The following is a 72,089-nucleotide window of genomic DNA, read 5'->3' as shown; positions in this document are numbered from 1 at the left end:
TACTGCCCTTTAGTTTCACTGGGGTTCCCAGTGGTCTTCTATTATGTGACTAATTAAAAAGGAGAAACTGATCGATTTTCATTGTGCTCTCATAATTCTGAATACATCAATCACATCTGCTTTATTTAGCTAAGAAGGAAATACTAATCCCAGTGCTCCCATCTCTCACTATATGTTTGACCTGTTGCACCTCTAACCATTTCTTTGGTGCCTTTTTATAGACTACTTCAATTTCCACAATATCTTTAAGGTTATGTGGCCAAAATTTAAATAAAGAAAAGACTATCATTGTTCATGAGGCAGTTATTATAATACTCTCCATACTATTTTTGGGGGGGAGGGGAGGTTAATGTCACCATGTATCCTCTTTCTTATTGAATACTCCCACTGCACATTTGGAAGACATTTTCACTAACCTATCCACTACGACTCCTAGGTCTTCCTCAAAGTTCTCTGCAAATTCAGAGCCCAACAGCACACAAGAGAAGTCTGGATTTTAGCAGATGTGTATTGTTTAATCTTTATCCAAGTGAAATCTGTCATATTTTACAATCTGCCACAGTCTTAACCTGTGGAAACAGCTCAATGTCATAAGCAAACTTTACTAATTCACTGCTCAATTCCTTCATCAAACCATGCATAAATAACACTGGTTCAAATAACTAACAATGGAGCATCCTGCTATCAACCTCATTTCCACAACTGGAGTAGCCAATCAGGGACTCCTTTTTTCCTATTACTTACTCAGTTGTTAAGCCACTAATCAAGGCTTTGATCTTTAGTACATGGTTATTTATTTTCTTTTATAGTCTCTTTTGAGCGATTCTATCAAAAGCTTTTTTGAAAATCCAAATAAACTATATCCATTGGATCACCTTTATCTACTATTTTTGTTAACTTTTTTCAAAGAATTCGAACAAAGTAGAGGGGCACTGTTCCTCGCTGCTGGTTTGATCTACTCTATTTATGTTGTTCCACTTACCACTCGTTCCACTTTTAAATGATTTTTTCTAGTTAACTCTAATAGAGCTGAAAGAATAATTTGCAGAAAATAGTTTACTCAGTATATCTAGCCTCTCATTCTGCTCACACACTATCCATGAGCAGATTTCAGTTTCTATCAGTGTATTCATTTTAACTTACCCATCACATATTTTTGTAAGTTTTTACTTTATGGAAGTGGAAAGGTGTTGTGTGCCAAGTTATTTCAACCAATCTCATTGACCAATGCTCCTTTTGTGCCCACAACTTTATGGATTTATTGTGAACATTTTGCTGAAGTGTTTGATGCTCAATATTCAGAATATGGGCATTGCTAGTTAGTCATGTAAAAGCAGCAAAGAATCCTGTGGCACCTTATAGACTAACAGACGTTTTGGAGCATGAGCTTTCGTGGGTGAATACCCACTTCTTCAGATGCATGTGGTGGAAATTTCCAGGGGCAGTATATATATGCTAGCAAGCAAGCTAGAGATAACGAGGTCAGTTCAATCAGGGAGGATGAGGCCCTGTTCTTGCAGTTGAGGTGTGAAAACCAAGAGAGGAGAAACTGGTTCTGTAGTTGGCAAGCCATTCACAGTCTTTGTTCAATCCTGAGCTGATGGTGTCAAATTTGCAGATGAACTGAAGCTCAGCAGTTTCTCTTTGAAGTCTGGTCCTGAAGTTTTTTTGCTGCAGGATGGCCACCTTAAGGTCTGCAATAGTGTGGCCAGGGAGGTTGAACCCTACAGGTTTTTGTATATTGCCATTCCTAATGTCTGATTTGTGTCCATTTATCCTTTTCCGTAGAGACTGTCCAGTTTGGCCAATGTACATAGCCACACCATCCCTGGTTCATTCACCTGCACATCCACCAATGTAATATATGCCATCATATGCCAGCAATGCCCCTCTGCTATGTACATTGGCCAAACTGGACAGTCTCTACGGAAAAGGATAAATGGACACAAATCAGACATTAGGAATGGCAATATACAAAAACCTGTAGGGGAGCACTTCAACCTCCCTGGCCACACTATTGCAGACCTTAAGGTGGCCATCCTGCAGCAAAAAAACTTCAGGACCAGACTTCAAAGAGAAACTGCTGAGCTTCAGTTCATCTGCAAATTTGACACCATCAGCTCAGGATTGAACAAAGACTGTGAATGGCTTGCCAACTACAGAACCAGTTTCTCCTCTGTTGGTTTTCACACCTCAACTGCTAGAACAGGGCCTCATCCTCCCTGATTGAACTGACCTCGTTATCTCTAGCTTGCTTACTAGCATATATATACTGCCCCTGGAAATTTCCACCACATGCATCTGAAGAAGTGGGTATTCACCCATGAAAGCTCATGCTCCAAAACGTCTGTTAGTCTATAAGGTGCCACAGGATTCTTTGCTGCTTTTACAGATCCAGACTAACACGGCTACCCCTCTGATAGTTAGTCATGATTAGCCACACAAGTCACATGATATTGCTTCTGTTCCCTGACTGGACTGACAAAAGCATAATGTGTAATCAGGTGGAAGGTTTAAAAAAGCCAGTTGGCTTTGTTTATTTGAGTCAGGGAGCAGTAACAGTTTAGGGAGAAGCAGCAAATAAACAGCATTAGGGAAATTAGGGAATTTTAAAGAAATTATTGTGGGGCAGTTTTTTTATACACTTACATCCCCTTTGTATAACTCTGGTGGTGCAAAGGAGCCATAAGATGGGGCCAGCTGCCCAGCACAGAATTCCCGTGTCAAAGGGGAAAATTCTCCTGACGCAAGTGTACTGCAGCTGAGTCCTGGGCTAGCGACCCTCCTGCCCTTCTCATGTATCACAGGGAGCATGCTACTGGAGGAAGCGGGCAGAGAGTGTGAATGGCAAAGCAGAGCTATGCCTACTGCTGGTGTAGCCTATGAATGACCCTACTCCAGTGGTGCAACTTTGAACCATTTGCTGCTCTAAGTATCATCAGGAATAAGGCTGGACCTGAAAACCAGATAGCCATAACTGATTATTTGGTGCACCCCACTCTCTCCTGCACCAAGCAGAGTTCTGACATTAGAGAGAATATAGCCCTAAAACATTTCCTTTCCAGGCCCAAAGTTCTTACTGAGGCTTCATTCCTCAACAGCTGCATCGTACATAAAATACACTAACCACCACCACTGCTCATCAGCACACAGTGTAGGGAAGTAGTCATAGCAGCAGAGGATGGAGACATTTGCATGCAAGATTAAACTTTGCTTTCTGGGAGCATTCTTGCAAGTAAAGTTCAAGTAAAGTAAAGTTAGCTGTGTGCTAAAAAAAATTCTAATTTTGCTGCTCTGGTCTGATGGGGTAGGGCTGGCTGACGGGGAAACAGCATATGCAGCCCACAATGATAAACAGGTTGAGAACCACTGGTGTAGTGTCTCCCTCAGCCATCTGTAATGGGTAGCCTCCAATCTCTTTTTGTTAGCCACTGTCATCAGCCAAATCTCTGCTCTGTACAATAATGTGTTCAGTACAATCACATGGTGTAATCTGACCTTTAGTTTGGTATGGAAATCTGTTTGAACCAATGTTAGTCCTTCCAAAACTGATGATTGCTTTTCCTAATCTTGTATACATATCTTTATTACAACCACCTTCAAATGTCATCACTCCAAATAGAAGAACTCTTCTACCTGTTCGATTTCTCCTCCATCCATGTCACTTTTGCATCTGTTGCTCAGTTTCCCACATTCATAATCTTGTTTTTTTCTGCATTTACTTTCAATCCAATTTTTATAGCTTCCAGTTCTACCTCTGTTGTAGGGCAATCATTTCTTTCCACATTATATTTACTAAAGCAATATAATTGGCAAAGTTGAGGTCATGTAACTCATCTACGCTAACCCATTTTACACAGGCTATGATGCCTTTTGTTTCTTGCTTTATCACCCAGCCTGATGGTAATGCATAGAGGATTGGTGATAACACACATACATTTCTAACACCAGTCACAATATTGAACCATTCACTCAGCCCTATATCTGATCTTACTGCACATCTTCTTAGCATATGCGCAACATGCCTCTAGTGGCACGTGACCAGGATTCATCACCAAATTTGGTCTGCTGGTTAGATCATTATCTTCCCTGGCTTGAGCCAGGTACTGGTGGGGAGTGCAACATGAATGCTGATCCATCTATTTCCATCATATAAAGTCATTATGTTGATCAAGTTCTAGCAAACTTCCATCTGCGGATGCTATCAGACACTTTCTTCAAGTTGTTGAAGGTGGGGTTTTGCCAAGCAGTAGCTTTTTTGATGATGAGTTGAGAGTGAATATCTGTTCACAACACCAGCTACTAGAATGGAACCCAGCCTGTTCTTCTCATAATATTTCAAGCACTGCATTCTTCATTCTGTTCTGAATGACAATAGCCCATACTTTGCCTGGGTTGATGGCAGTAAAATATCTCTCCGTTTGTGTACTGAGTAAAATCAAACTTTTTTTGGCAATGCCATGATGATACTATCTTTGGCAAGTGTTCTTTCACCCATGTGTGTACAGCCAAAGTAAATTCTTTTAAAATCTGACTGGACATTTGCAGAAAATATTTTGTAGTATTTGTCCAGCTGCAAGCCCCAACACATTTCCATGCTGCTGCTCTCACACCTTTTTGTTTTATTTTGCTTAGAAATACATAAAACATAGGGATCTCTAATATGGTATTTTTAAATAGCCTCCAAGATGATTCGTTGTCAAACAGGATCTCAAGCTGTCTTTTCTCCACCTGACTTAACTGAATAATTGTAGCTTCTCTTGAATATGGAAAGGGGATCTGCTTGTGACATCAGCTATAGTTTGGTCCTCAAATAGCCTGCCATACTTATTGGCAGAAACAACAATGTAGGCACAAATATCAACTTTTATTTAAATTTATTGAACGGGTTTACAGTGCCACTAAGAAAGTTGAACATAAGTGAATAAACTGGCATCTATGCTTGGAGGTCGTACATCTCATGCCCTGGCAATACAAAATGTCTTTAGGACCAGTGAACTTTTACAAACATTAGGCATGGACCAGATTCCACTCCTGTGATAATTCCTATCCTAGAATAAGCTATTTATAGTAATAATGGCATTCATCATGTATAATATGATCCCTCCCCCTTCCTGTTACTTTGCCTTTGTGTAACATGTCAGAAATAGTCCTATCCCATTGATTTTTATTCACCCATCCCCTAAGAAACCAGTTATTTTCATTTCCGTTTTACCCTTTTTTGTTTTGAATTAATATGAGTAACATAATATGGCTTTTGTCTTCTCCTTTTACACAGATTATAATCTGTGGTATAACTCAGTCATTCCAGATTTACAGCAGTGTCAGGGGAGAACAAGGCCTAAAGAACTTGGCAAATATATTATTAGCCATTAGCTCCGTTTAACTGAAACTGCGAATATTCATAGAACCCTGTCTGTATCTAATTGTAATAAAGCAACTTTAAGGGTTGCTGCTGATAATAGCATCACTAAGGCTCAGCCATCTAAGAAAAGGAATTGTGAGAGATTTGTCTGAGAGTCATATGACAGTTGATTCAGATTAGTAACAGAGTGGAGCTGGTAGAAAAGCCAGCTGAGATGAGCCAGATAAGTTCCATGCAAAACAGCCGGGAGGAACTACAGAAAGCAGGAGGAAGCAGGCAGGTTCTCCAGCCATAGCACCTGGCCTAGAAGTGTGAGGCCAAGTATGAGGTGGCCCACAGAAGAATGAAGTGGGATTTGGTATGAAGGTGAAGACCAGGGTTTCCAATAATTGATAATTAATAAATAGATAATAATTATTCAGTTAATATTTTAATTTAATTATTAATATTTTATTTAATTTTTACATTTAAGCAGTTTACATTTACCAAACAATTAGAGAGCTTGGATAATTCAGAGTGACTGAATTTATCAGAAGATTAGACAGCACATAATAGAAAGAGGTGCAATAGTTACTGTGCAGTTCTGTGAGAGTCATGTCCTTGCAACATGACATCTCCTTCTGATTCAGTCAGGGCTCTGATTAATTGCCTATAACCCAACTTTATTATAGGTACTCTGTTTACACTTGCACTTTTCCTCTTTTCATATACATACTTATCCTTACTTTTAGCACATTTCCAAACTTCTTATCCTATTTCATAAATGTCCAACTGCAAGATCAGCATCTGCTGTATTTTCATTGTTTGCGCCATTTACATAGAGTATACATTTCCAATAAATACATTAAACATGTCAACTTAACATCCGCTATTCTTCTGGTTAGTACATTCCTTGCAAAATCACTTACTAAGCTAAACAACCGAACACAATATGAAATAACTTTTAATATATTTTGCAAACTGGTATTTTTCACATCCTACAACCCTTAACAGCATTCTCAAAGCATCTTGGGAGTTTGGCTCTCCAGCAGGCCTTAGGCCTACCAGTCAACAAAGGGGACACAACTTTAGGATCTCTGGGCAGGAACCCACAGTTTAAGGAGGGTCTCCTCTACACCACAGCAGTCCCATGAACAGAGGCAAGCTAGAAGAGGAAAAGAATACTGTGCTGGAGAACCCAGGAACAGGCCTAATTTTGCTGATTAAGCACAACCAGGGCTACATGACTACAGAGCCCAAAGAGGACAGGCGGAGTGAGAGACTATCTTTGTTTGGACTGTTTTGTTTTGATCCCTGAAAGGTGGAGATTCATTTAAAATCCCATTGTCGTCCATTCACTGAGGAAGATGGTGATCTAGCAAGAAAAAGTGGGCAAACTAAGTCAATGACAACAGAAAACTAAGAACCCCATTACTCATATAGAACTTACATTTTCATGTCCCATTTCTCTTTGTCTACCTATGAACCTCACTTGTTCTCTAAAAGCAGATTTAGATTGTACGCTCTTTGTAGCCAGAATTTCATTTTTACTTGGTGTGAGTGCCTAGCACATATCTGTGTACTCAGAAATAATACTTATTAATCATAGAATATCAGGGTTGGACAGAACCTCAGGAGGTCATCTAGTCTAACCACCTGCTCAAACCAGGATTAAGCCCCCAACAGATTTTTGCCCCAGATCTCTAAATGGCCCCCTCAAGGATTGAGCTCACAATCCTAGGTTTAGGAGGCCAATGCTCAAACCACTGAGCTATCACTGTCTTCACAAAAATAGCTGCTTACTCATTGGGCAAAACACTGGCTTTGTTAAAGCCAATGGGTATTCTGCCATTTACTTCAATAAAGTCAGGATTGCACTTTATATTTCTAATTACTGAAACTTTTGCCATCATGTTCTGCCTCTGCCACACATTTTTTAACTTTTATTTAACTGTTTTAACATAACAAAACAATGGAAACACAGACACTCATAATGTAGCCTTAGTTGTCTGAACATCAGCTGCAGCAATGGGACCTTGATCCATGATTGAGGCCCCTTAGGCATTTCAGCAATACAAATAATAATGATTGTGTCTTACAGGCACAAGTCTGTGGCCAGGGTGAAGCCATCCAGTCCCACTTCCAACTCTTTTGAAGTAACTTATGGTATTGGCAGTACTAGCCTCACATGGCCCTTATGCTCAGGGTAGAGCAAGGGATGCATTGTGTGTGGGGCCTATCTAAGAGTAACAAAATGTGCACCCACGATCCAACAGCTGTATCTGCCCAGCATCAAGTCTGAAGGTGAAAGAGAACCAGAGACTGAGGATAGTCCATAGCTATGGGACTTGTAAAGCATATGCGTGTTATAAAGTTGGAAAAGTATTCTATTATTTTTAAGTCACCACAATCTAAAATAGGCTATAAAGTCTAATTATATGGCCTTGGAAGTATTATAATTTTGTCAGTAAATGTCGATTTCACCATACTCCCACACAAACAGAAGAAAAAAAATCCATCAATGATAATCAAAATGTAGAGGCATAAAGTAAGAAATGCTGCTTGAGAATGTATTGGGGTTTCATTTAAAGATATTTACTTAGTATATTTTGACATGTGATGTTGACAATATGTGGTTTAACGGTTATAAAGCGTTAGCTTTTTTAATCTCAATGTCTACTGACATTAAACAATTATTTTATGGCCCTGTCCCATTAGTGTCTAGCACCTCCATGATTTCCTGCAAGTGAGGACATTTAAATAGACAGAAATTTTAAAAATACCTTAAATCCATAATTTTGTAAAAATGTTAACTGATACAAATAAAAAATGCTTAAAAATAAACGTTGGTATTATCCATCAAAATTATTTTTAAAATATCAATTTTAATTCTTCCAAGAGTGAGTATATAGCATAGGTTTTGCCATGACTGCAAAATTAAACCAATGACAATTTGCATAAAATAATCCTCGCCACAAGCCCTGTTTAGTAATTCCTTGTTCAACATGATGATTGCATTTCAAAGTCTAATCTAACCACATTCCAAGATATTTCAAAATGTGTGGCTTTAGAGAATAGGAACCATCATTCTGGGACTATACAGTGCAGAATTCACAGAGTTCAGTCTGGGACGTGCACCAGCTACACAAGCTTTGCATTTGTGAATTTAAAACAACATTATCCAATTTATCACAATCTTGTAATTTATCAAACTCACACTGGAGACTAAACTAAATACCATGTAAATATTTATCTGACCTATAAATAATAGTGTCATCCCCACAGAGATGAAACTTTGAGTTTCAAAAGCCTGGATCGATATTATTAATATATAATGATAAAGGTAACAAGACAAGAACTGAACCTTGAAGGACTTTGATAGAGCTAAAAGCATTATCTGAGAACAGCTCTTTATAAACACCTATTAGACAGGATAAGACCAAACCATGACACCCTTAGGCTCCTAATTCTTTTTCACTAAAATGATTTGTCACCTGTAGACTGGATGTCTGCAGTGCTCTCTACCTGGGTGAAAACTGAAGGACAAACAGACACCTCAACTCCATGTCACGCAGTAGCCTGTCTTCTGAACAAGTCAGAGCTGAGAAAAGGTAGTACACCAATATCCCTGCATGTTCCACTGGCTCCCCATTCAATACCAGGTCAAATTCAAGGTCTACATCCCTATGTTTAATGCTATGAGGGGAGTAAGGCCAGTGTATCTCAAGGATTGTGTCTCCTTCCATGAAGCTTGAAGACAACAATGCCCACTGACATTTCAGGATGCTACAGGCAGAGCATTCTCCATGCAAGACTCTAAATCAGCGATTCTCAAACTGTGGGTTGTGACCCCAAAGTGGGTCATGACCCTGTTTTAATGAGGTTGCTGGGGCTGACGTTATATTTACTGGGGCCCAGGGCCAAAGCTGAAGGGTTGCGCGGCTCAGGTCACAGGCCTCCCACCTGGGGCTGAAGCCCTTGAGCTTGGGCTTTACACTCCCACCCCCCTCGCCAGAGACAGTGGGACTCAGGTGGGCTCAGGCTTCAGTCCCCGCTCCTGGGGTCATGTAGTCATTTTTGTTTTGAAGCTGATCACAGTGCAATGAAGTTTGAGAACCCCTGCTCTAAATAATGGCCTCATCACTAGAGCTGATCAGTTAGAACACAGCTCTAACTAAGCTATTCTATTCACATGCATGTTTGCAGAATTCAGGTATAATTTAAATCAAGAAGTTAAAGGGAATTTAATCATTAAAAGGGGGAAGGGAGGGCAAAGTATTCAGTGGGGCTATTGGAAGGAATAAACTTTGTCATGTGTGTAAGTGTTGGCAGAAACAGGCCCTGATATTGTAAGCTGTTCGAGGCATAGTCTGTCCCTTACAATGTGTTTGTGCTGTGCCCAGCACAAAATAGCCTTGTTACTGATTGGGGCCTTTAACCACTACTGTAAAAAAAATACATAATACAATTAATAATCATATTCAAATAAGTTAAATGTGGTGAAGAACATCTCCAGTCAAAATAAAGGATTTTTTTAAAAAATCTAAAAGTGCATACATTTACATGCATGTAAACTACAAGCAGATGAATTATTCTTAGACCCAGTCCCATTAGCTAGAATATCATTATTAATTTTCTTACATTTTATAAGGTCATTCAACCCCAAGGATTCCAGACCGTTTACAGCTATATTTATATATATATTCAGTTATGAAGTCCATATGATGTGATCAGAGCTCCATTCTGCACCTTATTATAATTTGTACACAGCTAACTGGATATGGAAATGAGATTTTCATCTGAATTTATTTGCCATTCATGTATGGGAGTACTTGTTTATTCTCCCCTGCCCATACTTTCATTAATATAGGAAATACACTTCAAATGAAAATTTTGAAAGTGTCTCATATTTTTGGCTGTCTCTCACTCAGAAATGGAAATGTTTCACATTTCTAAATTCACCCATAAATAGATGTCTATAAGAGCTTGGGGTGTAGATTAGTTTTGAAGGAAATACATTGTGAATCAAAATATCATTAGCAGTCTTTATCAGTTAGGACTGGATCCCCACTAGCAATGCTGCCATTGAAAATTTGAACTCATGTATAAATCTTTCATGTGAACCAAGCTGCTGGTTAAAATGTTCACCATGAAGCACTGCACAGGTTGCTGAGTGCTGGCGAGGGCCACTGCAGAATTTAGAAGCTCCACAAATTAGTGAGAGCTTTGGGGAGCCATGACATAGCCTGAGGACCTCTGGAATTTAGCAGCTCTACAGGAAACTGGGAGTTAGAGGTAGTCCTTGAACTTATTGAGCTACTTAAATTTTTATGCGTGTAGATGCAAGCCATTTTAGACCTCAGCTAGTTAAGCACTCAGCACTTAAGGTTTTATGTGCATGAAATTTGTTGAAGCATTAAAATGACAGAAGATTAAGCTAATTTAACTCTATGAATACCATATAAAACTTTAAGCAGCCTAGTAGGGTTCACACTGCCCAAGCAACCAGTGTTATGAAGGAGTGCTATGGGATGGCTTACATGGCAGGGTAATGTGCTGTACAGGGATGTGCACTAATGTGTTGTGCATTAACTGATCCGTGAAGAACCTGCTGGTGCACACTAAAAGTTCCCTAGTTCACTTTAACATATACTTTAGAAATCATATCCCTACATTGTGCATTGCTGCACCGTGTAGACAAGCCCCAAGCTTCAAAGGGATCCCTCCCCAACTGTCATTGCTACTCCTTTTCTGGAGAGTTTCTGAGCTCTCCAGGAGAAGGAGTATCAGGAAATCCACAGCAGAGATTCTCCTCTCTGTCAGACTTCAGAAATTTTGTGGGAGAGAGTAGTATCTGCTATATCCGTTCTCCAGAAACTCTGGATGACAAAGAAGCAAAAGTGGGTGCTATTTTGAGTGGTTTGCCAGCCATACCATAGAAATTAAAATAGCTAGCAATACTGAGGCACAACTGCAAACTGTATCCAAGTTTATAATAAGACATTGCTGACCATTGCGTTCCACATCCAGTCAATGATTCCTGTTCAATAAGAGAAGAGGGTACTCTTCAGAACTGAAGGTTTTTCATCTATATCAGTGCCTGTGCTAGTCCACTGGGGGCCCTAAGCAGGAATATTTTGCCCCACTCCCACACACAACACATACTAATAATTCATAGGGAGCCCCATGGAGCTGCTCGGGCCCTAAGCAATTGCTTAGTCTGCTTACACCTAACATCTGTTTTGTTCTACAGTAAATATAGTGGAGCCCTATGGTCCTTTCAGAAAGATGTATAGGAACTGGGTAATATTCCCTTAAATAGTCTGGAAGTGATTGTCCTTGTTTTCTATTGCAGAAGCCAACAGACCAGCAGTGGGGGGAAGAGATAGCTCAGTGGTTTGAGCATTGGCCTGCTAAACCTAGGGCTGTGAGTTCAATCCTTGAGAGGGCCATTTGGGGATTGATCCTGCTTTAAGCAGGGGGTTGGAGTAGATAATCTCCTGAGGTCCCTTCCAACCCTAATAATCTATTATTATATATATAACTAGGCCTTGTATGTTTGCATATAGCCAGCAAACATGGTTGTTTAGAACCCAGATGCATGCATCGGGTTTCCTCATATTCTTAATGTTGTGTAGAAAAAGAAGATACAACAGAGGACATATGGGAAAAGATAAACAAGGGACAGCAGGGCTTTTGCCAAAAGGTGGGAGTGAGCCCAAATATTGGTGTCATTGCCCAGCATCAGGCAGGACCTAAACTGCAGGGTGCAGTCATGAGTCTTCCTGGGTGACCAGAAAACAGAACTCAAAAAGAACCTCTCATGGTTGCAGGATTACTTTATAGGCCTTAGAAAGGAATAACACTAGAGCTGTGTGAAGAAAAGTGACAAGTCTATCTGGCAACCACTGACTATTTTCATAGATTTATGATACTACTCAGTGGGACTTATTCACATGCTTAAAGTTAAGCCAATGTTTAAGTGCTTTGCTGAATAGGCATGGACTTATTCATGTGCTTATTCAAAAATAAGTATGTGCTTTGTTGTTCTTTTTAAAACTGAGGCACATACCACGATGTCCCACAATATGCAGATTTACTACACAAATAAATTAGCCACACATACCTCTACAGTAAAGCCTATCTTCACTCCAAATACTGATATAAAGTGCTAAAAGGCAAATTAGTACCCCAAGCTAATACCCAGGTCTTTTGGTTCCAGTTTACTATAGGAAGAGAATAGACCATCCAACAGAACATCTAGCGAAGTTTAGGAAGGCAGAATGTAATCACCCCAATTGGATTCAGGCCCAGACCAGTGGAATTAATATCCTTATTTTTGCAAACTGTGCCATGAAATATTCGATGGTTGCAGGATGTCATGAGCACATTTTATACATGTGTCTTGTATAAAAGCACAGCACCCCTGACACCAACCTGAAGTATTTGGTTCAGTGTTAACATAGTTAACATAGCCCTTCACTGCATCACAAATCAAACTTCCTGCAGCACCGTGGTTTTCTTTGGAGATTTCCCATCCAAAAATTTTACTTGGAAATTTACACAGTGAAGGATTAGAAAAACTATTTACAATGTATCCCACACATTTTTAGGATTACAGTTCTCATTAAAAAAAGACTTTTGAAAGCAGGAAGAAGTATCCTGTAACTATGGGGCTTTATATTTGCATAGAAGGCACCTAAGTTAAATTGATTCCTAAGCTTCCTTTAAATACCCCAATCTGCTTTAAGATTTGTAGATTTAGCTTAACACCTTGGGGAAAAATAAAGGTCAAATCTCTTCATTTAAGGAAATGATTTTCTCTTCATTTTCAGCCATCTAGAAAGAGTACTATTTTAACAAACATTTTTTTTAAAATATGGTTTATAAAATGCCTTCTAGTCTTACTAGAAAGAATAAGTTCTATCTTTGATCAGGGGAATCAAAGAAAAATTATATAGAGGCATGAGAATCATAACCTTTTACATTTCTGCACTCCTTGATACTAAAAGCTATACATCTTTTACAGATGCACAGGATAAAACAAAGATATTTAAAAGAGCTTGGGCAAACCCCAGCTACCATGAGGCACAGATTAAGCACTACCTGCTTTTATATCTTGTAAAAAGCCACAATACCATGACTATTAAAAATAAGTGTGGCAGTGATGTTAACCTATGGCAAAATGTATTATTTTTGCCCCAGTAAATGGTAAATTTATGTGAGTCATAGCTGTGTAACATACTCCATGGAGCAATTTATAATCAATACAGTCCAGGGTTCTCTGCCACAATGAATCATTCCCAATATCAAATAATTGCAATTATTTAAAGATATCATTGCAAATTTGAATGTATAGTTGCAATCAGAAAGGAGGACTTAATCAAAATTCTCATCACCCTGGGTAAACTTCACCCAGGTGTTGTGAACTGATGTTATGCCCTCCATGCATAGTCTTCTATCTGGAAAAGGTTTTTGTATCAGTCTTGCATAGGATATTGGGGTAGGACACACACATTGGGGATAGGCCAGCAGTGGTCCAGTGGCAGATTATGTCTTCCAGTGCACATTACTTTGCATTTATCAGCAATGAATTTCAATGTGTGTTACACCTTCAAGGTAACTGCACATGTGTTTTCCCCACCATGGGACTGTGAGGTCACCTACTGAAAGGTTTCCAGCTCCTCCCCATCACCTTTCTTGGGCAGACACCCATGTCTCATTCCCAGGGGTTTTAAGGTGCCACAGCTCCCTGATCTACATGTGATAATCTCAACCTAAAAGGCCAGTGCCTGTGCTTTGCTTTCTCTGTGAGGGTTATGATAATGTATTGCTAGCAATTACAAGTTAGCACACAGCTCCTAAGCAAGCACAAAATGCATACCTGAGAAAGCATATAAAGACAATAAAAAAACCTACACACATGCAAAAATGTTTAGCAGATGCCACTCTCAACTCCAACATAGGGTTATGGTAGATGTTAGTCCTTCAAACCATACAGCTGAGTTTTCCCTGTGATTACAAGTTCATATCAGTCTTTAGATCAGGAACCAAAGTGAAGGCCTCCAATTTAGTTATGCTCAAGCTATTTCTTCAAAAGTCCGTTCTTTTTCTGTTGGTCACTGGAGAATTCAGTTTGAACTAGAAAATACAAGAAGGTGGTGTTTCTTGGAAGGTGTTATCAGCTGAGTGATTTGCCTAAACCATCCCCTATCAATATCACTTCCTGCAAGAGCTGTGGTAACTCTCATCTCATAGAATGCGTATAAACCCTGGCCCACAATTATACCTAAGCCACTCATACATTTAGTACTATGTGGTCTCCCAAAAGTATTGCAGGAAGTTGCCCTATCTATCACAATGTGCTTGTGTGTTTTGCTGGAACTGAATCTAAGCCTGAGCAACTAGCACTGAAACAGTAGCCACAAAGGGGTGGACAGCAGCTCTGCACCTTCACCCTAGCTTTCAAGGGTAGATTTCCACTCCCCATTCGCTTCATGTTGTACCTACATAAAGCCCAAATACTTGGACTTTATGGGCCTGGTCCAAAGCCCACTACAGCCATTTAAAGAGGCTTCCATTGACTTACATGGGCTTTGGATAAGGTCCAATATGGATGAAGTGAATTCCACTCTGAGTAAAATCACAGCCAAAGAAACCTCTAACTATACATGACAAACTTCATATTCACACCCAGGTCTGGAAATTAGAAGTGGAAAAGAACAAGAATGAAAAAAAATAATGTTTATCAGTTGTAAAATCAACTTTAAAAACCAAAACCTTTTACTTCTTATTCCTCGACTGAGGAACTGGAATGTCGGAACACTAAGCTTAGATTTAATAAACATTAAATCTCTGTCCCTACTGTTTCTATCTCTTCTAAAAATATACTACTCTTGTTGACATTTTAAGAAAAAGAGTTTTATTTCCAAATTATGTCTCTTATGGAGTAGGACATCTGGATTAGAAAAAGAACACCAATCTCTAAGCAAATCTGGTTTTGGTAGCAAACTCCAAATATTTACATGAATAATCTTTAAATGTTTAGAAGTATTAAATTCAGATACACCTAAGTCTGAGAATAATGAAAGTCTCCCAAAATGGGCAAAAAAACCAAATTCACTGCTGCCCATATTATTTTGAACTCATTCAGCATCTCAAGTGTTCTAGAAACTGTTTTGTGTTTTATTTTCTTTCCAAAAAGAATGAAATTACATCTGTTCGTCATTGGGTTGCTATGTATATGCAATAAGAAACTCATCTGCCACTTAAGATGTATTCCTTCTCTGCACACAAGACTGGTATGTAGAATTAAGCTGAACTAACAAAGGATTTTTTAAAAGTCAGGTTATGTCTGTTAAGCCATTAGAGTAGATATAGCCTAAAGGGGAATCTTAAGGCTATAGTCTTGTGTAGTAAATTGATTCCTCATCCCTATTTGCTTACCTTTTGATTACAATCACAGCAAACAAATTTCACAATCTGTACTAATTTTATTTATACTATGCCATAAAATAAACTTTTTCTGATAATTCATTCCCAACTCAACTCCATTCTCAGGAACCTATGTATGAATCCTAAGTACCTAAGTCCATATGTCTGGCACAGGCAAACTCCCATGTGGCACAAGCCCTGTGAAATATTCCCACTACTGAGATTTGGCATCCCACTTCTGTTGAAGTCAATGGGTGTTGGACTTTGAAAATCTCTCTCAATGTCCATTGTCATTCTCAAGGTGGATACTAAACCTTTTTCTAAGATAAATAATAATCACCTAGAATTAAAAATAATTTACTCACTTACAGAATTTGCAACCAGAAGGGTGCGGGGGGAGCTTTTATTTCATATCTGACCAAAGGGCCCCAAGAAAACAAGGACAATTCATTCAGGGCAAAATCCTGGTCTCTCCTGAAACTGCAGCATCAAGCTGGACACTGCTGTATGGTTCACCTCAGGCAGTGCCCCACTTCAGTACATACCTCTACACAAAAACCCAGGAGAGAAGTTGACATAGAGTCATTACACTAGCTCTATGCCAGCCTATGATGGGAATATTCCACAAAGGTGGTTTAAGCCCCCTTATATGTTGCTGGAGTGATGTAAAGAGGATACCACGTAACACAAAATTTGAGTGCATGACTCCAGAAGAGATGCAGAATTGCCAACTCTTGTGATATCTGGTGTTTTTCCTTAAAGCTCCAGATGCTGGAATCAGGTTATTACATGATAATCTCAGTTTTCATTTTTAAAAATAAGTAAGTTTCTAGCCCTCATGGCTGCAGAGTAAAAATGTACCCTAAACACTGTGACACCAAAAGGCAAATCAAAAGAATCCCCAAAAAGATTATTTTTGTAGATCTTCTGATTTCTTAAACCAGGCTCATGATAGGGGGAGTAGGGGCTGATTCATGATTTTTTCACCCTTGGTTTTGGCAGTACTGGAGATACATGAATGTGCAATGTGTGTGTGACTGTGTGAAGCAGTTGTCACTGTTGTATAAGGAGTGGGTGTGGCGATGGGTACTGAGTTCTGCGATGGGTACTGAGTTGCTGCGGAGAATTCCTTCTTGGTTGCTAGCTGGTGACTCTTGCCCACATGCTCAGGGTTTAGCTGATCGCCATATTTGGGGTCGGGAAGGAATTTTCCTCCAGGGCGGATTGGCAGGTGCCCTGGAGGTTTTTCGCCTTCCCCTGCAGCGTGGGGCACGGGTCGCTTGCTGGTGGTGTCTCTGCAGCTTGAGGTCTTCAAACCATTTTTGAGGATTTCAATAACTCGGTCCTGGGATAGGGGTTGTTATAAAATTGGATGGGTGGGGTTCTGTGGCCTGCCTTGTGCAGGAGGTCAGACTAGATGATCAGATTGGTCCCTTCTGACTTATGAGTCTATGAGTCTATGAGTCTATGAGAAAGTCAGGCTCCATTTTGGAAGGCAGTGTTCAGCATTGCAGTGGCAGAAAAGGATGAAGCTGTCTGCAGTTTACAGCCAGGTTTTGTTGGCGTGTTATGTAATGTTTTTTTAAAAAGTCTTATAAATACAAGCTCTCTGTGCCTTAATATGAAGAACATGCCAACCAGAGAAATGGGAAATGGGTCTCTCCAACAGTCAGTCTACCAGGAAAATTAAAGGATCGGAGTCTGAAGAAGTCTGTCTTACCTGAAAAGCAACTATCTTCCAGGGAGTGGAACCAGCAGCTTATTGTCATGGAAGGACACGCACAACAGCCATTGGTAGGAGCACCAGGGGAACCAGATAGTTATCCCAAAACAGATTTTTTTTTTATCCTATATAAATCCTCTTATGCTGGATTCTCATGTCTTGATACAGGTGTTCAGTAGGGTGTCACTGCAGCCTTATGGCTACTGGAAGACAAGGCAGGCAGAATCTGTGGAGGCCTGTTCATCAGGAATTCTCCACCTTCAGTTCCTTGTGTTCCTAGCCCAGAGCCTTCCACCCCCCCAAGCACAGCTGCCCTCAGGACTGGCCTGGTGTGAGGTTTGTTTACACAATAGTAAGAGTTGACCCACAGCTCAGTGCAATGTGAGACAGAAACAGGATTTTGCCCAAAATGAAAAAAGGCTTTCAACTATGATTTCTACCACAAAATGTAATACAGAAATTATGATTTAGCTCTATGGGTTAGTAGTGTGGAACATCAAAGTCATACATTATATGAATCCAGCCTCTGTTAAACTAACAGGAAGCACTTGTTTCCCGTTGACCAAATTATGTTCTTTCCCTTGACTTTAGCAATTAAAAACAAAAGCACTAAAGAAACATAATTTACATTGACAGCTACTGGCACTTAGAAGGGTGTTTTTGTTTACATACCCTCCAAGTCTCTGCACGATAACACTTAATGCACTGATTATAAACAGTGAGAATAGTAAATTGAAACAATGAAACAGTAACAGAATATTTGTTTTGTGCTTAGTTCCTCAACTTAGAGAAAGTCAGAAATACTTTGAGAATTATATTTGGCTCAGAGAACTCTTCAGCCTCTGATATGAAAAGTTTTTTATTTTAACTGTATGAATCATATCTGTCTCATTGTTTCTCTGTTTTTGTATTTAAATTATACAACTGAAGTGCCATAAGAATAATTTTTGTCTCTAAATTAACCTATAATTTTTATGTCAGCCCCTTTCGTCATTTTTTTTTTAATAATTTCACGAACAGGTATAAAGCCTGTTTTTGCATCAAGATAATGGGGAAAGATTAAAATATATTCTTCCATCCTATATTTTTCTCATTTTAAAAAAAATACTATTCTAATTCTTTTCTGGTGCAATTTTAATCACTCACAGATTTAAATGATCCTCCTTGGTGTTTAGTGCAAAGGATCACTCTTTCTGTATGAAAATTGTGATTATAGTTTTCATTCAGATGGGCTAAATTATTCAGCTGTGTGGGTTTCATCAGATACTGAACTGAGATACATTCAAATGAGTTTTAAAATGTCCTCTTTTTGTCAGGCAATGATTTCCTAATAGGCAATCCACCAGTTGTGACACAGTGACATCCAGATGTAATGCTAGCTCTTGTTTTATAAATAGGATAAGCTACATCCAACAAAGGCCTGTGTTTATGAAAGCATAACTCCTCAAGTCTTCTGAATGTGAAGTGTTTAATGCAGTTATATTAAAGTCTACTTTCTCTGGGTTGGAGTCTACAGAATATACTGCTGGGGGAGTGAGGAGTTTGTTTAAATGATCAGTGGGTAAATCTCAACATTTTAGGGATGAATTCACCAGAATGACATGTTGCTTTGCCCCACTCCAGCAGTGCAAAGCACCCTGAAACCCACTTGAATGTCCCCCAGGAGGAGAATCTTTTGGGAGACAACATAGCAGCTCCTAGTCTCTCCCACTCCCGACAACAACCACTGGCATAGGAGATGCTGCTGGGTAAAAGAGGGTGTTGCTATGGTGTCCATGCATCCAGCTGGTCTTCAGCTTCTGGAACAGTCCCATTCTACCATATATAGCCAGACCTAAATTAGAGAAGCTAATACTGGCGTAAAGATGCCTCCCTTCTCCCCCACTTCCTCCACTGAGTGCAATTCAGCTGCACCGAAGAATCTAAGGTAATATTTCCAAACCTCTTGGGCCTGATTCTGGTCTCACAGCTATGTGAATCAAGAGTATGTTCACTGAAGTAATTGGGCTCAGTTGTCCCCCTTTAGCTCAGCACATGGTATGGAGGGATACCTGACCTTGTACTGGCCTGCCCCGGTACCAGTTAGCACAACCTAATGGCGCTTTAACTTCTTCATTGGCATAAGGATCCCTAAGTGGAGACCAGCCAAGCTCCCAACCTGATTTTACACCAATAGGGAATCCTCTGCTGGCTCCCAACCTGATTTTACACCAATAGGGAATCCTGATTTTACACCAATAGGGAATCTGGACCAGTGTTGCTATGCTGCTGTAAAACTAGTATATGTATGATTAGAATTGGGTCCTTTGAGGCTGAAAATCTGATGAGAACAAGGCTTTGAGAAATGTATGACACTTTTGTTTCCAGCCCTGGCCAGAAATACTGTGAGAAGAGACCTTCTCACAGTGTTTTGGGGCTTACAGTTCTAGTGCTGGAACATGGAAGTGCATAATACATAATGGTGACAAAGGTTGTCTGAATTTTTATAGCTCAAGGTTAGTGTCAGGGTTGGCTTAAAAAAATCAGGCAGATTGTCTTTCTCATTTTGTCTGTACATGCCCATCACAATTTAAAATCAGCCCTTAAATGTCCTCTCTTGAAAGTTATCCTAGCCTTACTGTACTTTACACATGGCTGGTTGTCCATAAACGGCTGTTTGTCCACTCTACCTCTCATTTACATGATGAATCAGAACTGGTTGCACCATTAATACAAATGCATTATATGTTATACCCTCCCTTTTTATGATTAATTCTACTGGTGGTACAAATTTGCATGAATGAATGTCAGTGTGTTTTCTGCCCTGAACATTTCCTGCTGGCTTCAGTTCAGCTCTGCTGACATTTATTACAAATAATAGCTAAATATTCTTGATTTAATGGTGGCGGTGGCCCCACGTCTGAAGGTGATGTCTGTAATAAAAGCAGACAAGACTAGCTTATAAAAAATACTAATCAGATTGTGTTTGCACGCATAATGGATAGGCCTCACAGATACACCAGCAAAATGGAATGGAGGTTTTAAAATGCAGCTGCTAGGAGTCAGAGTTCAAGAACATATTACCTGCTTTATGTCTTTGTTCCTCTCCCTTCTTTTCCCGTCTCCTTGAAGCACCTGTGGTGCTAATGCAGAGACCAGGCATAGCTGAAAGGGTCCATATTATCATTTTACTTCCTTCTGGGCAAACAGAACCATGAATAACAGAAAGCACAAACAACGCAGCCCCTGCACTTCACTGTTGCTGCTGCTGCTACCCTTTGTGCTGATGCTGAAAAGGGTGAATGGGAGGGGGTGGTACATCAATAAAATAAATCCCACGTTTTAAAGTCCTGTTCTGTAGAGGCTAATTTTTTGCAAAAGTGTGTGTACCCTGATTGGCACAAAAAATACAAATATGTTATACTGTGTGGAAGAGGGAGGGGAAAAATGTGCAGCCTGCCTGTACTGCAGAAAAGGGGGCAATAGAAAGGAAAGATTAAGGGAAATGTTTTTTGAAAGAGGGAGAGAGTGATGGAATGGGGAAGAATAGAGAAAACATGTAGGGCAGTTGGGAGAAATTAAGGTCTTAATTTTGCCCAGCACAGTGCACTGCAGATTATAGATGCAGGAAGGTTTCCCCCCTTGAGCCCTGGCAGAGGAGTTGGGTACAGTGGCCATCCTTGCATTTTCCTGAGCTCAAGGACTGCTCCGGCTTTAACCAGCAGAAGCACTAGCTTCCCCAGAGGAGTCAAGGAGGGATCCTGCCCTCCTGCTGTCCCCACACAGAGGAGCAGATCTGGTTACCCAAATGCTGCAACTACTAGGCAACACAGAAATCATGCTCCTGGAGGAATCATCCTTTCCCTATTTCCCCTTAACATCAATCCACTGTGGCCTGGCCTGTTAAGCTGAGCAAATATGTTGCCCTGTTCCACAGCAGAGTGCAGATGTTCAGGAGAATGCACTGCAGGTCATGTGTGCTGAGCCTGAAAGATATAGAAAACACAAGCTAAGGATGAGAGATACATTATAAAATGGTGCCTCCACCTCTCAAACTTTAGCAAAGAATACATAGATGAGTGCAGCTCTGATGTAATCAGTTTGAACAAAAACCAACCAGACATCAGAGAGACCATTCTGACATGCAGACTGGCACTAGTGTTAGCTAGTCTGCCTGCCAAGTGCTGCAACAAGTATTTGTGGCCTCATTCACACTCTCTATTAACCTAAGGAAAATAGTCTCCACAAAAAGGCAGCCTGTGCTTTCTGTATAAATCAAAATAATCACTTGTAGATCTTCTCCACAAGGAACATTATGGAGTACATAATGTGGAGGGACTCTTTGAGCCCTAATAATGTTTTCTTCCTTCATGTCCATGCTCCTCCTACTCCTTCCTCAGGAGCAACTGGCACTATCATCATCATCTCTCTCAAAAGAAGAAAAGCTAAGTTATGAGTCATTGTCAGCAAAATGAATGCTCCTCTCTAGAATACTGACCTAATTGACATCACCCTGTGATTTGATAACAGCTTGTGCCATGTCCCCAGATGGTAACTATCTGCTTTTCCCAAAGTGCACAAAATAGTCTGATTTTTCTGTGCCATCAGCAGAAGTGCCAGATGGTGAGAACATAGCTATGCTGCTGGTATCCATGTTAGCAATGTCTACTGAGTCAGTACTCCACATGTCATTTTGTCAATCCTCTTTTTCCCCCTCCACAGAGACCTCTTGTTTGTTATCTGTGCTGCTAACCAATAGTCATCTCTCAGTCTGCCTGTCTGTTCTAGGATTATATTCTGGTTCCCATTGCCTAGGTATCTAAGAAGCTTCAATGTAAATTGCAACATCAAAGTCCTGGTGGATTTAATGGAGTGCCTGGATTTTCTTCCTTTTCATGGTAAAAATGCTGCTTGTGGTAAGGTTTGTTTAGCAGGTTTGGTTGCACTGGGGATTTTTTGCTTGGTTGGTTGCTTTCAGGTTTTTGTTTAGGGGTCTGTGACAGAATGTACCCCTGTGACCACACCTTAAACTCTATAGTAATAATCGTTGTACAAAGTATGCCTTGTGAGGTATCATTTGAAAACTTACATTTGCTGCTCATTATTGTCCTGATAAAACGTGTGTGGCAACATTGTATGTGAGGTTATAAGATTCCACCCTGTGGTATTATTAACACATGTTCCAAACCCCAGCCCTGTCCAAGCAGAAGTTGGCAAACAGGCCTGTCCTAAACAAAGGAATGTGTGCTTTGCTTATTTGCATTTAAACAGTAAGCAGAGTCATGAAGCAGGAAGGCAGACAAATGAAGCTCAAACAGGTGAGAAAAAAGCATCAGGGAACATCCTTTCATGTAAATCTCTTGTCTTTTGGTACCCACCTGAAAGCTTCTTTCAAAGGGGGGACTGAAACTAGAAAAACTTCAGGCACACACACCCCAAGAGACACCCCCGACCCCCATCGATTCTCTGCACCTGAAGAAACAAAGAAAGCCTTCATTGAATTCTGGGAGAAGGGGTCCTGACCTAGAGAGTTTGGTCAGTAAAACTGCTGAAAGCATATGGTGAGAAACTTTGCTTGAATATGCTATTGATTAAGTTAGGCACCAGCAGCGTTTTAACTGTAGTTTCTAGTAACCATTTCTGACTATTATGTCTCATTACTTGTATTCACTTAAAATCTCTCTCTTTGTAGTTAATAAACTGGTTTTACTGTTTTATCTAATCCAGTGTGTTTAAATTGTAGTATTTGTGAAACTCCATTTGTGGTGGCAAGTTGTGCACATATTATTTCTATTAAAGAGATAATAGACTTTATATAAACTTGTATTATATGGCAGAGAGAGCTGGGCAGTACAGTACATACATTTCTTGGGGGAAAACTAAGACTGGACATGTGTTGGGGTCACCCTGCAGTATAACCATGGCTGGTAGGAGCCAAGGTGTGGCTGGCTTCTGCAGCACACGTACAGACATAGCTGGGAGTGACTTGTATGCTGGAGGCTGTTTGTGAGCAGTCCAGGCTGGAGGCTACAGCAGCAAAGCATTGTAAAGAGCACCCCAGGTTAGAGGGCATGGGTGACATAGCTACTAATTAGTCTGGATTATACCCTGGTATGTCACAGGGATTTGGAGGTTATTTGGAGGGGGTGTTTTGATGGGTGAAGTGGATGCATTTTGAGTGTCATTTTTGCAATGGTGTAAATGTTCTTTTGAAGAGGAAAGTTTTGCAGTATTTCCCAAAGACAGTCAGATGCTAGATTCCCTAGAAGTTTGTTATATAGAACTCTTTTGACTTGATCGCTATAGAAATTGAATAGGTTCCTATAGAAAGTACTCTAAAACCTATATCACTTAATAAAGGATGTTGTCCTTTTCTTTGGTGATAAAACCATCCTATAGATTTCTATTACAGGAATATAATTTTCTATTAAATTTGATAGTTTAAAAAACCCAACAACCCTACAACAAAGTTATCAGCTTTTATCAGATTCCACAGGACTGTTCCATGATGAATAGAGATCTGGCCATACCCCAACCCATCTATGACTGTACATCTACATCCCCTTACTACATTTACTAACTTGTTTGTAACAATGACTAGAGGAAATAGTAACAGATGCCAGAAAACTGGAGACCAGTATATTCAATAAATGCCCTATATTGTTAATCAAGATGGTCAAGTGTATGAGACAGTACCCTCTGTGCAAAGTCTGTGCCCAAAGTCCTGGCATAAGGGCAATTAAAGAAACCAGACAAGGATCTAGTGGTATCCTTTGAAGCTGGACTGTGCAAGAAAACACCATACATCATTGCTTGGTGTGAATGTAAAGAGATAAAATTAATTTTAAATCTTTCCTCAGTCTATGGTGTTACAATAGCCCATTTTTTTCCAGGGGAGATGTCTTACACAAGATTTGATATGAGTAGCCTAGAAAGCAAAAGATTTACAATGTGCAAACATTCCAAACCTGGCCAGCCTAGATCTTCCTAACTCCATAAATTACTCTTTTCCTTTCTCTGAAAGAATTTAAATTGATCATACCCTCCCCTGTTTATGACAGTGGCACTCAACCACTCAGAAAGCAAAACCTATGCCATGTTACTAAGGTGATCAATCACAATCGATCTTAGGTATATATATATGGTATTGCAGTATCTGAGCAACTTACAATGTTTAATGTATTGTTTCCTCCTTTTCATCCCCAGCGGCTAGTCACAGTTTGGGGAGCTGGGGATATTCCAGTTGGGAGTAGCAACTAGTGGTAGTCAAGTATTTCTTTGCTAATTTGTTTATTTACATGCATATGTACATGCACCAAGTCCTCTGTCTCTGAACTCAGAAGGAATCCAACAGCAGGAAACAGCTGCTTTTTCTCACAGCACCAAGAGTACTCTTCAGCCTGCACCTCTGACCCAAAAAACACTCCCCACATTTTTCCCAGGGACAGACACCATGCTTTCAGCTGCTCTGTTAGATTGTTTGTATGCTCTCAGTCTCTCCCAGTTTTTGTCTGTTCTGCCTTTACGCACACACACACACACGCACACACCCACCCAAAACAATATTCAGCTAAACTCCTCCACCCATTCAGTCTAAACTCATGTTTTGTCTTAAATGAGGGGCTTCTGATTAATTCATCTTGACAGTTATGTTAATAGAAGGGTGCGTTTATAAGCACTGACTCCATGGGTGCTCTGGGGCAGAAGCACCCACGGAAAAAAAATAGTGGGTGCTCAGCACTCACTGGCAGCACCACGGATCAGCACGTGCCCCTCCTCCCCAGTGCCTCCCACCTGCCAGCAGCCACACTGATCAGTGTCTCCCCGTCCCTCCCAGCACCTCCTGCCCACCGCAATCAGCTGTGCAGTGGTGTGCAGGAGGCGCTGGGGGTAAAGGGGAGGAGCAGGGGAAGGAAGAGGTGGGACAGTGGTAAGAGGTAGGGCAGGGGTGGGGACTTGAGGGAAGGGTTGGAGTGGGGGCGGAGCCTGGGATGAGCACCCTTAATCGGGGATTGAGCACCCCCAGGAACAGAGGAAGTTAGCACCTAAATGAGTACATTCACATCCAGTTTCAGAGATCTGTGATGAAAGCAGTCACCAGGACCTCTCAGCATAACAGTATTTACCCTCACAACACGGCTCTGAGATAGGGAAATACTGTTTGACAGCTAGGGAACTGAAGCACAGAGAGAGAGAGCTCAAGATCACAGAAGAAGTCTGTAGTGGAGGAGGGGATTGAACCCAGGTCTCTGGCTTGTGATAACAGTGGTTATATGAATAGGAAAAATGTTCTGTAAACATAGTTTACCAGTAACCAATAGGATGATATTTATTTGCATAAAATGATTGTTAAATAATTACTAATAGGAAACAAATTTGCAAACATCCAAAGGCTATATTTAAATATACTTTTTTTCCTCTTTCTGTCTCTCTTTTTCTGCTTTCTGTTGTATGACTATATAAAATAAAGTTTTGGTTTGATCCCATATCATAAACAATACAAAATGTAAATCTAGCTTTAGTTTAATTATCTATTAAAGCAATTAAATCCATTGCACCCTAAACATAGTTGAGACCATGTATGACCTATGATAGCGTAACTGAAGTCTAATTATATCTTTCAGACACTGAACACATGATGTGGTGTTAGTCTCTCTCTCTTTTTTCTCCAATAAGTGTGAAATCATTGCAATATTTATTCATATTTTTTCAAACTCATTTGCAACCTGATCCTGAGAAGCCTTCCATGAACTCCCACAAATACTGTTGTAGATAATAAGAGCCAGACCTATTTCATCTATATCTCATGTTTATGGCTACTTGCGCATATTCTTTCTAATAGGCAGCAGAGAAGAAATGCCCATATCAGAGTTCTTAATTACTTGAAATCCTTTTTATATTGATTACAGACAGCAAAGCAGCTTTTTTTGTTAACCTTTCAAAATATCAATTTAATTTATGAATGCAATAATTGTTTAAGTCTATCCCTATGGAAAACACATACTCTGTTATACAACTGTTATAAAAAGGGTGCTTTAATTTATATGTCAGAAAATGTTCTTGGGATTAAGAATTGCCCAACAGTTTGTAGACAGTACAGGGGAACAGGCTTTTGTGGGGAAAGGGCACCATAATTGGACAATTCTTGTTCCCATCACATTGGGTCCGATTCTTTCTGGCCTTTATAAGGTTACATGGTAGGGTCCTAAGCCAAAGACCACTGAAGCTAATGAAAAGGCTCCTGTTGGCTTGAGCGGATTTAGATGGGAAGGGTTCAAGAAGCCCTTCCCGCCCCACTTCACACAGCCCACATAAGATATAGGGGGGGTTGCAGAGAGTGGTATGTTTCTTCCCCCTGGGTGGGTACATGGCACCCCAAAGGGGATGGAGTGGGGAGGTTCCTTGGCCCAGTCACACCAGCCAACACCAATCTGCAGCATAGGACCAGCAGGCTGCATTTCATAAAGGGCTGTAGTAGCATAAGCTCTCCCCATCCCTACCAGAGACCTCACCCAGCTATTCTGCTCTGAGGGAAAGAGCTCACAGCAGTAACATAAGAAAGTAAGAACGGCTATACTGGGTCAGAACAAAGGTCCATCTAGCCCAGTATTCTGTCTTCCAACAGTGGCCAATGCCAGATGCCCCAGAAGGAATGAACAGAACAAGTAATCATCAAGTGATCCATTCTCTGTTGCCCATTGCCAGCTTCTGGCAAACAGAGACTAGGGACTCAATCCCTGCCCATCCTGACTAATAGCCATTGATGGACCTATCCTCCATGAATCTATCTAGTTCTTTTTTGAACCCCGTTATAGACTTTGCCTTCAAAACATCCTCTGGAAAAGAGTTCCACAAGTTGACTGTGCATTGTATGAAGAAATACTTTCTTTTGTTTGTTTTAAACCTGCGGCCTAGTAATTTCATTTGGTGACCCCTAGTTCTTGTGTTATGAGAAGTAAATAATACTTCCTTATTTACTCTCTCCACACTAGTCATGGTTTTATGGACCTCTATCATATCCCCCCTTAGTCGTCTCTTTTCCAAGATGAAATCCCAATCTTATTAATCTCTCTTCATATGGAAGCTGTTCCATACACCTAATCATTTTTGTTGCCCTTCTTCATATCTTTCCAATTGTAATATATCTTTTTTGAGAGGGGGCAACCAAATCTGCATGTAGTATTCAAGATGTGGGAGTACCATGAATTTATAAAGAGGCAATATGATATTTTCTGTCTTATTACCATACCTTTCTTAATGATTCCCAACATTCTATTAGCTTTTTTGACTGCTGCTGCACACTGAGCGGATATTTTCAGAGAACTCTCTACAATAACTCCAATGACTTGGGCAGTGAGGCTTCACATATAGGCTAAAAGGCATGAGCTAGTCTATTATGATTTAGGAGTTTTCTATAACATGCCTTAATGGGAGCAGTGGTTTAGGATTTTCAATTTATTTTAAGGACTGACCTACTTTCTAGGCACACATGAGAGAACTAACCATTGGAAAGATGCTCCAAGGGATTATTTATTTGACAAGAGGTGATCTGGGGTCTGTTCTCTCTTCCAGGATCCCAGTCACTTTACCAAGGCAGATAGCACTACTATTCTCATTTTGTAGATGGAGAAACGGAAGGAGAGAGCAGTTAGGGTTAACATTTTCAGATGTGTCTGCTGACCAGGATGCCTCAAATGTGCCTCAGGTATCATAAGTTGGGCACCCAAAAACTGAGCCACCACAAATCAGTGGCCACTTGTAGTTTTTAGCCAAAATGATTTGTCCAACCTTTAAAAAGAGTGACATTCAAAACAAGGAAAAGAACCAGGTCTTTTGTCTATTAGTCCAGGAGCCTGTCCTTTGGATCATGCTGCTCCCCTAGAAGATAATGGAAGTTTTATCAATAGGAGAAGGATTGGGTCCTCTGTATTTTCAGAAATTTCCAGAATCTGTGGTGGACAGTAAGGAAACTTCAGTTCTTATATACATGAGTAACTTTATTCATATGCACAAGTGTGTGCAGGATTAGGCTCTAATTCTGCAAAACCCCAAGGTTACTGAACTGAGGACGTCTAACCACAGGTTAAGTTTGTTTCACTTGCACATTTATTTAGTGACTTACTTCACTTCATTATTTTTTAGCACAACAACTCAGGAAGCTACTGTATTGTCTTGATCCACAAGAAATGCTTCAGTGGAACTCTTCTGAAAAAATACAAAAAAAAAGTTAAATCAAAGTCAAATAAATAAGTCACAGAATGCTTTCTCTGTGAGAATTTTCAGAATTCTCTGAGGCACAAAATCCGACATACTTTGAACAAAAATATTGACACAGCTATGGAAAATAAACGTAAATATACATGCCCAATATTTTATGTTTAGTGTTGAACTGGAAACTTTATGTCTACATTCTTCCTCTTAACACTGCCAAAGGCAAATCTTTTCCAAACAAAACATTGTGACATGTTCTTAAGTAGCTTACCATCATGTCTATTGTTATATTTGATGTAACATAATGCCTGTGTGTTCATTAAGCCCACATTTTACAATTAAGGTACATATGTTATTCCTCTCCTAATGTCTGCAAGCCAGGTGGGAGAAGTCAATAGCTCTGGTGACATTGACCATTTCTACAACAATGCAGAATTCAAGCTTTGTATTTTGCATAGTCTGTCTATTATGTACAAACTGAATTGCCGATATGTCCTTTTGCTTAAAGCTGTAAACATGCAGAAGATTTTAGAAAATGCTGGCTCTGTCATCACTACAGCACATGGACCAGCTGTCTACAATTATCTTGTTAAAGAGTTTCATTTTGAAAGACCCTTCAGATAAAACACTGATGTATAATAATTGGCTTCATTGCTTTGCAAAGGTCTATGCTCCTGAAGGCAATGAGAGTCTTCCATTGACTTTCAGTGGATGTTAGATCAAGTCCTTGGTGCATTTCAGACCATTTTTTCCCCTAACAGTGCTGCAGGGCTTTGTGTGTTTTGTTTTGTTTTGTTTTGTTTTGTTTTGTTTTTTTCTTTAGGGGGAGGTATTTGTTTGTTTCAATTAGTTTTACTTATCTTTTTCTTTACTTACGTTTCTTCATTTGGAGAGTCTGTAAAACACAGGCAGTGGCCTATGGTCTTTGTCAATATTTCTACAAAATCAGATTGTGAGTGCAACCTGGTACATAAAAGAACTGCAGAGCCCCAAAATTAAATGATCTGGGATTATAGTGGTTTTCACTGAATTTACAATTTCCATGTATGGAAAACTCTTGAAATTATGCTTACAGATATAACTAGAATGTCAAATGTCAAGATCTGAGTACTATAGAGTATTTACTAATGGAATTCTTCAAGACTAAAGATGTGATAAGCTCTATAAATTTTTTATCCCAAGTTTGTCATGCTATGAATTTGGAAGTAGTATTAGGAAAAGCTGATTTAGTTAAAAGCTACAAGATCCAGAGAAAGGAAATAAGGAAGTCACAGCAAGAATTGACTCAAATTACTATTTCTCTGTTTGAAATCCACTAAAGGAGGAGGCATGAAAGGTTACTTTATATGTATTGGACATTTCTAGCACATGAAATGTTCAAAATTGAAACGTCAGTTTTCATAGCAGAAGGATGATGTAACGCTATTGTGTGTTTACATTATATACTACAAAAAATATACTGGAATTTCCAAAGGGTATGGAGCAGAGAATAAATGCACTCTAGGAAGCAAATGAGAGTTCTCCTGCATATGTGAAAAAAATGTATATATTGTGCAATGGATTAGATAGTGCACTACTGGTGCCTACTGGGTGGAATTAGACCCACTCTACTATGTGTCATGTCTTAAACTTGGCAGAATTCAATTTTTTTATCGTTTCAGTGGATAATATTGATGTTTATTTGTAAACATTTTTTTCCAATTTTTATCAATTAAATTTTTAGTAGCAGGAAATTATAGGGGTACAGGCACTAATTATTTAATGATAGTAGCCATTGAGATTCAAACAGTTAATGCCCTATAACTGTTAAAACACAAATTGCCAACATCACATGTCAAAATATACAAAGTAAATATCCTTAAATCAAACTATAAGCAGTATTTTTCTTATTTTGCCTATCTGCTATTTTTTATTGACGGAAATATTTTTCATTGCATTATGAATGTATGATGAAATCTATATTTACCAATTAAAAATTTAGTCCTTCAAAGCCCAGCCACACTGCAGTGCTAAAAGAAACCTCATTAGCTCAAGTGGGGCCTGTGCTTTTAATAGGCTGAGCATCTGAGTTCTAATCAAACCTATAGCTGAGGCCCTAAACACTATGGTGAGAGGCACAGAATAAAAGCTTAGACAGTTGGATAGGCTGCTGGATAGACAGATAGGTCCCTCTTACCATTATGAAGACTGAGTTCCCATGGTATATAGTATGAGGATACTTCTGAAGTTCCTAGTTGCCAGCATATTTGAGAACGCCCCGATTTGTAGAAGTGTTGCGCACCCACAATTACCAGTTGAAGTCAATGAGAGCTGCAGAAGCTCAGTACTTCTGAAAATCAGGCTTTATATGAAGAGTTAAGATAACAAGCCCATTTGAGCACCTCATAAGAGGTATTATTTAGCTGTGTTTTCTGTATCAAACCTGGTTCAATTCACTTAATTATCCTAGTAACATTTTTGTAACACTACCCTCATATTCATATACGGATTTGTTGGCAGTTGTGAAGGTGTCAAGGAATAAAAGAAGAGTTGTACTTATTATCTGATTCAATGTATCCTCAGATGCAAGAATGTGCTGCCTATCACCCGTTCAGCTTGAAATAAATCAGAGACAGACAATGCTCTGTCCTGCCACAACAGTCTTATAGTTTTTATAAATGTTTCTGCGGCAGATGGCATGGCTACTGCTGTAAGTAGCTGGACTCCCTAGATCACCAAGTGCCCTCAACTTGGACACCAGTGATGGGTCCTGTGATACTTGAGCAGGGACACCTTTGAGAGGCAGTTGTTTCCTAAAACTGTTTTCCAGGCTCTTAAGAGCAGGGATATGAGTAACCTGAGAGATTTACTCTGTGACAGACAGACAACTCACAAGCTACTAGAGCATTTCTACATTTTTCGGTAGGTCAGTAAATCAGAGCAATATTTCCATGAGTCTATGAAGAAATTAATTTATTTTCATGTGAATTTTGATCTACTGAACATTGCTGTAGTACTCCTGTGTGAAACTCCACAGTATGATACAGAATTGGCAATGACCGAACATTGTTACTCTCTTTCTCTCTTTTGAAGGGTCAAAATTTTTATGGCAGGACATGTAAAGTAGAGAGATTCTGCTTCAGGAAACTTAGCTTCTTTCCTACCCAGATTCCACAGTTAAACAACCACTGCCCCACTGACAAAATACATAATGCAGTATTCTACCAAAATGCCACTGCAATTCTATAACCAAAAAACATTGGTCCAAAAGTCAGTTTTAATATATTTACCTATCATTTCATTTCCAAAACCAAGCATTTGAAAAAGCAAGGATGAGCATAGTTAAGAATCTTACATTACTCATGTAAAACACAAGCATATTATTTTTATCAAGTAAACAGAAATGCATTATTCATCATGGCAATAAAATGAGAATTAAGGTTTTTGTTATATAATATGCCTCTCATAGGAAGACATTTAAAAAGTACTGAGTTCAATCAACAAATTTATAATATGTTGTACTGGTCAGTGAAAATTTCAAACCAAAGCCTTTATTAATCTGGATGATGGGATGAATTGCATCCTCAGCAGGTTCGCAGATGACACTAAGATGGGGGGAGAGTTAGATAGACTGGAGGGTAGGGATAGGATCCAGAGTGACCTAGACAAATTGGAGGATTGGGCTAAAAGAAATCTGATGAGGTTCAACAAGGACAAGTGCAGAGTCCTGCACATAGGAAGGAAGAATCCCATGCACCGCTACAGGTTGGGGACAAACTGGCTAAGCAACAGTTATGCAGAAAAGGACCTGGGGATTACAGTGGATGAGAAGCTAGATATGAGTCAGCAGCGTGCCCTTGTTGACAAGGCCAATGGCATATTGGGCTGTATTAGTAGGAGCACTACCAGCAGATTTAGGGAAGTGATTATTCCCCTCTATTCAGCAGTGGTGAAGCCACACCTGGAGTACTATGTCCAGTTTTGGTCCCCCCCACTACAGAAGGGATGTGAACAATTTGGAGAGAAACCAGTGGAAGGCAATGAAAATTATTAGAGGGCTGGGGCACATGACTTATGAGGAGAGGCTGAGGGAACTGGGGATATTTAATCTGCAGAAGAGAAGAATAAGGGGGGATTTGATAGCAGCCTTCAACTACCTGAAGAGGGATCCCAAAGAGGATGGAGCTAGGCTGTTCTTAGTGGTGGCAGATGATAGAACAATAAGCAACTGTCTCAAGTTGCGGTGGGGGAGGTCTAGGTTGGATATTAGGAAACACTATTTCACTAGAAGGGTGGTGAAGCGCTGGAATGGGTTACCTACGGAGGTGGTGGAATCTCCATCCTTAGAGGTTTTTAAGGCCCAGCTTGACAAAGCCCTGGCTGGGATGATTTAGTGGTGTTGGTCCTGCTTGAGCAGGAGGTTGGACTAGATGACCTCCTGAGGTCTCTCCCAACTCTAATATTCTATGAAAGCAGGAGGATTTCTCTTTTTCTTTGGCATTTCAGGTGGGATCAAAGTCTACCTTACAGTAGATTAACATGTGCAACTTTATCATAAAGAAGCTACCATCACTTCATAGTAAATAATACACACCTGCACAGTGTTTCAAAGGTCTTATGCCAAGATTTTCAAATGTGATTAATGATTTTGGGTACCCAACTTCAGAAGATTTTCAAAGGGTGGATGCTCAGCCCTTTCTGAACACCAGGCCCTTTTAATGTTTCTTAAGTTGGGCCCTTAAAAATTAAGGCTTCCAAAATCACTAGTCATATTTGAAAATCTTGACCTAAAGTTCCATAAACACAGGCCTTTACCACTTAGGGTATGTCTACACAGCAAGCGGCAGTAAGTCTCAGAGCCAGGGTCAACAGTCTGAGGCTCTTGCGCTAAAAATAGCTGTGTAGATGTTGTGACTAGGGCTGGAGCTCAGGCTCTGAAGCCCACTCCCCTACCTAGGCAGCTATTTTTAGCACAGTAGTCCGAACTCTGCAAACCCAAGTCCTTCGATCTATACTCTTGAATTCGATGCTACATGCTGTGTGGATATACCCTTGGATTTCAGGAGTTCTCTGTTTATTATAGTCTGATTTAAGGATATTTACTTTGGTATAAAGGACCCTTATGTTCTTCCAAATTCTCAATCTGCTAATAGAGGGCAAACACAGTTAGGACCAGACATCTGGCCCTGATCTATCTGCTTTGCTTTGCTCCTTAAATAATAGTTTCCATCCTGTGCTTGTAAATGCAAACTCTATTAGTGTGATACTACAAATGGGTGCAACACAATAGGATAAGGGATTTTATTTCAGGTGCTTAGATGAGAAACAGAAGTATAAGGCCTAATCCAGCTGTCATTAAAATGAATACCAGAACTCTCACTGACTTCCATAGAAGCAGGCTTGATCTCAAATGTCTTCGTAATTAATTAATAATTAATGTAAACAAAGAAAAAATTAACACAGCAGCTTAGCTTTTTTGGAGCCCTATAGAAATTTGCTGTGCATCCACAAAGATACCCATAAAATGATGACTTCCTTCAGGTGGGGCCTTGTGTCCCTGCATTTCTTCGATTCACATCATATGATCCTATTAGAGTCAAGGGCTTGTTAAAGCTTTGCTTTTGCCAATGTGGCAGTGGTTCTTCAAGCAGCCTTTTCTGACAGGATGAGCTGTACTAAACCACATGTTGTATTTCACAATAAAAAGCATGTAATGTATTTTGGTGATCAGCTTTCTGCTTTAAAGCTAAGCAGCTAAGATAAGGTGAAAGATGATAAGGACTCAAAGGGTGAAGACACTGGGGACTGAGACGATAAGCCTCTTTGTGCCTTTGCCTTAACTTTACCTTGTTCACCTCTTACTATTCTGGCTATTCTTCTGAAATGTCATGTAATACAGCATTTGGAGAAAATGTGTAGTGTAATGGCCCTAATCTCTTTCACCTGTAGGGCATGGTAGCCCAGTGCTTTTGGACTGAGCTGTTAAATAAATTAGTGTTCTTATGAATAGTGCATGCATTGTCTTTATCCAGAGGTGGATTGACAATGCGTCATTAGTAGGACTCAGTATCTGTCATGGAGATTGTGGAAGTCACGGATTCTGTGACTTTCCGTGACCTCTGTGACTTCTGCAGGAGCCAGGGTGGTTGACCCCACAGCTGCCCAAGCAGCTGGCCCCCAGGACAGCCACACCAGCCACAGCTGGATCAGCCCCCAGAACAGCAACACCAGCCGCTGTTCCAGCGGCCCCCAGCAGCAGTCCCAGGGCAGCCAGAACAGACACAGTCCGTGGCCCCAAGCAGTGGTCCCGTGGAAGCCTGCTGGAGCAGCCACGGTCTGGAGCAGCAGTCCCTGGCTGGAGCAGCTGTGGTCGGGACAGTGGTCCACGGCTGGGATCCACAGCCCCAGTCCCTGGCCAACCGGCCAGAGCAGCAGCAGCTGCAGTACATGGCCCTGGGCAGCAGTTCCCAGGCGGAGCAGTCCTGATCCGTGGCCCCGGGCAGCTGGTGCCCACAGGCCCCAGGCAGGCCCCACTTTCAGCACCTCCCTCGACACCCTCCTCAGCAGCAGCCTCCCACAGCCTTCCAGCACCCTCTCCCCTCAAGATTTTATTACAAGTATTTTTAGTATAAGTCATGGACAGGTCAGGGGCCGTGAACTTTTATTTATTGCCCATGCCCTGTCCATGACTTTTACTAAAGATACCCATGACTAAATAGTTGTCTTAGTCATTAAATATTCAGGATCTGATCCCTGAGGATCAGGACTTGGGCCCTTAATCACAAGACCATCCTTCCACTCACCAGCACAGCTGATCAGGTGCTGAGGGATGAAAATGCTGCCCTATATGTCCATTCCTCCTACAAACCAGATGGTGTGGGGAGGTTGCATTGTGTCTCAGGAAAGTGCTCTGTACTGCTGTTGTTACTGCTGTTAGTCACACCCTCTGGGCATTGAGAAGACTACTCCTACCTTTTGTCCCTTCTTATTGCTTTCTCATAAGTCTCCCAGGATAAAACAAACTACTTGGAAGAGGTCCAGAGAATATTCCCAATTCTTCATTCTAATGCCTCTGTAGTGTCTGGGGAAGTGGTGATCTGTGTGTCTCTCTCTTGCTTTCATATTGCTCTGTTCTAATTAGTGTTTTACTCTTTAACTTGTGTTCTCTGGAAAGATACTGGTTGTTCAAGGATCTCACCTTATTTTTGAAAGAAATGGTTAAGCAGATCATTCTACTCTCCAGGACAATTTTTCCCCCTTTATGATTGTTACCACCAGCCGAGCTTGCATCCATTAGGTTGATTAGAAAAACGTTTTGCAATAGGTTAATCTTACCTTTAAAGCATCCATAAAGTTATTTGTTTTCCATGTCAGCTGACAAATCCAATTACCATGATTAGTTTATTTATAGTCACTATTCAATAACTATTGACATTTTCTTGGTCTTGCCAGTATCATCTAATTAACATGGCAATAAGTGTTAATATGTTTTTAAATTACCACCAGACAAGCAAAAGGTGGCAAAATACAACTGGTGCAATATGGGGGAATGGTTCTGCAGCATGACGTGAGTACAGTTTGCAGAAACAACATGTTTCTGTCTACAGTCAAAAGGAAATGTTTCCTGTGTAGGTGCTAGTGAGTTAGCTAATATCAGGCAGATTCTCTCCTGTGCCAAAACTCCACTCAGCCCAGGAGACCGGGGAAGGATTGTCTCCCTGATTCTGAGGGAGCCAGCCACAGCTCAGACACCTCCAAAGGCTGCTGGGAAAGTCCATGAGAAGTTCATATTTATTGATGGCATTAGAGTGACGACAGGCTCCTACAGCTTCATGTGGACTGATAGGAAATTGAATAGCAGTAACTTGTTGCTGCTGTCAGGCCAAGTGGCTGAACACTTTGACCTGGAGTTCAGGATCCTTTATGCACAGTCAAAACCGATCAGCCCTAAGCTGCCATCCAGCTGCTGGAGCAGTGGAATATTTGATCACCTGGCCAATGGAACAAAATCACCTAAAGACTCCACTATGGGAAACCTCTTGAGAGCAGAGTTGGCCAGACTGTCAAGCACCCCCAAGAAACCACTGAAAAAAACAGATTTGGCTAACAACACTGAAGGAAGCAAATCCTATAACTTGGGTCCTTCTTACACTGGTGCAGAGGAGTGGTTTGGAAGTCAGGAGGCCATAGTGGAACCAAAGGAGGTGAACAGCATGTCTACTCAAACTGAACCATGGAAAGAGAAGCCCACAGTGACTCTCTCTAATACTGTCACGCAAACCAGTGTTGTAATGGTAGCATCTGGAACCCAAACCTCTGTTGCTGCTAGAATGGCTGGCACTCAAACAGTAGTGCCACGGAAGACAGCTATGACCCAGACAGACAAGAAGGAGAGTTTGGAAGAGCATCTACTGCCAAGACAACAATCAAAAGAAGGATCTCCTTCATCTGAAAAGTCCTCATCAACTTCTTCTAGTCTGCGGTCACTTTCTTCATCATCATCTTCCCAGTGCTCTCTGGCAAGCTCTACCAGCTCACTGTCCTCTCTGAGGTCCATTGAGTACTCTGGCAACCATAGGGCAGAGTACTTCCAAAAACTGCATAAAGAGACAGTTCCACTACTCTGTTATCAGGTCCAAACTTAACCATATGGTTGCTATCCTCTCCCGAAGGGGACATGTGCCTGAAAACTATACAAGCTGCCACGTTGTAAGCTGCAATGTAAAACAGAGGCATGAGATCAGCACCAGCTTACTCAGCCTCAGAGACGTTTCAGTGTTCAAATAAGTGACTGAGTTGGCTATAAGCACCAAGAGCACCAGGCTCACTGCACAGTCCTTTTAATAGCTGCTGATCCTTATAGTCCATCCTAGTACCATGTGTGCAGGAGCTGGTAACTTGCCAGCACTGTAATCTCATTCTATACAACTTGTTAAACAATGCGCTGAACTATTTTTAATGCCATAAGTGCCTCCACTCGCTTTTTTTTAATATGTAATAACAGTACCAAGAGCTGCTCCCAGGACTCTTCCCAGAGGAGCATTCTGCAATACAGCAAAGCTCTACCAGACTCCCTCTCCATCTCTGACATGCCCCCTCTCCTGTGAGAAGGGGCAGGCAGAGGCAGAAGACTCAGGAGCAGCACAGCTGCACCAGCAGGTAGCTCCACTAACATACAGGGAAACTCTCAGTTGGGCATTATGCACCCCCCCAACACCATCTACATGGCACACAGGGGCTACATTCAGGTTTAAGAATCTGGCCCTTTGTGCTCTGTGCTCCTTTGAAAGGAAAGGTAGCCATTAGTGAGAAGCATAGGTTTAGAAATGAATTTGCAGGTCCTTTTAATCCTCATCTCAATATACTGTACATTCATGAAGGCAGCAAAACTCCACAGAGTCAGATCCTCCTCACTGATTTGAAGTCAATGGAGCTACACCAATTTACACCAAGCTCAGGTCCTGGCACTATGAATATACTTTTCCATATTCATATGCTATATTGGTGTGCCTCTGAAAGCACTGAGAGAACCTTGAAAAGGTATGCAAGGAGTTAAAGATCAATCAGTTTCTTTCATTTAAGGGTGACCATGCCATATGCACTCCTTGCTAATGAAAATACTGTAAATAGGTTCCCCTTTTCAAATGCACAGTCTATACACAAATTTACAGAAACCTAACCCATTTTCTTCTCCTTTAAGGTAGAAAAACAAATGGATTCAGGCATAGTGACGTGCATAGTTCCTGTGTGCTGTTCGACATCATTCTTCAGCTTGGGTAGAATAGATCAGAAAAGGAAGTTGCATGTTTGGGTCTTGGAAAATGTTCCTTATAACTGACAAGAGAACAAATTGACATAGACTGATGCCATGTGCTGCGCTATATTACACCATCTAAGGGCAAGAACATTCAGTTAACATATGGACATGTGGTGCTCCACTAACCTGGAGTACAGGCACATTAGCAGCTGCTGTATGCCAATGAGGGTTCCCATCATGGATAGAATTCAGGGACATAAAGTAGCAGCAGTGCCTGTCAGCACTACAACACAGATAGCTACCCTCCTTTGCTTGATGTTTGCCCAGGAATCTCTGGAAAGACTTGGTTAGTGCAGTTCAGAGGCCAAAGTAGAGGGATCTCTTAGCACTTTCACTGAAAGGAAACAGATTCCCTCCAGGAAACTGGTGTCAACACCTTAGAGCAGATTAGCATAGAGGTCAAAGGGAAAAGTTCTCTCATTAACTTCCTCTCCTTCAATATGCTCCATTAGAGAAGCAGAAGAGGCGTCACTTCAAATAGCACCCCTAGCTGACTCCCAGATAATAAGCAGTCCAAGAGGGCTTGGAGTTTGAAGGAGGGCTCAGAATACATTTCTTTGTCCAGATTGCTATGAAATAGCTCTATGTCTATATATTATCTCCCCTTCTGTCAGATCCAGGGGAACAGAGGAAAGGTGGCATGGACAACCCTCTTTTCACTCTTTTTGTCCTTTAATAGTGCTAGATGGAATCCTGTGGGTGAGTGAATGGGTTGAAAAATGAGAAGAGCTTGTACATGTCAACAACTAGAGGGTTGTCATAGTAAAGATATGGGGATATTGAGGCATTTCTGAAAGAGAACAGAGTTAAGGTTGCCTTGGCATTTCCTACTTTTCAGAAGTTTGAGTTTGGCTCAACTCAATGTTCTGCAAAGGTATGACATACCACCAAGCAACTTTAACTCTGAGTTAATGTTGTTTTTTGTTACTGAATATGTAAATAGTTAATAGTTAGTAGATAAGGTGCTAGTAGATGGTGCTTAAGGATGTGTAACATAGCTTCTGTTTTTTAACTACCAATAAAAACTACTTCTTGTTGTGCACTAAAATAGCTTCCATTGTGCAGCTCTTTATGTTAGCTGTTAAAACAAACTGGAGACTGTTCATCCCTGAGGAAGCAGTTGGCTTAGCTGTGGACCTCACTGCATGGTATTAAGTAAGCTCAGGATTCAGTAGTGGAAGCCTCTTTGCTTAGGACATTTAAAACTAGATAAAGCACTAGAAAGAGGCAGTGCAAGGATCAATGCTGCACTAACAGGGGAATAGAGTGGGTGACCTAACAGGTCTTTTCCAGCCCTAACTTCTTCGTTTCCTTCATCCACACATTGTTGTTGAACTGTTTCCTGTGGGTTGTATGCCAGTCAAAACCAGACAGGTGCGATGTTGGGTCCATCATAAGCAGAACAGAACTTTCCTAGGAAAGCTGCACTGGAAGAGAACAATTTGTACTTTACCAGCTGAATAAGCACAACTAACAGGATTAAAACCCACTTTGGCCCAATGCATTGGGTACCCTCAAATGCTAACAGTAGTCATGTTCTTTTGTTTCTTCCCATTAGTGTAATGGTGACATACAAGATGCTCAAATTGTTAATGAACATCATATAATGTCCATACTGGGTCAGACCAAAGGTCCATCTAGCCCAGTATTCTGCAGTGGCCAATGCCAGATGCTTACAAGCAAGCCTTCAAGTTTTAAGAGAAAGTTTAGTTTCCATTAACAACACGCTGAAGGAGGCAGTCAGAAAATGAATACCATTTTTCCCTCTGGCCACTTACACAGCTGTGTGACTGAAATCTACCACTACTGCTGATTGATGTGATTACACTTGTGTTTCATGTCTGCCTGAGTTGTTGGTCCACCTGCTCCCTGCTCTGCAAAATCAGCATTTCTAAAAGAAACAGGTTCTGAGTAAATAAGATGAACTGTTCTTTTCAAATGTGCCAAAAGTCTGAGCTCAGCTACATTGCTGTAAACCTGGGATAAATCCATTGAGTGCAGTGGATTTATACTGGCATAACAATACAGCTTCTATAGATTTACACCAGAGAATATGAGATCAGAATCTTGCACACAGTATGACACGGAGTGGGTAGATGACAAACCAGGTATAAAGAAGGTGTGAGACTCTATTTAAAGATGATTAAAATTGTTCTGACCTGTATTTTACACATCAAGGCAAATATCAACTGTTCAAGAAAAATCAATTCTTCCTCTACTGTCAATAATGCTGCTTTACTAGCCAATGTATCTCTTGTCAAGATTAAACTTTATAACACTGCACTGGTAATGTGCGGAGCTACCTCAGATCAGTCATTGGGTGGGATCTTTGTTTTCACTCCCCTCATTCCTTGTTTTTCTAAATCCTTTTGCACTGCATCAGCCAGAAGTTCTACTTATTAAAAACAAACCTGTATAGTCTTCCCTGCAAGGTGCACTCTTACACTTTACCTTATGCACACTATTCGAAATTCAAGGTTATGATAATGAGACCATGTTGACATAGTTAAACATTGTTAAGAGGTGAATGAGTCAATCCAGCACCGATGCAGAAGCATTCGGAGTCATCCTTATTCTAATAAGCAATGTGAAGATACTAGCAAAAAGATTCTTCTGACATGCCCTAGAGAAGCATTCTTTGAATTAATTTCATGCTGTAATGGCTTCCCTGTGCTAACAGTAGCTGGCAATTTTTACATGCTTTTTCAAGTACCATCATATTTGTAAGAATATCTTCCTATATTAGAAATCATTTACATCACTTTCATTCCAAATGTAGTAATACTCCAAAATTAGTTCTTACAGAAAGAGAGCGAGCGAGCGAGAGAGAGAGACTAGTCTGAGGAATAGTTGATAAGATATGACAATTTGTCATTGCAAATGAATTCAGGATGGTTGAAATGACTCACTGTAATTCCAAAGGTTTCTTTTTTCTTTTCTGTAATTTCCATGGATAATCTCTGCGGGTGTAATGCCCTTCTATAGTTCAAGATGTTTAAAGTGGACATTTTTGTGCAAGTAAAAGGAACAAACTCATGTAAATATGGATGATACCAAGTTTAGAAGTGCCTCAAGGCGGGAACAGAATCGCTTGTGACAGGTAACAAAATGTTTGCAATGATAATGCTGACATGTCAGGTTGGGGTGACAGTCTTCACACATTGAACAGAATATATCAATTTTCATTATGGCAAGCTGTAAGTACTAGCTACTCAGCGCATCTGCTGCCTTGCCCTCTAGCAGCTCTCCTTCACCACCATCAATAACCACAAGAATACACAGAAGCATTAAGTACTTTAGGTGCAGCCACACCAAACACCTCAAAAACAATTACACCAGAGAAACAGCTGGGAGATCATGTGTTAGCTTAACTTTATCTTTGGCACCATTTTAACAATTTGATAGATTTTTCTGAGCCAAACTCATTCCTGAGCTCACTGAAGTCAGTGGAGTTACCCCAGGAGTGAATTTTGTCCTGTATAAGAATTTACAGCAATATATGCATTGAAATGCAATTAATTTCCAACATGTAACAAAGAATATAATACAGCATATGCTTTTATCATGTTCTTATGGACTGTATAATTGTATAGGCTCAATGGTTCTGAGTTGAGAATGGTGTCAGGATAAAAAGAAGTAGCTGTCAATCACAGTACAATTATTTTAAATTTGATACGAGAATTTATTTTATTTTACAACGTAAAATGATCCCATGAATGTCTACAGGCACATATACAAATATACTCAGAAAAACCTACTGATATTAGCTGAAATGAAGTCTTTCAAACATTGGCTCAATGTATCATCACTATACTTGGGCAAAAGCCAGAGTAAACCAATGTACTTTATTCTGTGTCCTGGAGAGATTAACAAACTTGGGCTTGGCCCGGCCAATAGGAAAAACAAGTTTCAGAACTAAAGGCTGTTCCTTGAGAATGCCCTGCCTCTGGATTCCCAAAGTTAAAACATGAGAACTGTTAGCATAAGCACCTCAATTTATTCTCAACTGCCACTACAGTACTTAGAATAGTGATCCCTAAGGTCCCAATCATACAGTCAGAACCACATGGGCCAACCCATTTGCTGGTTTAAAGGTCCACTTTCATGGTCCCAGTTACATGACTACGGTAGTCAGCATATGAGCTAGTTAGGTCTCTATAGCTGAAAATGTAGACCTTGAATTCCACTAACTGGGAAGTCACATCCGTCACTGGACTTCAATGACAGCTTCATTCAACAATATATACAGTACTATATCAGGGTATTCATTTATTATGGGAAATAGGAATAGAAAATATTTCATAGTGCAACATGTTGGAATTAATATTCCTGCAGGGAATTTTTGCATTTCCTGACTTCCTAATGTACACCCTCCGCATAGTTTTTGTTATTTGTACAGGCACACTGTGATGTTTCGGGGTTCACCCAGGGCAGTAAAGGGTTCCTGTGGCTGGGCAGCCTTGGTTCAGAGCCTCACCCTGGCTTTGTGCAACCTGGTTACTCCTTGTAGGCCGACCTTAATACCCTTCCAGTCCCAAATTCACCCCAAAATCATCCTACTGCAGAGATCAGTCCCTCACACTGGACCCTCACAGAGAAAGTGTTAGGTTCTCTTCCTTTGCAGAGACAGTAAAATACCCCAACCTGTTAGCTCTCTAGAAATACACATTTTACTGAACTTACACAGCGCTGAAGATTTATAATGAAAGCAAAAACAAGTTTATGAACAAAACAGAATGGATTAGGCGACGCCAATCAAAAGAGATAAAGGTAGAGATGGTTACAAGCAAATAAAAGTGAAAACACACATCTAAAAAGCCTACAACTTACCATAGCAAGATACAGTCTTTGATTTCTCTCACTCACAGTCTCCTTCTGGCCTGGCCAGGATCCACCACAGAGATCAAATCAGTTGTTTTTTATTGTTTCCTATGTTGAAGGATAAAGATGGAGTCTCTCTCTGTTCTGTATATTTGCAAAGGGATACAATTACAAGAAGGCCGGTTGGAGATTCAGTCTCCTGTGTCTCTTTGGGGCATAGGTGCAGACTTCTGCTCTTGCCAGTGCTCGACCCCCATCTGCCCCCTGCCCTGCCCTCTCCCGCCCCTGCCCCACCCCGATTCCAACCCCTTCCCCAAAGTCCCTGCCCCAACTCTGCTCCCTCCCTTCCCCTATTCCGACTCCTTCCCCAAATCCCCGCCCTGGCCCCACCTCCTCCCCTGAGTGTGTCACGTTCCCACTCCTCCCCACTGTCTCCCAGAGCTTGCTATGCCACAGAACAGCTGTTTGGCAGCGGCACGTGATGGAAGGTAGGCAGAGGAGCGGGGACGCAGCACAGTCAGGGGAGGAGGCGGAGGTGCAGTGAGGTGTGGGGGTGGGGAGGGGAGCTTGGCTGCTGGTGGATGCAGAGCACCCACTAATTTTTCCCATGGGTGCCTCAGCCCAGGAGCACCAATGGAGTCAGCGCCTATGCTTTGGCCCTGTGCAGAAGCCATGCTAATTCTCTGTCTCTTGAGTTCAGGAAAATGATAGCCCCCACCAGCTTAGCTCGATTGCTTTGTTTACTGCTAATATGTAAATTGAGGTAAGCCCACATTCCTTTGTCTAGGACAGAACTGTTTATCACCTTTACCTAGGCTAGACTGTCTAGTCCTAAACATGTTCTAGTAACATAATTCAGAGGGAATTCATAACTTCTCATATAACATTAATACATGTATTTTACAATTATATTAATAACCATCATGTTATTAGCTTTCATACAATACCCCATGAGGCATATTTTGTACAAATGTAACCCTTCTGCCCCTCTGAATTGGCAGCAACAAGGGCCGGGTTCAGTATCCAGGGGTTCCTTTTCAATAACACCATGAATAACCGGCTCGAGCCCCGACCCAGTGACCTGGAACACTTACATACCACACCCCCCTGGGCGCCTCTAGGAGGCAATACTTCCCCTCTCGCAAGCACGGAGTCTGAGTGTAGCAAAATCTTTTTAATAAAGGAAGGAAACAATGCGGCATCCGACTGGAGAAACACCACAAACAGGATTATAACACAAACCATAAACAAACCAAAAAAAAAAACCCACCCCCAGGTACGTTTGGCAATGTCCTTTTCTCCTTAGGGTCCTAAGTCCAATCACCCCAAAGTCCAACAACCCAAAATTCTCTGGTCAGTGCCACCCCAGAATTCGAGAGTTTATCTGCAGAGTTTCCCCCTCCCCCCCCCACAGCCTGGGTGGAAAGTGGGGGGAAGTCCACACAGGGTGTTAAGGGGCACCTTACATGGGCCAGGACCAACTGCTCTGCCTCTCCGTGGAGTTCTGCTGCAGCCTTCTGTCATAAACAGATAGCTAAGGGTTAATGTCTCTTTCACCTGAAGCCCCTGACCAGAGGACCAATCAGGAAACCGGATTTTTTCAACTTTGGGTGGAGGGAATTGTGTCTCTGTGTCTTTGTTTTTCGTCTGCCTGCCTTCTCTGAGCTTTGGAAAAGTAGCTCTACTTTCTAGTCTTCTGTTTCTAAGTGTAAGGACAAAGAGATCAGATAGTAAGTTCTATGGTTTTCTTTTCTTTGGTATTTGCATGAATATAAGTGCTGGAGTGCTTTGATTTGTATTCTTTTGGAATAAGGCTGTTTATTCAATATTCTTTTAAGCAATTGACCCTGTGTTGTATCATCTAATACAGAGAGAACATTTGTACTTATTTTTCTTTCTTTTTATATAAAGCTTTCTTTTAAGACCTGTTGGAGTTTTTCTTTACTTCAGGGAAATTGAGTCTGTACTCACCAGGGAATTGGTGGGAGGAAGAAATCAAGGGGAGATCGGTGTGTTGGATTGCTAGCCTGATGTTGCATTCCCTCTGGGGGAATAGGAAAGTACTTTTTGTTTCCAGGATTGGGAACAGAGAGGCAGATTCACTCTGTTTGAATTCACAGAGCTTGTGTCTGTGTATCTCTCCAGGAGCATCTGGAGGGGGGAAGGGAAAAAGGATTATTTCCCTTTGTTGTGAGACTCAAGGGATTTGGGTCTTGGGGTCCCCAGGGAAGGTTTTTCAGAGGGACCAGAGTGCCCCAAAACACTCTAATTTTTTGGGTGGTGGCAGCAGGTACCAGGTCCAAGCTGGTAACTAAGCTTGGAGGTTTTCATGCTAACCCCCATATTTTGGACGCTAAGGTCCAAATCTGGGACTAAGGTTATTACATGAGTGGCAGCTGGTGGGAGATAGACAGAACCCAGAAGCCAGTAGAAATATTATATTTTTCTTTTCTCTGCTAAGGGCTTTTTAGCAGAGAGAAACAGTTTGGTTTTAAAAGGGAACCAGAGAGAAATTTTTTTTTTCTGCTCTCTCTGGCAGTTTGTGGCTTGCATGTTAAGCAGAAGTCGTTAAGGACTATTAACAGTCTTTTGTCACACAATAGCACTCCCATTGAGAGTCGTACCAGCACTTATAGGCATGCAAATAAAGTGGTTTTTCTGGTTTCCCTTCATTGAACATTAGCTAGAGAGAGAAAAGGAAAATTAGCTAAAGGCACTGTTGCTAGGCAGACTTCAGGAGGCAACAGAGAACCTGCAGTTCAGAAGATAAACACCGGAGGGCACCCCAACACCAGAAAACAGGAATCATGACTTCTAAGGCAAAAATTGCGGCCGAAGAACAAATCAAAGAAGCTGAACACAGGCGACAGATGGAGATGAAAGAAAGAGAAGAACAAATCAAACAGGCAGCACACAAAAGAAAACTAGAAGAAGAAGAGTTCGCCCACCGAAGGAAACAAGAAGAAGAAGAGTTGGCCCACCGCCGAAAAATGGAAAAGCAACAAAAAGAAAATGAAGAGAAGGATAAACAAAAAAAACATGAACTGGAGTTGGCAAAAGCTGGGCTGCCTGTGCCAGCCAACCCTAACAACCCAGCGCCAAATATTGCTCCACAGCACAGGAAATTTCCCACCTACAAGGCAGGTGATGACACCGAGGCCTTCTTGGAAAATTTTGAAAGAGCCTGTCTTGGGTACAACATCCCCGAAGACCAGTACATGGTAGAATTGAGGTCACAGCTCAGTGGACCTTTAGCAGAGGTGGCAGCTGAAATGCCTAAGCACCAAATGAATGACTATAAACTTTTCCTAACCAAGGCCAGATACAGGATGGGGATAACCCCAGATCATGCCCGTCGGCGCTTCAGAACCCAAAAGTGGAAACCAGAGGTGTCATTTCCCAAACACGCCTACTACATTGCAAAAAACTATGAGGCCTGGCTAACAGGAAACAACATTCAAACCTTGGAAGAACTGAACCTCCTCATACAAATGGAGCAGTTCTTGGATGGTGTTCCTGAAGACATCACACGGTACATACAAGATGGAAACCCCAAGAATATCGCTGAGGCGGGGGAGATTGGAGCCAAATGGATGGAACTGGCAGAAAGCAAGAAAGCTACTGTCAAGGGGAACGATTACCCCAGGGGGCACACAGACCATAAACCCTACAACCGAGGACAGCCAAAGACCCCACATACCACCCAAGTAAAGCCACAGATACCCTACCCTTCAACCTCACCAGTCTCCAGTAACTCACCTCGGCCCAGTGACCCATCAGATGGAAGATGCTTTAAGTGTAATGAACTGGGACATATCAAGGCCAAGTGTCCCAAGAACACCATGCGAGTGCAATTCATTACACCACCATCACACCAAAGATCCCCAGGCCCGGATGCCTCTCAAATACCCTTGGAGCGAAGGGAAAATTTGAGAGTGGGCGGAAAGAAGGTTACTGCGTGGAGAGACACGGGGGCACAAGTGTCAGCTATCCACCAATCCTTCGTTGACCCCAAATTCATCAACCCAAAGGCCAAAGTTACAATTTACCCCTTCATGTCACAAGCTGTAGACTTGCCTACAGCTCAACTGCCTGTCCAGTACAAAGGCTGGTCAGGAATGTGGACTTTTGCAGTCTATGACAATTATCCTATCCCCATGCTACTGGGGGAAGACTTGGCCAACCAGGTGAGGCGGGCCAAGAGAGTGGGAATGGTTACACGTAGCCAAACCAGGCAAGCTTCCAGACCCATTCCTGTTCCTGAGCCGTCCACAGAGGCCCCGTCTGTGTTACCAGAGACCCAGACAGAGGTAGTGGACCCGGATTCCATGCCTACCACTGAAACAGCCACAGCATCTCCAGTCCCAGGCCCGGAACTGGAACAACAACCAGCACCAGCAAGTGCAACTACATCTTCAAACTCAACGCCAGAGGGCGCCAGCGAGCCAAAACTGGCAGAAGCGACAGACAGCCATACCCAAAAGGCTCAGCCAGAGCCTGAAATACCCTCAGGTGCACCAGCGGAGAGCGGTTCACCAGCAACGGAAACAACCCCATCACCTACATCGCTTCCAGAGGGACCAAGCCCAAGTCCACAGTCTGAGGAAGAACTGGTGACCCCAGCCTCAAGGGAGCAGTTCCAGACTGAACAGGAAGCGAATAACAGCCTTCAGAAAGTGTGGGCGGCGGCACGGAGCACCCCACCGCCTCTCAGCTCTTCTAATCGATCCCGGTTTGTTATAGACCAAGGACTTTTATACAAGAAAATTCTTTCTGGTGGACACCGGGAAGAATGGCAGCCGCAAAAACAGTTGGTGGTTCCAACTAAGTACCGGGAGAAGCTCTTAAGCTTAGCCCATGATCATCCCAGTGGCCATGCTGGGGTGAACAGAACCAAGGACCGGTTGGGGAAGTCCTTCCACTGGGAGGGGATGGGCAAGGATGTTGCCAAGTATGTCCGGTCTTGTGAGGTATGCCAAAGAGTGGAAAAGCCTCAAGACCAGGTCAAGGCCCCTCTCCAGCCACTCCCCATAATTGAGGTCCCATTTCAGCAAGTAGCTGTGGATATTCTGGGCCCTTTCCCAAAAAAGAAGCTCTTCTGTTTCTAAGTGTAAGGACAAAGAGATCAGATAGTAAGTTCTATGGTTTTCTTTTCTTTGGTATTTGCATGAATATAAGTGCTGGAGTGCTTTGATTTGTATTCTTTTGGAATAAGGCTGTTTATTCAATATTCTTTTAAGCAATTGACCCTGTGTTGTATCATCTAATACAGAGAGAACATTTGTACTTATTTTTCTTTCTTTTTATATAAAGCTTTCTTTTAAGACCTGTTGGAGTTTTTCTTTACTTCAGGGAAATTGAGTCTGTACTCACCAGGGAATTGGTGGGAGGAAGAAATCAAGGGGAGATCGGTGTGTTGGATTGCTAGCCTGATGTTGCATTCCCTCTGGGGGAATAGGAAAGTACTTTTTGTTTCCAGGATTGGGAACAGAGAGGCAGATTCACTCTGTTTGAATTCACAGAGCTTGTGTCTGTGTATCTCTCCAGGAGCATCTGGAGGGGGGAAGGGAAAAAGGATTATTTCCCTTTGTTGTGAGACTCAAGGGATTTGGGTCTTGGGGTCCCCAGGGAAGGTTTTTCAGAGGGACCAGAGTGCCCCAAAACACTCTAATTTTTTGGGTGGTGGCAGCAGGTACCAGGTCCAAGCTGGTAACTAAGCTTGGAGGTTTTCATGCTAACCCCCATATTTTGGACGCTAAGGTCCAAATCTGGGACTAAGGTTATTACACCTTCACCACAACCAACTCCACCACACCAGCTGCGCCACTCCTCCAGCTGTCCCTGCAAACCGCTTCACTCCACTCACTGTTCCATGGGCTGCTCCAACACGCTGCAAACTGCTCTGCTCTGCCAGCTGCTTAACAATAGGTCTTCAGGCTCCCCCACTAGTTAGCACAGAACTCCGTGATCTCAATTCAGCTCTTTCAGTGATTTCAGCTCCTAATAGAGGAGCCCTGCTGCAGGTGCACCATTGGCCCAACATGAATTCAGCTCAGCAGTCTCTAGATAGACACCTAATAGAATTAAAAATTAGCTCTACTCTTTAACATTGGAGAGAGGAGGATGTGCAATTGGTGTTCCAGGCCCTCAAAAGGGGCCCATACCATCAGGTACACACACCAGTCCCCAACCTCTCTCAATTCATGGGGTTTTGGAACCCATGTCCCATGTTTAGCAAGTACCACCCAACTGAGGTTGAGTCATTCCTGTCACAAAGCAGTCCCATCCCAAGCTGCTGTGAGGTTAAGCTAAGTGGGGGGGGGGGGTGCATGCCAATACAAATTCTTAAAATTCTTTCCACACTCTCTACAATTCACCACCAGATGTCAAGGTAGCGCTCATCCTGACTCTGCTTACATAAATATTATTTCAGACGTGTGTAGGATATGTCTATGGTCACACACATAAACAGGACAACATTTTCTAAAGTGCTTGGTATCCACTTTTGGGTTCCAGTGTTCAAAAGAATCAGCTCCCAACAGCTGAGAACCGTAGGAGCTGAAGACTTAAGAAAATATGGTGGCATCTCTTTCATATGCTCCTATGGAACTGAGCATCTTTGAAAAATCTAGCCTATACTGCATACAGGGCTATCCTGAGCTGTTTCGAGCACAGAACTTGCATTTAATTCAAGAACAGTTCTACATGTAGAACAATTCAAGACTCAGGCCCATAATCTGTTGGAATTCTGCATGGAGAAGTAGGCAGGGCTACTTTCATTTAATGTAATTTCCCACTGTGGGGAAAAAAAAAAGAAATAAAAAACCTCCTTGAATTGCCAGAACTCAGCCCTGTCATAATTCTACATTGAAAAACGAGGTCAAATTTTGCACTCAGCTACACTCAGGCAAATCCAAAGACTGAAATCAGGCTTCTTGGTGTTTACCTTAGAGCAGAATTTGGTATACAGTCAAAAGAAAATAGGGGAACATATTCAGCTGGTATAAAACAGCATAGTTCCAATGAATGGCCCTTCAGAATTCTAGCTTAAAAGGGAAAGCAGATTAATCTTAGCAAAGCAATAAATAAATGTTACCACTGCACCTTATCTGCTAGATTAATAAATGTGTACTCAAATGTAAACTTAACTTGTTGAATTATTCTCTTAGGAAAAATGGAGATTAATAACACAGTATACGAAATATTTAGAATTTCTACCCAGGAGATTAATGCCTCCTCCTTGACTGACCCATATTAAAATTGTTAGCAAATATATTCCAACACCTTAATCTTTGTACTTGTATTCCATATTGTACATCATTGTGGCTCTTTAATGAGGTAAACATATCCACTTAGTGGTTTGAAATTATTTACATTCTAAATTTTATTATCAGTTGTAAACAGTTGTGTTACTCATAGAGCTGAGACATTTTATCATTAAGGATGCTTAGGCACATGCTCTTCTTAGTTTATTCATTGCTTTGTCAAAACTAGGTCATTTAACAATGAACTTAAATATGATTATTGTACACTAAACAAGCACTGACATTAAATACAGTATTTTAATTAACTTGTCACTTAAGCTTCAAAACTAAAATAATAAACACTGCAAGTATAACTTTCAAGGTTACAGATCTGTAAACTTTGGGTGGTTTACAGGACTTTAGTTTATCATTGTGTTGTTAATTAAGGCCCCAATTCAGCAAGGTACTTAGGTACATGTGTAACTTTAAGCATGTGAATTTATTGCACTCAGCATGCTTAAATATCTTGCCAATTCAGTGCCTTATTACAGAGTCAGGCTTTTAGTCACTGCTAAGTATACAGAAAAAAAACAATCCATACTTATATTGCCCTCCATTTGAGAACACAACAGCTCTTTACAAGCACGAGTGAATTAAGAACAAAAGAATGGCCATACTGGGTCAGACCAAAGGTCCATCTCGCCCGGTGTCCTGTCTTCCAACAGTGGCCAATGCCAGGTGCTCCAAAGGGAATGAATAGAACAGGTAATTATCAATGATCTATCCCCTGTCACCCATTCCCAGCTTCTGGCAAACAGAGGCTAGGGACACTATCCCTGCCCATCTTGGCTAATAGCCATTGATGGACCTATCCTCCATGAATTTATCTAGTTCTTTTTTGAACCCTGTTACACTCTTCGCCTCCGCAACATCCTCCAGCAAAGAGTTCCACAGATTGACTGTGCATTGTGTGAAAAAATACTTCCTTTTGTTTGTTTTAAACCTGTTGCCTATTAATTTCATTTGGTGGCCCCTAGTTCTTGTGTTATGAGAAGGAGTAAATAACACTTCCTTATTTACCTCACATCAGTCATGATTTTATAGACCTCTATCATGTTCCCTCTTAATCGTCTCTTTTCCAAGCTGAAAAGTCTCAGTCTTTTTAATCTCTTCTCATACAGCAGTCATTCCATACCCCTAATCATTTTTGTTGCCCTTCTCTGAACTTTTTCCAATTACAATATATCTTTTTTGAGATGGGCGACTACATCTACACGCAGTATTCAAGATGTGGGCGTACCATGGATTTATATAGAAGTAATATGATATTTTCTGTCTTATTATCTATCCCTTTCTTAATGATTTCCAACATTCTGTTCGCTTTTTTGACTGCCGCTCCACATTGAGTGGATGTTTTCAGAGAACTGTCCACAATGACTCCAAGATCTCTTTCTTGAGTGGTAAAAGCTAATTTAGACTCCATCATTTTATATGTATAGTTGGGATTATGTTTTCCAATTACTTTGCATTTGCCAACATTGAATTTCATCTGCCATTTTGTTGCCCAGTCACCCAGTTTTGAGAGATACTTTTGTAGCTCTTCGCAGTCTGCCTGGGACTTAACTATCTTGAGTAGTTTTGTATCATCTGCAAATTTTGCCACCTCATTGTTTACCCCTTTTTCCAGATCATTTATGAATATGTTGAATAGGACTGGTCCCAGAACAGAACCTGGGGGATACCACTAATTACCTCTCTTCATTCTGAAAACTAACCATTTATTCCTACCCTTTCTTTCCTATCTTTCAACCAGTTACCAATCCATGAGAGAACCTTCCCTCTTATCCCACGACTGAAAATCTAAATACACTATATCCACTGGATCCCCCTTGTCCACATGCTTCTTGACCCCCTCAAAGACATATGATTTCCCTTTACAAAAACCATGTTGACTATTCCCCAACAAATTATGTTCATCTATGTGTCTGACAATTTTGTTCTTTACTATAGTTTCAACCAGTTTGCCAGGTACTCAAGCCAGGCTTACCAGCCTTTAATTGTCGGGGTCACCTCTAGAGCCCTTTTTAAACACTGGTGTCACAATAGCTATCCTCCAGTCATTTGGTACAGAAGCTGATTTAAATGATAGGTTACAGACTACAGTTAGTAGTCCTGCAATTTCACATTTGAGTTCTTTCAGAACTCTTGTGTGAATACCATCTCGTCCTGATGACTTATTACTGTTTAGTTTATCAGTTTGTTCCAAAACCTCCTATAATGACACCTCAATCTGGGATAGTTCCTCAGATTTGTCACCTAAAAAAGCATGGCTTAGATTTGGGAATCTCCCTCACATCCTCAACTGTGAAGTCCAATGCAAATAATTCGTTTAGTTTCTCCACAATGGCTTTATAGTCCTTGAGTGCTCCTTTAGCATCTTGATTGTCCACTGGCCTCACTGGTGGTTTAGTAGGCTCCTGCTTCTGATGTACTTATAAAAAATTTTGCTATTACTTTTTGAGTCTTTGGCTATCTGTACTTCAAATACTTTTTTAGCCTTCCTATTTATATTTTTACACTTCATTTGCCAGAGTTTATGCTACTTTCTATTTTCCTCACTAGAATTTAACTTCCACTTTTTAAAGGATGCCTTTTTGCCTCTCACTGCTTCTTTTATTTTGTTGTTTAACCACAGTAGCTCTTTTTTGGTTCTCTATGTTTTTAATTTGGGGGTATACATTTAAGTTGAGCCTCTATTATGGTATCTTTAAAAAGTTTCCATGCAGCTTGCAGGGATTTTAATTTTGATGCTGTACCTTTTAATTTCTGTTTCACTGACCTCCTCATATTTGTGTAGTTCCCATTTCTGAAATTAAATGCTACATTGTTGGGCCACTGTGGTGCTTTCCCTGCCACAGAGATGTTAAATTTAATTATATTATGGTCACTATGAAGCGATCCAGCTATATTCACCTCTTAGACCTCATCCTGTGCTTCACTTAGGACTAAATCAAGAATTGTCTCTCCTCTTGTGAGTTCCAGGACTAGCTGCTCCAAGAAGCAGTCATTTAAGGTGTCAAGAAACTTTATCTCTGCATCCCATCCTGAGGTGACATGTACCCAGTCAATATGGGGATAATTGAAATCCCCCATTACTGTTGAGTTTTTTTTATTTTAATAGCCTCACTAATCTCCCTGAGCATTTCGCAGACACTATCACCATCCTGGTCAGGTGGTCGGTAATATATCCCTACTGCTATATTCTTATTATCTGAGCATGGAATTACTATCTATAGAGATTCTATAGTACAGTTTTGTTCATTTAAGATTTTTACTGCATTTGATTCTACACTTTCTTTCACATACAGTGCCGCTCCTCCACCAGCATGACCTGTTCTGTCCTTCCGATATATTTTGTACCCTGGTATTACTGTGTCCTACTGATTATCCTCATTCCACCAAGTTTCTGTGATGCCTATTATATCAATATCCTCATTTAATATGAGGCACTCTAGTTCACCCATCTTATTATTTAGACTTCTAGCACTGGTATATAAACACTTTAAAAACTTGTCATTTTTTAGCTGTCTCCCATTACATGATGTAATTGAATGAGACTTTTTTTCATTTGCCTGTTTCTTATCAAATCCTACCTTTATTTTATCTTCCATACTCTCCTCCTTACCAGGATGTAGAGAATCTCCATTAATAGATCCTCCCCTAAGGGATGCCTCTGTCTGAACCACGTGCTCCTCTGCACCTGTCGGCTTTCCCCCAGCCCTTAAACACTGCTCTACGACCTTTTTAATTTTAAGTGCCAGAAATCTGGTTCCATTTTGGTTTAGGTGGAGCCCATCCTTCCTGTACAGGCTCTCCCTTTTCCCTTTCCTAATAAATTTAATCCCCCCCTCCCTACACCAATGTCTCATCCATGCATTGAGACCCTACAGTTCTGCCTGTCTAACTGGCCCTGCACGTGTAACTGGAAACATTTCAGAGAATGCTATCATGGAGGTCCTGGACTTCAATCTCTTACCTAGCAGCCTAAATTTGGCCTCCCGGACCTCTCTCCTATCCTTCCCTATGTCATTGGTACCTACATGTACCATGACCACCGGCTCCTCCCCAGCACTACACATAAGTCTATCTATATATCTCAAGAGATCCACAATCTTTGTACCAGGTAGGCAAGTCACCATGCGGTTCTCCCCGGCATTGCAACCCAGCTATCTATGTTTCTAATGATCGATTTACTCATTACTAATACCTGCCTCTCCTTAATAACTGGAGTTCCCTCCCCCGGAGAGGTATCCTCAGTGCGAGAGGATGTCACAACATCATCTGGAAGGAGTGTCCCAACTATGGGATCGTTTCCTTCTGCTCCAGTTGGACATTCTACTTCCCTGAGGCTTTCATCCTCCTCAACAGCACAAAGGCTGTCAGACCGAGGGTAGGACCATTCTACTGTGTCTTGGAAAGTCTCATCTATGTACCTCTCAGTCTCCCTTAGCTCCTCCAGCTCAGCCACCCTGGCCTTCAAAGCCTGTACATTGTCTCTAAGGGCCAGGAGCTCCTTGCACCAAATGTACACATACATCACCTGCCCATAAGGCAGGTAATCATATATGCTGCATCGGGTGCAATAAACTGGGTAGCCCACACTCTGTTGCTGGACTTCTGCCTGCATTCTCTTTTTACTCCTGCAGCTGGTTCCTTTGTTGTTCTGTTTTTATCAGGGGATGTTTTTTGGCTTAAGTTTAAGAAACGTTAAAGGTCCGTAGCCCCCCTCACACCTTCCCTGTAAACTCCCTTGCAAAACTCTCCTTTTAGCCGCACCTGTTCACTAGCTCTTCTGGTTGCTTAGGAGTCGGCTTTTTAAAGCCCTGGTCTTCCTGAGTGGCCTTGCCCCCTGGTTAAAGGTTGATGGGTGCTAAAGGGTTTACAAATCAGAGACTTTTTAAGAAGCTCTCAGCCTTGCCTACCAGGCCGCTAGGCTCAGCACCCATACGGTCAGCACATGGTCCCCCAAACAAACAGACCACATGGTATATTTCAGTCCAGCAGCAAGCACACCACAACAAACACAAACACACATACACAAATAAACTTACCCCAAGGGTCACATAACCACTCCTCCTTCACTTGGAGAGTCCCTCACAAAACTCCCCTGTTAGCCGCTCCTGCTCGCTAGCTCATAAACACCCTGGAAATTAGGGTCCAAATTCATTCAGCAAAATACTTAAGGACATAATTAAATCCCCATACGGGAAAACATTTCTGCATATGCTTAACTCTTGGCATGTGCTTAAGGCCCATTGTCAAGTCAATGGGACTTAAGCATTTGCTAAGGCCCTGATTTTCCAAGATATTTAGGCACCTAAAGGTGTAAATAGGTGTCTGGTTGATTTTCAGGAGAACCTAAGCAGATCAATTTTTCAATGAGAGTTAAGTGCTTAGTGGGATTTTCAAAGCATCTAGCTATATCTTTAGATGTCTAAATATCTTGGAAAATCTGGCCCTAAATGTTTTCCTGAACTGGGGCTTGTATAATTAGAATAGCCCCCTTTTTACAGATGGGGAAATTTGCCAAAGGCTACACAGCAAGTTTGTGGGACAGTCTCAGTCTAGGTTATGCAACAAGTCTGTGGCAGAACTAGAATCCAAATCACTTAACTTGGAGTTTCATGATTTTAAACATGAGACTATTCTTCTTCTCTAGTTGTTGCTTATTGTTTTTTAAATGGTAATCTACATATGAATCACTTGACATTCGCTATTTGGTGTTTGAGTACAAGGTCAGAGAAAAATATCTGTCTGAAAAAAGCAAAGCAAGATTTATAGTGCTGACTTGCAATAGTTAGTTCAGCGTGTAAGTTACACAAATAATCTACTTGATGTACAAACAACAGCCCTCAGCATTCTGAAATACAGCTGCATAGAGTTTGTGATGAATATTCAACATATGAGAAAATGACAAATTTATCTTAACTTTTCATCATTAAGCATTTCTTACAACATTTCATACCATTAGTTTTATCATTTCCCTACCATAGGAGGCTTATTTATGGCCTTTACTGGCACTCTTGTAAAATACTAGTGTTCAAAATTTCTTATTACCTATATTGTTAAATTCTTTACACAGAGTTCTCATTACAGTGAGAACAAATAAAGTTTACAGTGTCACTGACAATATTCCTTAATAGCCTTCCTTAGCCATTACCTTGCCTAAAAGAAATTACAATGTATATTGGGCACCTTTACACACCCAGAATTTCTCTCTCCAGGTAGCTATGGCCATTGTTGTGTCTTCCTAGACTTAGAAAAGGACAATTAATGGTTACCACAATTACTGTGGAACAGTAAATACTGAGGGTATCTTGTTCCTTCATGGTATAGCCCCAATTTGAAGGTTATATACAGGTGCATCCTGTTGGTCTTAACCACAGAGTAGCTCTTTGTTTCCCCAGAGTAGCTAGCCCACATGTAAAGGTTCAAGAACTTGCTACTGTCCCCAAGATAATGAACCTGCTTCTTTATCTCAGGCAGTAGACGCTTCTACTTTTAGAGCCAGATGTCCTAAATGTACACCCCACAAACAACTCTTCCAGAGCTGTCATTATCTATCTATGACTACACTTGTTCAGAATGTCTTTGCTTTCTGTGATTTGCGTAGATCGTGTTTCTGCCACCAACTTTTTTCTGGAAGATCAACTGTAACAAGTGGCTTCTTTCCATGTCCCTTTCCTCCCTCTTGCAGAATCAGCCCTCATGTCCTATATTAGAAAGCACTCAGTAGATCAGAATGGCACCTCCAAACAAATAGAAGCTATTATATTACAAATCAGTCTTTCAAAATTCTACTTATCCATTCATCCAGGTCAAGTACTTTTTTTTCTTTTTTACAGGGAAGTAAAATAGCATTACCTTTTTAGTTATCATCAGTCATCATGATAAAATGGCAGGCCAATAGATGTTGTACCTAAGCTGGAAAATTTTAATTGTAATTTTGCAAATGCTTGTTATGCATATTAAGTTCAGCTGTTCTTAAAACTTGTTATTTACCTGAAAGGATGCAAAGGAGCTGGACTGATCCTTCAGCTGTGTAGGTTATAATATATGTTTTTTAAAAGGGTTTATCCAATTTATTGCCATCCATATGGCCAATTCACATCCTGATTTATATCCCACAGAAGGCAATGAAAGCAAAGGCAAAGTAATTCAGGGCTGAATTTGCCCCATTATGTGCAATCAAGAGCTAGGCTGGTTCTGTTCAGTCTGTGTTACTCATTTGAATAAAACATGAGAACTGTGATAATCATTTGAATAGCATATACTGGAAGTCCTAGTGCCACTCTGTTGAAAGAAGCACATCATACATTCAAATGGCAATGTACAGGTTATATAAGAATTCAAATTGATCAATGATATTGTCTAAGACTGTAAATAGCAATTCAACTTCTGAGATAAGTGACTGTGAATAAGACCAGTGGTAGGGTAAAATACTGCAGGTCCTATACTGACTTTCAATGGGTAGGAAAAGATATTTTATTAGCTCTAAAAGTGGTGTGAATCTTTCCTTTTTTCCATGTATTCTCATTACATTTTGGATTTTTATTACTCTAAAAGAACCATTTCAGTCATTTAAAAAATTGCCTAAAATACATATTTAACTGACAGACTGTAATGACTCTTTTGAAGCCATTACAGTCTGAGTAAATGATATGCATTTTCAAAAAGTGCCAAAATCCCTATTTATCCAGTCAGACCATGAATTCTAAAAAGGATCTATCATGTCAGCTCTCATACTTACCTGAAATGTTTGTGCTTTGTTTTCCTAAACTAAACGTTAAAAACAATGGGGGGTTGCAACCAAATGAAAAGACATGTACAAATAAGGTAGAAATTGTGCTTACAGCATGTTGCTAATGAATAAACTCCAAACCTACAACCCTGAATTCATCAAAAGAAACTGACATTTTAATTAACTCCTTTCTCTTAATAACAATACAGGCATTTACTTCTTTGATTCTTTTGCAATCATATATAAACCCCCAAAGAAACATGTGAAGTTCATTTAATTTATGCTTTAGTCATATGACCTGCATAAATGTCACATATGAACACATCCCCAACTCCAAATGTGTGTGTGGGGGGAGTTGGAAATTAGCTGTAGCTACAGAAAGAGTTGCTTTTGGTTAGTTCTCAGAAATTATTAGGTTGTACTGCAAATTGCTGTCCAGGTTAGGAAACATAGAATACAAGAAAGTCTCTCCTTTTCTCAGTGGACTTACTATGTGATGTGTGTAACCTCTTTGTACTAGTTGTTTGTACTGCTGCTCTTGGTAGTTTATGCTGTGTAATACAAAGACTGTACAAAATAATTCAATCTAAAAGCTTTTAGTTGCCTGACTTCCTTAATTTAAACTCATGTGTCTTTGTTCTAAGCCCTTACTCTAGGCCAAATAACCTACTGCATTTTCAGAAATTGTACCCTGTATCTCCTTGAGGTATCCTTGCAATCTTCCCTTTTCAAAAGAATATAGACTCACCTTTTAAGAATAACCAAGTTCCTCAAGTCCTTGTATTTTGGTTACCATCTGCTATATTTGGTTGCCATCTGCTATATTTTCCCAATTTTTCCATTTTTATAATGATTTGTTGTATTAAAGTGCACACAGAACCATGCACAGTACTCTAAATGTAGCCTCATGTTACATTTGATACCTCTATTTATGCATCCTAGAATTTTGTTTGCTTTTTACTGCTGTTAGGATTTCATCAATCACTACCCTCAGATCCTTCTCCAGTTTTGAGATTGCAGTGGTTATATTCCCTCTTCTTTCATTTGTCCTAAACCACATTGTTGTTCCTAACATTTCTTTCCCTTGAGTGGCATAATCCTCTCATCTGCCCATGTTCCTAGTTTATCTAAAATGTGCTGAACTATATTACTCTCTTCCATTGTACTGAGTCCCTCCAACTGTCATTCTTCCAGGTCACTGATTTATAGATTATACAAAATTAATATAATACATATTATGCTTCCAACAATCTCCTCCTTCCATCCTAAAATATTTCCAGTGACAGATTTGATATCCAAACTGCTGCCTCCTCCAGTTGGTGAATTTACTCTTCATGCTTAGTGACTCTACAGTTAAATCTTGTATAATACTACTCCACTTAATCTTAAATTCTGCCTTGTAGGGCTTGTATCTCAGGTACTAAGATGAACAAACATGGGCACAGCTTCAGAATAGCTATGTATTCTATACAGTGTAACTGTTATTTTCATACAATATGACTGTACTTTATTGTTATGATGACTAATATTAAAAGTTAGCTTGTTGTCCCAGAAAAATGTATAACTATAAGGAGCAGAAATTAAGTTTGGACTGATTTTTTAGTAGTTGTTGATGTAAGAAATTGACAGTACTGTTTAAAATATGAGCCACGTATCTTGAAATAATTAACAACTCAATGGAATAATAGTTATTGGTTATTTTCTCCCATCATACCCTTATATTGCAATATGTAAATTAGGAAGTATGGTGTTCTGTTCTTTTTATTCATCCATGTTTGTCATTAGTAATGAGCCATTAGTAATAAGCTGCTTAACAAGAACTGTGGTCAGTTCTACTTTCTTGCCAAATGTATTGATGGTAATTTTAATATTCATTACAGTGATTCCTTGTGCCACATAAATGAATCTGGCAGAGGGCTAGATATTTTGTCATTAATACTCTCCAATTCTTGCCTAGACAAATTTTAATTTTGACTCTGATTTTAGCACACACACATACAAGTGTCTGTTACTCTTGTCTTACTTTAACTTGGATTCAAGGATATTCAAAATATTAATCCTCTAAAATGTAATCGTATTCTTTAACTAGGATAACGGATAAATGTAGATCCTCATTCATATGAATGGTAGAACTCAAAACCTTCCACAAAAAAGACAGCTTAAGTGAACCTTATATTTCAATGAAAAAACTGACATGAAGATATGTGACAACACACTCTATAAAACCATATAAATCAGGTAAAATTGAGTTGTTTTATTAGACTACTGCAATCCTAAATGCTCCTTTCTTATGTTGGATATTGACCACAATTCAGAGAAGATAAAAGAATTGATAAATGCCACCCACCTACATCAATGGGTGAGGAAATTGATGGGGCTGGCGATGAAAGGGGATCAGTCCCAGTAGCAAGGGAGGGAGACCCTTGCAAAGGGACAAAAGGTACCTCCTCCACCAGGAGTCTCTGGCCAGCTTGGGGACAGAGGTGCTGATTGGCCAGCATTCACCAGCTCCCAGGATTTAGCCCAATGCAGGGGCCACGTGGAGTCTCTTTCATCTCCATTCCAGCAGCCCACTCTACCCACCTGAACTAGGAGTGGGAACCAAGCCTGACAAATGCTGTGGATCTAGTCAATCACCTGTTTAGGGGGCCAGGAAGGAAATTTTTCTCCCATGGGCCAATTGGCAGACAGCCAGGCAATTTTTTGCATTCGTCACAGCACCTTCAAGCCACAGTGTGTTAAGCAGGACTGTGCTTAATACCTAACTGAAGTACTGTTGTTTATTCATTGTAACTTACTTATGGTCAGTTTCCAGTGCAGTGAAGAGAATGAAATGAATGGTTCCCAGAGGTAAAAGACATGGGATTTTGTTGATGGGCCTGAGCTCATGTGATAGGGTGAGGTCAGGCCTTGTAGCCCTTGTGGGCTAAGGTCCCAACCCTGCTGCACCCTCTGCCCATGCTAGGACTCAGAGAGAACTGAATCCTGAGGGGTAGGCTGAGGAGACCCTACCTTGCATTATGGGTTATATGGTAAGGACCCTTGTAACCCTTGTGCCAGTTACAAGTTATATGGGAAGGAGCCATGTAGCCCCCACACTGGAATCAATTAAATGTCTGATATAAAAGAGTTGGGGTGATGGGCAAGTAGCACTCCCACCCCTCTGTTAAAATTTAATAAAAGTTGGTGCCTGCCGCTTAATTTCATGTATGTGTCTGTCCTCATTTGCCATTTTGTCCACATCAGTGCACCCAATGGAGTTTATCTTCCATGCACAATTTCTCGTAGAGTGTACATTTTTATCTTCAAACTGTTCTCTTCCAAAATAGTTTTAGCCACAAAGATGTATATTATACTGTTATACTGCAGTAGTATTGGTACTTTCTTCATCTATGAATATAATCAGTAAAATCTTTCATTCCTCTATATAAGAACATAGTAGTAAGTCCACTTCCTAACCTTCTCCTTCATAAATAGTTACCCTTCCAGAGTAAGAACATAAAAATAAGGATCAGATTTTAATGCAGGGAGGCCCCATGATTGCACACACCAATTAGGTTATTGCATAGGCAAATGCAGTCATCTACTAACTACCTCAATATCCATTTGCCCATGAAATTACCTGATTTACAAGTACAATCATGGTTTCTGCAAACACAAATGAAGGTGCACAATTTTGCACATAGATTTCATGTCTCACTTTTTAATTGAAACCCATCCTTTACAAATGCCTGCACTCAAAGGAAAAAAATTAAGAGAGTGATGGACAGTGTGTCAGTCCATATTTTTTGCCCTCTCTCTAAACATCTTTGCTTCTGTAACTGAAAATAGCTCTTTAGCTTGACTACTGTATTTTGGTTTTCTTTTTGATGGATAAGTAGGAAGGTTGGGGGTTTTTTATTTTGAGGTTTTGTTTTGTTTTCAAGTTCAGGGTGAATTTTTAGTATATTTGTTGAAGTAAGGAATTGATAGCACTGGTTCAAAAATGCCATAGTGCTAGCAGATGCTACAGAAGCTTCCCTGCAGAGTTCTGCCAATGTATCTCATTCCTGACCTATAACACCCCTGCTCTTCCAGATCTGGACCTCTCCTGTGCAGAGACTGACATAAGTTATCTGGTATTGTGGTTCTGTTATCTGGACAGATATTCACTAAGGACTAAATAGATATCACAAAACTCATTTTCACTTGTGAGGGAAGCCATATTTATGCCCAGATCTGCATTGTAAAAAAGTAATTACATTAACATTCTACATTACTTAACAATTTATGGCAAGGCTAATCTACATGCGAGAATATTTTTAATAATGATTGTTTTTCACATGAATAATGGTATTTTTAATTAAAAGTGCAAAATTCAACTCTGATGTGGTGAAACCCATCATGGGCTGAAAGGGGATTAAGAGCCAGTTAGTTACACCTACTGCACCTGTGCTGTAATTAATTAGCTGCTTCTCAGCTAAAGAGGTGGGATTAAGAGGCAACAGGTGATAATTTAATGGACATATGGGTCCCATAGAATGGAACAAGTTCTGTTAGAAAGGAGAAATTTCAGGGAGCAGAGGGATTCCTGTGAAGGGGCTTGAAGTGCTGAAGGAGAACTGATACCTCAGAGAACTGCAGTCTGAGGAGCCAGTGCTCAAGGCTGGAGCTGGGGGAAGACTCTGGAGTAGCTAAGGAGTCAATTGAAGACATAGCCCAAAACAAGGGGTCGCTGGAGTGCTATGGTATATCAGATCTTTAGATACTTGGTTGCATACATGGTATATCGTAAGCTCAGTTCCAATTAAAAGACTGTTTATTAGGGATAATAGAAAGAAATAGGTGCAAGTACCTTAAATACAATGGCTTAGGGCTTGTCTACACTACCACGTGGGGTTGATCTAAGATACCCAACTTCAGTTACGTGAAAGCATCTCTGAAGTCGATGTATTTAGATCTACTTACCGCCGTGTCTTCACTGCTGTAAGTTGACAGCTGACACTCTCCTGTCGACTCTACTTGTGCTTCTCATTCTGGTGGAGTACTGGAGTCAACGGGAGAGCACTCAGCAGTTGATTTATCGTGTCTATACTAGACACAATAAATCAATCCCCTCTGTATTTATCGCTGCCCGCCGATCCGGTGAGTAGTGTAGACAAGCACTTAGACAGTTACAATAGATGGACACAGTAGTTCCTAATTTAGGCTCCAGGTGGCAGTTATATAGATGACAATAAGGGTAAACTCACCTCCAGGGACTCCTTAGGCCAAGCACCTGTATTAGGAGGCAATTACTTATTGGCCTGTATGTCTCCTGCCTAGTTGCAATCCCATTGTCCGTTGTGTCATTGGGGGAGTCTTGATGTTGTCATCGAACTATAGCAGTTGCCTCACAAACTTCCTGCTTTCTGGCTGCATCCTTTGGGTGACAATTAGGTTACAATACCACCTTACTATCTTGGTGTATTTATAACTACTCCTTTAACAACCCTTCAGCCTCTCTCCTTTGGGCCTAATGCACCATTAGATCACACTGACCCCCTCTCCCTTGCTAATTCGCCTGTGTCTGAGGCACCTTAGCTGCAACAGTTTATTTCAGATTACTCAATGGCAAGCTGCTTTCTCAGGACACTCTGTCCTCTCAGGCCTCCTGCACCCTGTCTCTGTTACTTCCCCATAGGTTCTGTTCAGACTAAAATCCTGCTGGTTCTCCCACTTCCTAATCATCTCACTGCTTGTCACTTGGTCTCTTTTTCCTGAATTTCATGCTGGTCTTCTAGCCTCCTTGTCCCAGTTCCCAGCCTGCCTGGTTCCATTGCTGGCTCACCAAAGGAAGTTGAGGAAACCACATTATGTAAGACACTCAAAATTAGATAGAACACTAAAAAGTATCTCATAGAAAGCAATAGTCCATTGGTGTAGAAACGGAGTGGATGACCTGATAGATCTTCAGACTTCCCTGATCAGACTTCCCTAATCTTATGATATACATCAGGGAACCTCTGCAGACTGTGTGGGAAATGAACAACAGCAGACAGATCTTCAGCTAGTATAAACTGTCATAGTACCATTGACTTCAATGGAGTTCTAACAATTAATTCCAATGGAGGATCTGCCCCATGTTTACCTATAGATAAGGGAACTACAGTGTACATCAGAGGGAAGAATATGTCCCATAAAAGTTTATTCTTCTCTCTATGTGCATGTGTATTTTACTTTTAGAAATACAAACTTAGAAGATACCTTAACACAGAAAACACACCTTTTCCTCCTGTTTTACTGTCGTAAAATGGAAGATTGTTTTAGCATATGAAGCCATTCCATTTCAAACAAAGGACTTCAAAATCCTTAATAGATGAACTGACTCATTTCTGAAAAAACTTTGTTCCCAAGCCTATGTCTTCAATGCCAAATTTATTTCCAGAGACATTTTTACAGCTAAATTATAAACCTATGAAAATAAATATTTACCAATGAAATATCCATAGACTTTAATTTATAGTTGTGTGAATAGTGCCACTGCAATACAAGTTATTATTATAAATATACTAGATACAGGAGAAGATAGAAAGGAATTAAACAGACACTTATAGTTAATACGTATATACATATAATAGTGGGTACAACATTGGCCAATCGACAAGATGCTTAATTTGAATTCACTGTTAATTACTACAAGTGCCACAATGAAGAAAATTAATCCAGCAATTTTCTTTTCCGGTTAATCAGTACAAACAAAACAAATATTACGAGACAACTGTCTGAATAAATGTTTATATCCTCTGTCCATTTCTACAGCAAATAATACATATTATGATTATAATACTGCGAGGTAGAAGATACATTCATTATACACTGATAAAAATGTCACCCTGATCTTGTATTCTTTTCACTCCCAAAACTCCCATTGGGGTGTGCAAGGAATTCACAACTGAAATCTATTCCTTTGTGTAACAATTCACTGTTTTGAATGCCAAATACAAACTGAGAATTTTTCAGAAGTGTTCTAAAGCTATTTGTGTTTTATCAATAATGTGCTATGCATGCTAATACTTATGCTGATTTTTATGCAGACATATTTACAATTGGATATTTTTCAGCTTTGTGAAGTATTGCATATAATTCAACAAATTATTTAATTTTTTGAATTATGGATGTTCAGAAAAGAGGAGCTCTGATGACACTAAAACTCAGATCCAGTGAATAGGGCAGTGATTGTTTCTGTAAATCACACACTTTAGCTTGGCAACCGTAGTTCTAACCTTTTGCTCCTTGCTCCCCTAAGTCCAAGCCTGTCGAGAATTGCACTAAATGGTATGGCATTCTTATTCTATTCTGATTACAATTCTTACCTTTAAAAGGGTATCAATATTTGTAATACCAAATGAAATCTCTGAAATCTAGCAGTATAGTCCCTTCATAAATTATGTTATCTGTACATAACTGGTAAAACAGTAAATTAAAGCCAGTTATCCAAAACCCAGAATATTTTTTTAAAAAGCTTGAGTTATTGCTGAACACTGCAAAAATTCAAGGAAAAAATCATTTTGATCTAACACTAAATAAAAAGTAAAATGTTAATACGCTGTTGGCTTTTTTATTTAATCCATCGTTCCTTGTGAGAATACCTGCATCAACATTCACAATTAACCAAAGCCTGTCTGTATGACAGTCTTTACAAGTGATCGTGATTCAAAACAAAGGAGGCTTTAAACCCATTTAGCTTTAGGAATTACCACTGAGTTTAACCTTGAAAGCTTTTTGCATTTTTTTCATGCCTTTGTTTGCCTTCAGGAATCTACCTCCATTTTAACTTTAACCTTTTTATATCTCCTACTTCATCTTTGCAATCCATAAAGCATGAGCATCAATTGGGCTCTGAATGTTCTTCTCTCAAAATCTCCTGTTTACGAAGGTAGATATATTTAGATTGAAAAAGTTGGCAAACAGCTTATAATAAGCATTTTATCCATTAGATTGAAAAAATGGAACTCCCATTGTTCAAGAAATACGTACCTGTTGCATATTAAGCTGCTACTTCACATAGGATGCACACAGGGGCGGCTCCAAGCCCCAGCATGCCAAGCGCATGTTTGGGGAGCCATGCCACGGGGGGGGGGGGGCTATGCTGGCCGCCGGGAGGGCAGCAGGTGGCTCCGGTGAACCTCCCGCGATCCACCAAAGCCGCGGGTCCAGTGGATCCTCCGCAGGCATGCCTGCGGGAGGTCCACCGGAGCCGCCTGTCACCCTCCAGGCGGCTGGCATAGCGTCCCCCGCGGCATGCCGCCGTGCTTGGGGCGGTGAAATGTCTAGAGCCGTCCCTGGATGCACAACATTTATATCAGTTTCACTAGCCTCAAGATGACAAGTTTTTGTCTCAAGAAGTATGTTCATTTCAACTTTAGTTCTTTACATAATGTGTATTGGAATTGTAACACCCTCAATTTCTCTAAAAGATTTACCACCCAGTACAAATACAGAGATATGTCAGGAATGGTAAAACAATATAAATTAGCCTTCCTCAAACATTTATTATATGGCAGATATTAATCACTACATGTTAGCAAAATAAGAAGTACAACCTATGAAGCTCATTATAAATTCATAAGCAAAAATGGAAATATACAATATTAAAACAAACTGGCATACTGAAGGAACTTTGAATCAGATACCAGACAGTCCAAAGGAAATTCTGTCTTTCCAAAGTCCAAACCCTTCCCATTCTGCAATGCATCTTATTCTTTTCTCATTTTCTCAGAAAAATGATCAGAAATACTATCTTCCTGAACTGATCATAAAATGTTTTATATTGTCCCTGAATTTATTACTGGTAGTTTTATTACCTCTGTACAGGATCTCTATTCTAAATAATTTAAACTTGGCAATAGTACATCATAGACATTACTACAGGGAGGTGTTCTCATAAGACAACTTTTTTTATTAACTCAGAGTGCTTTGAACAATATATGAAGTCAGTTAGAAGACTATGAAAAAGATTTGGCAAGAGGCTATAGTTTTCTCAGCTTAGTCCCCACTTCAAGAAAGCACTTAAATACCTGTTTAGCTTTAAGCATGTGCTTATGTGCTTTCCTCAATCAGGGCCCAAATCTGTATTTGTTTTCACTTGTTTTTATTCTTTATTTAAAATTCAATGTGGTTTCAAGGCTGTGCCTTGTAATTCAGTGTCTGATTTGAAGTTGAAACAGTCTGATGTTGCTACCCATTTCATTGAAGAGCTAGGCCTATATAAACTCTGCCTTAAAATCGCCTGATTCGAAGAAGCAAGACTGTTGATTCATAGTCACAGGTCTATAATGAGAAAGATTTCATAATAGCACTGTGACACTGCATCCCTGAAATATGACTGTTTCTGCCTCCGTAACTTAGTTTCAATGTGCAACGGGACCTGTGACATGGAAAGCTCAAATATCACTTGTATCTTCACTGACAGAGTTAAGAAAACCCCAAGAGAAAAAGGGGAAATCCTTTTATTAAAGTCAAAACACAGAGTTAAGTCGCTTGTTAAAGCTTCTGAAATATAGCTAAATAAGTGTATTTTAGAGTTTGTGAAAGGTGCTGGGTTGACAGCCCTGGAGATGAGTCATCCACAGAACAGGTACAACAGGAGCAGCAGAAGTGCAAATTTCCACACACATCCCAACTTTGTCCTTGAGGAACCTATGACATTGCACTGTACATGATTTTATGAAAATATGCTGATGAGTTTAAATATAATGTAACTGGAATATTCTTCATGCAAAAGGTCCCTTGTAAGCTTATAATCTACTGAGTGTGATAATTATAAAGCTTATAATCTACTGAGTGTGATCATCCTATTTGTATAAATGTATCACTCTCATATCTGAAATTAGAAATCTGAAATATAACTCTGAGGCCTATTGTAATTATGCAAAGTGTGGGCCACTAATGGTGGTTTGGAATCCTGATGACTTCCATTAACTAGGACAATTGTCTGCAGATGGTTGTGTTTTACTTGTAAGTCTCCCTGTATATGTGTGTGCTGGCAAGTGGGAAATGAAGTCTTACAGTGATATGTGATCATGTCACCTGAACTGGAATCCATCTTTAACCTGGTGCTTTTCCATTGAGAAGGAGAGGGTGGGAACCCAGAAAGGGACAAAGGATTCCTGCCTTATGCAAAAGATATATAAATGAGTGGAACAGAAAAAAAGGGGCAGCCATCATGAGGAATCCCCTAGCTACCACCTGAGCTGGAACAAGGGCTGTGCCAGGGGAAAGGACTGTGCCCAGACTAGGAACGAGTCCAGTCTAGGAAAGAGACTTATTGAAACATCTCTCAGGGTTAGATTTTATCTGTACTGAGTTGTATTACTGTATTAGGCTTAGATTTGCATGTTTTACTATATTTCATTTGGTAATTCACTTTGTTCTGTCTGTTACTACTTGGAACCACTTAAATCCTACTTTTGGTATTTAATAATCACTTTTTACTTATTAATTAACCCAGAGTATATATTAATACCTGGGGGCGGGGGGCAAACAGCTGTGCATATCTCTCTATCAGTGTTATAGAGAGTGAACAATTTATGAGTTTACCCTTTATAAGCTTTATACAGGGTAAAACGTATTTATTTAGGGGTTAGACCCCATTGGGAGTTGGGCATCTGAGTGTTAAAGACAAGAACACTTCTGTACGCTGCTTTCAGTTAAGTTTGCAGCTTTGGGGCACAGGGTTCAGACCCTGGATCTGTGTTGGAACAGATGGGTGTGCCTGGTTCAACAAGACAGGGAGCTGGAGTCCTAAGCAGCCAAGGCAGGAAAGCAAAGGCAGAAGTAGTCTTGGCACATTGGTTGGCAGTTGCCAAGGGGGTTTCTGTGATCCAACCCGTCACAGAATCATCTCTAGAAATGATGGCTCTGGATGCTTTATTGCACATTGGATTTGCTGGAAAAAATGAGAAGATATGATAGCAGACCATATAAAATGAACTAAGACACGTAGAATTGGGTCCATTTATTAAACTTAGAACAATCTTAAATTCTCCTTTTTTATGCTGGATGTAGAGCACTATTCAAAAACCTGAAATGGTGACCCTAAGACCCTGGATTGACTTAATCTGGATAGGAGACTAAGGAAAGAGTGTGAACTCATCCATGGAGATCTTGATATCACGCCAGAAATTATAATTTAGTCTTAAAGGACAAAATGGAACATAGAATCCATTGGGTAATGGTCAGTAGCAACCAAATATTGTTATTACATGTTGGCTGTCTGGTGGCTTACGTTAAATGAGATGGTGATCTTTGGTCCAGTTCCTAGTGTACAGATATCCATGTTATGAAGAAAAAAAAACTTTCCCATTTGACACCCTCGTCAATAACCTCAGCAGAGAGTGAGAGAAAGGGAGAACCAACTTCATGGATTGGACTGTTTGTAGGTGCACACTCTACAATACATGGCCAAGCAGGGAACCACAGCTTATAGCAGTCACACCTCAAACTCAGTCCTTCAAAGAAACCTGTGGAACTCACACTCTTCAGGACCTCTGTAGCAAACTCACAGCTAGGGCAAGCAGCATCGTATGCACATTTTAGCCCATAGCCCTCTGATTCTTGGGTTGTGCCTCCTCCTGGAGTTATTTGTACTCCTGTGTGGCAGATGCGCAAGTGCTCTCAAGCCATCCCCAGTAGGAGAGTAAAAAATGCTGCTTTAGCTAAATTATTTTGACCATTTTTAAAGGCATTAGAAAAAGTGTCCCGACTTTTATAGCTCTTAACATGATCATCTGAAACAAAGGGTTTTTGGTGATTTTTACTACATGCTGCAACTTCAGTAGAGATAGATACTCTCAATTCTTGATTAATGGCCTTTATTACCAGAGATCAGGGGGTAGCCGTGTTAGTCTGTATCCAGAGAGTGTTTCAAAATCACTGAGTCTTCCAGTGGCAGAAACAGCAGCAGCCTTGGAATTAAGTCTCCAAGAGATGAGAGAAAAATCTGCTTTTACAGAACTTTGCCTGTATCTTTAGTTATATTGTGTTGCTGACTATCTTCAATAAATATATAGGTAACAAAGCAAAGCAAAAGATGATAATTGGTGAAAAGAATTTATCACAAACATCTATCGCAAGCACTATATTGCTGATTCCATTTCAGAAAGGATTTGTCTTAAAAATCACCTTCTTTTCTCCTTACTCAGTTTGCTGGTGCAGCTGGAAACTCAGATGAAAAATTAGCTAACAAATAGTCCCCGAGACACATTTGTTCAAAACCTGCTTCATCTTCAGTGGACACCTGAGGAGAAACTAGTTAAAGGCTTGACAGATTCAACACATGGCAAAGCATCTTTTGTTTGCAGTGCCTTAAATTGCTATGAGGAGAAGGTGTATCAGTGAATTAGAGGTCAGGACAAAAAAAAAGCCACTGTTAGCTCTATCTTAGAAAAGAATGAGGATGTGATGGAGAATCTGAAAGTTCAGTAAACTATTGCATTTTCTGAAGATATTCAGAAAACAAAACTTCTTAAGAACTTATGTTTATATGGAAACAACTATATTTTAAAAGCTGCTTCAGTAGCAGCAATAGTTTTGTCTCATAGTGTAGATAAAGGAACAGATTCTCCAACCATTACTCCCACTGAGCAATACTTACCTATGCAGGAGCTGTCAAAGGATACTCATGAAGTACAGTTCAAGTACTTATGGGTTGGAGAATTGAGACAAAGGGTGGTATGACTGGAACTCAAAAGAAATAGAATTGATGACATGAAAGAGACAACAAACCACAGTACATTTGTCAAAAATTAAAAGATGCAGGATCTCCTTGAATGACCAAGGTGCTCTAGCAATATCTATGAATGAATTGTTGTGTCTATTTCTTATCTCCTCTATTATTTAGGAACACAGGTTCAAAGTGTAACCAAGCCCATCTGGGACCTTCAGGCCTGAAAGGATGAGCCTAGAGTTTAAGATCAGTAGAGATCATTGGCTCACCTAGTCTGACCATCTGTTTATCACAGGCAAGAACTACCCTATCCATTTTGCTGGCCAAGATGGAAAACATTTTTGGTGCCCTCTTCCCTGGGGGCAACCAAAAAAATCCAACCAATCATCAGGAAAACAGAAAACAACCAGACCATTGGAGCAGAAAACACACACACACACACAAACACAAAATAAAATAAAGATGAGCAGCACAGCAGTCTGGAACGCTCTGGAAGTTGGCACCCAGGACAACCACTCTGCTCGCCTGCCCCTAGAACCACCCCTGATCACTAGTCAATTAAACATCATCAGTATCTCTGTATAGTACTCAAGTGTTTGACGACTTGATTTAGAAGACTTAGGCTAGGATTTTCAAAAGGACATAAAGGAGTTAGGTGCCCAAATCCCATAGCATTCCTTCCCCTCCCTTCAACATGATCCCCCCCCAGAGGTGAAATGGCCACTGCCAAAACCCCTAAATGCTGCTTCACAGTGGAATAAAGAAGGTCCTGTCAAGCTGTACTCCATTATGCACAAGGGGTGCAATATGCCTTTCTGAAACCTGTCTTTCCTCCTCCCATGCCATATATCATTCTGGTTGCACTGTGATCTGGAATTTCCTCCTAATGGATAAGAAGTATAAACTTAGAGGATAGTAAAAGTCAGAATAGTTCTACTGAAGTCAAAATTATTTTCTCCTAAGGGGGATGGGAAGAGAACTGAAGGAACAATGCATGGTAAGGACCAAGTCCTTCAAGGCCAGGAATATGCACAGTCAACATAGCAGC

General features: G+C 40.5%; 1 pseudogene; it reads left to right on the top strand.

Annotated features, from left to right (window-relative positions):
- Positions 1-28,368: 28,368 nt before the first annotated feature.
- Positions 28,369-37,547, top strand: LOC127047294 (protein FAM83D-like; annotated as a pseudogene).
- The last annotated feature ends 34,542 nt before the right edge of the window (positions 37,548-72,089 follow it).

The sequence above is a fragment of the Gopherus flavomarginatus genome, chromosome 3 (assembly GCF_025201925.1).
Source record: "Gopherus flavomarginatus isolate rGopFla2 chromosome 3, rGopFla2.mat.asm, whole genome shotgun sequence".
Classification (NCBI taxonomy): domain Eukaryota; kingdom Metazoa; phylum Chordata; order Testudines; family Testudinidae; genus Gopherus; species Gopherus flavomarginatus.
Note: the sequence above shows the minus strand (reverse complement) of the source record. Positions and strands in the feature narration are given on the sequence as shown.